General features: G+C 39.2%; 5 protein-coding genes and 1 long non-coding RNA gene across 7 annotated transcripts in view; 2 read left to right on the forward strand and 4 right to left on the reverse strand.

Annotated features, from left to right (window-relative positions):
* Window positions 1–12,497, forward strand: part of LOC116525011 (olfactory receptor 51E1) — a 13,842-nt gene extending 1,345 nt beyond the window's left edge. For both annotated transcript variants that reach the window (XM_032240517.1, XM_032240516.1), the window contains exon 2: window positions 7,630–12,497. In XM_032240517.1, the coding sequence (XP_032096408.1) occupies window positions 7,669–8,625 (957 nt within the window). In that variant the 5' untranslated portion in view covers window positions 7,630–7,668 and the 3' untranslated portion in view covers window positions 8,626–12,497. The remainder of the gene's footprint in view (window positions 1–7,629) is intronic.
* A 2,892-nt stretch (window positions 12,498–15,389) lies between these two features.
* On the reverse strand, window positions 15,390–16,352 carry LOC116525012 (olfactory receptor 51I2-like). The gene has a single exon (XM_032240518.1). The coding sequence runs from the start codon at window positions 16,350–16,352 to the stop codon at window positions 15,390–15,392; it is 963 nt and encodes a 320-aa protein (XP_032096409.1).
* Window positions 16,353–25,705: 9,353 nt separating this feature from the next.
* LOC116525277 (olfactory receptor 51I2-like) lies at window positions 25,706–26,802 on the reverse strand. The gene has a single exon (XM_032241078.1). The coding sequence runs from the start codon at window positions 26,666–26,668 to the stop codon at window positions 25,706–25,708; it is 963 nt and encodes a 320-aa protein (XP_032096969.1). The 5' UTR covers window positions 26,669–26,802.
* A 1,981-nt stretch (window positions 26,803–28,783) lies between these two features.
* Window positions 28,784–33,980, forward strand: LOC116525013. Its single transcript, XR_004257555.1, has 3 exons — window positions 28,784–28,823; window positions 33,257–33,328; window positions 33,760–33,980. It is a non-coding gene; the product is annotated as an uncharacterized LOC116525013 (long non-coding RNA).
* A 7,365-nt stretch (window positions 33,981–41,345) lies between these two features.
* LOC116525014 (olfactory receptor 51E2) lies at window positions 41,346–58,506 on the reverse strand. Its single transcript, XM_032240520.1, has 2 exons — window positions 58,316–58,506; window positions 41,346–42,806 (listed from the first exon to the last, which is right to left on the reverse strand). The coding sequence occupies exon 2, from the start codon at window positions 42,754–42,756 to the stop codon at window positions 41,794–41,796; it is 963 nt and encodes a 320-aa protein (XP_032096411.1). The 5' UTR covers window positions 42,757–42,806; window positions 58,316–58,506; the 3' UTR covers window positions 41,346–41,793.
* On the reverse strand, window positions 51,444–53,235 carry LOC116525015 (olfactory receptor 51F2-like). Its single transcript, XM_032240521.1, has 2 exons — window positions 53,227–53,235; window positions 51,444–52,752 (listed from the first exon to the last, which is right to left on the reverse strand). The coding sequence occupies exons 1-2, from the start codon at window positions 53,233–53,235 to the stop codon at window positions 51,823–51,825; spliced, it is 939 nt and encodes a 312-aa protein (XP_032096412.1). The 3' UTR covers window positions 51,444–51,822.
* Window positions 58,507–68,710: the final 10,204 nt, after the last annotated feature.

The raw sequence follows: 68,710 nt of genomic DNA on the forward strand, positions 1-68,710 counted from the left end.
CCCTTGCCCTGTACTCTTTACCCCAGCTACACTAAGCCACGTTCAGCTTTCCAAACAAAGCCTGTTCCCTTTCTCTCTGAGTCTTTGCATTAGCCAGGATGTACTTTTAAAAACAAACTAGTTCAGGTCCCTTGCTGAAATTCCCCCAAGTCACTCATAATTAAACCAAAGCTCCTTGCCATACCCTGCAAGACCCTGTTACCTGATGAGGTCCTTGCCCTCCTCTCTCCTCATCTTCTCAAACTCTCTTGTACTCTTGATGCTCTGACCACCTTGACCTTCTTTTTGTTCCATGAATCCCCCAATCTCATTCTTGCTGGAAGAGCCTTTTCTCTTGTTGTCTTCCACGGTTAGAATGCACTTTCCCTGGATCTTAGAATGGCTGGTGTTTTCTCATCACATAGCTCACATGTCACGTACTCAGAGAGGCTTTTTCTGACCCCTGTCTCCAGTATGAGTGTCCCGCACCCATCTTCCTCTGTCCTATCACTCTGTCTTGTCTTTTGTGCCCTTATCTTTATCTGAAATGTTATTTGTTTACTTTTTATTATTGGCCTCATGGTATGTGAGCTCCATAATAGCCATCATTTTGTCTGATTTATCTACTGTTTCATTTCCAGTTTTTGACAATATGTTTTTGTTGTCTAACTGAATGTGGCTATGCCCCGACACCATTACCCTCCTGCAACAGGACCCGCAGTCATGGCTCAGATGTCACCTCCTCAGGGAAACTTTTGGAGCCAAAAAAGCTTGCTGAGCTATTGTTGTTTTGCTCTGAGGCCCTTTTGCTTACCCTTGTCCCAGAACTTATTATAATGTGCTGTGATGGCTGCATATTTGTCTCAGTTTCTCCCCACCCTTGGAAGGCTGGAACTATATCTCTGGTGCTCAGCAGAGTCTGGTACAGAAGTCAGTCAGTGATGTTGAAAAAATGAGTGCACTGATCAAAATCCCACTTTGTGTATTTCCCCTGCCTTACATTTGCTTGCAGCCAGACTGGCTCCAAAGGGAACTGGTAACTAGGCACAGCTTTGTAGATCTTTAGAACATTTACCTGGTCCTACTCAGGAAGCGGAGGTGGAGAGACCTGAGCCCTAGGAACTCTGCCTAGGATGGTTTTATGTGGTCAGGCAGTCTTAAGTGAGTAGGGTGGGGCGAGGGCCTCACTTTGCTTTTTGGGAGTTAGAAATTGCAGTCTCTCACTGTTCCATTTTCATCTTGGCCATTTTAAGAAAAGTGGCCAACACCTTGCAAGGGTTCATCTGCTTTATTAAATACAAGCAAGGTGTAGGGCACAGCAGATGCAGATAATGTGAGTGGAAGTGATTCTGGGGCTACTATTCTCATGAAGTGTTAGGGAAAGGACTCTAAGAATCAAATGATGAGCTCCTCCAGTCCTTGCCGGTCACAGTGTTGCCCCTGAGATCTGCCTTCCCTCTCTGTGCCTGGGACTAAGGGCCAGAGGCTCCCAGGTATGTCTGGGCTTCTCTCCAAGGACATTCTTTTCTAAATATTCCCAGAGGCTGACAACAGTGCCAAAGGCCCCCCTCCATTTCTCCGGGCATGAAACATTCTGTGTGTTTAGCCCAGATAATCACAGTGACAATGAATCTCCTACTTGTTCTCCTTCCACATTGAACCTAAGTGGGGAGAGCTGGTCATGTGTCCTGAGTCCAAGAGGGGCCCCTGGACTCATGGGTCCTCAGTGCGGGATTCCTGGGAGATTAATATTGAAATATCACTTACAAACCAAAGTCCCTTCTTAAGGAGACATGGAGAGGGGTAGGGCAGTAGCTTGGCATTTTATAAAGCAATGGATTTAGCGCTAAGGGATCTAACTAAAATCCTCAACATTCTTATCTGTCAAATGGGATTAATGACATCTGCTTGACAGGTTGATGAGGGCCTCTAATTAGATAATTAGGAAATTCTTGGTAGACAACAAGCCTTTTACTCTCCATTGTGGGGCCTACCCATGTCACAGCCAGGGGAGTTAGGGCTGAAAGAAGAGGTGAGTGCCCCAAGTTCCAGTGAAGGGGAGTCTTCTTTGCTTCTCTCTTGGTTTCCCTTCTAAGAATATACCAGGGCAGCTGTCCTACTTACCAAGCCCTTCTTATACCTTGCCCTTTGAGTGGATTTTATTAGTTTCCAGAAGGTGCAGCAAAATTCAAGGCAGCCTAGCATAAGGGAAAGTGTATAGGCTTGGTGTGAGACTATCTAGGTTGTTTCTGCATTGCCAGTCACCTGTTAAACCCTGAGAATGTCATTTAATGTCTTGGAGCCTCAGTTTTCTCACCCATAATAGAGAGAGGATCCATAGTACTCACCCATAATATAAAGAGGATCCATGGCACAGCAAGAAGGGACGTTGATGACTTTGGGTCCTTTGCCTGAAGTTCTAAGTTAAATATGCTTTCTCTGCCTTAAACCTTCTCTTCCCAGCAGGTTGAATTAAACACCCTCACCCCCTGCAGAGCTGTTCCCAGCTTAGAGATAGTATTTATATGGATGGCACCATATAGTTTGTCACTTTGTAGGTGCACAATAATCTATGTTTATATTATAAAAACAACAAAATTAGGGTCACACGTGACCTCATTGTTTTCTTGGGTCAGAAGAGATAGGGCTAATAGGCCCTGGTCTACCTCTCTGACTGCTTTTCCATGGATCTATGAGAAGGAGTTCTAGGGAAGAATGTGAAGATGGGCTGGGAGCGGGGATGGGCTAGCATTAGGAGCAGAGTTCTGAAGACCAGAGGAAGGAAGAGGACTGAAGGCCTCCAGGTGGATTTCCAGTCTTTACAGCTGGGAGCTTCTGTTCCCCTATCCCTGAGAAAGGGCTAAGATATCCTTCATAGTTCCCCAAGAAACATTCCTGAACTTGCTAAGATAGTTCTAGTTGTTCAGAGAAAATCTCAGCACAGGGCTATTCCTTGGGGATTAGAGCAGTGTGTGGGCTTTCTAAAAAAAAAAAAATACTTTGTTTATTTTTTCTTGATTGTGCCTTATTTTAAAAATAATTTAGTTCCAACTTCCTCCAGAGCTCCAAACCATCTCACTGAGTTCTAATTGCTAACAGTTGCTCAAGCTAGAAGGCCATCTGGGAGTCACCTGTCCCTCTGTCTGTCTTGTGGAGGGATTGTAGAACATTGGGACGCATCAGGGCTGGCCAGTCTAAAGGGCGGCACTTGGGCTCTCTGGCTGGCGCCCTCTCCATCCCTTCATTTCTCTCCTGCTGTAGTCTTCTGGGGTCCAGGCTGATATTTTAGCCCCAGTGACAGCTGCCCATTTCATACTCCCAGGCACCTCCCTCCCAGGCCAGCTGAATCTTCCCTTTTTGGTTTCTGGTGTCTTTATATCAGTTCCCATTCTTGCTATTGTAGGAGATTGACTGCTAGTAAATATGTGTGTGTACGACTGTGTACATAGAGGCTGAGTGGTGATTAAGGTGACAAATTTGGGAAATTGAAAAGTATATGAAATTCCATACATTTTCAGAGACCTTGTTGCCCATTTTTGCCAAAAACAATGCACTCTGTGTACTCTGATTTAGTTTTTCCAATTCCTTTTGACGTGCCTTATCTCATATAATTTCACAGCAGCACTATGCAGTTATTGTTATTCTCTGCATTTATTTAGTGCCAAGACTTGTGTTCCAAGCCCCAGGATTCTGCTCACCACATTACTCTACCTTCAGAGGCAATAGTGTTGCATATGCCCAGCCAGATTTCTTTCCCAGTGTTTCTCCTGAGACAGCACATTTTTCTTTTTTTTATCCTGAGTATCAACCTGCTCTATTCAGGTTGGTATCTGGCCCTCTGGAGTGCCAGAACCTTCTTGCCAATGTCTCTAGGTAAGAGATCTTGGGTCTATTCTCTTAGGCACAGATTGTGCTGCATGTCCCCTTTGCATTTATATGGACCAACACTTTGCAGCTGCTTTGTTTTTTTTTTTTTTTTTTTTAATTATTATATGTATTTCTCTTGCCCTCTGATCCGTGGGTAAGAAAGGTCTTTTATATTTTACCCGAAGATTATTTTTCTAAAATTTAAATTACTCTGCAATGACCTTCCAAATATTATTTCATCCTTCTCAAAAGTCTCTTTAGTTCAGTTAACAGGCAGTCCTATATATGCCCTTGACTGTGTTAGCCTCACTAGTTGTATACTGAGTCTCTCCTGTTAATAAAACTCATTTTCATCTTCAACAAACATTAACTAAACATTAATTAATAAATATAATAGGGTTTCTGGTATTCAGGAGCTCATAATTCAGGGGAAAATATAGCGATTATTATAGTTATTATTATCAAGAGAATAAATACTTTAAAAAAGGCCTGAATACTATTCTTTTTGAGCACAGGGCAGTAAACCTTTAATTGTGCCTGTGTAGAAGAAGCTTAGGAAAAGTAGTAGAGGAGAGAGACAGTAAGCCAGGACGTGAAAAATGAGTGTGGGAAGTCAAGGACGAAGATCTGGGAGGAACAATTTTTCTTGGAAAGAGTATAAGAAGTAAAAAAAGACAGAAAGACACAGAGGCATGGGAATCAAGGCTACATTTTTGAAATAGCATGGACTCCAGTCTGGCTAGATCATAGAGGTTGTGGTGAGGAGTGGTGAGGAAGAAACCTAGGTCTGGGTGATGACAGACAGACCTTTAACCATGGCGTAAGAAGTTTAGTCTTTATTCTGGAACTAATTTGGAGTTTCAAGGGTATTTTAAAAAATAATAGGGAGTGAGCTGGTTTCATCTGGTTAGATTGTTGGGATTGTGTGGATGAGGAAGGTTACCCTAGAGGCATGGCAGTCAGGATCAGAGAACCTGGTTTGTATGATGGTTCAGGCCACCATAACAGAAAAAAACAAAACAAAACAAAACACTGGAGTAAAATGGTTAACAGTAGCAGATATGATTTTTTGCATACTTATGATGTGTGAGGTACTGTGTTAAATGCTTTACATTCATCATCTCATTTAATCTACACATTGACCCCCTATTAGTCAGGGACTCTTATAATCATTTTAATGATGAGGATGCTGAAGCTTAGAAAGGTTAAATGGTTTACAGATCACACAGCTCTAGGGGTTGTAGATTGGGTTTAGAATGCAAGATTGATTTCAAAGATCATACTCATAACAGCTATAGAATATGGCCTCTGGAAGAGTTTGTTTTTTGAACATGGAGAGTTTGACGTGCTTGAGAGACAACCAGGTGTCTCTAAATCAACCAGTTCTTTTAGTATGTCTTCAGAACTATGAACTTGGTTTATAAAAGAGAATTTGGGGTTCATTAAGTAGGTTTGGGGATCGATTGTACAACAAAAATGGATTTACTGAAGGGGTGAGATGCCCCAGGAAGAGAGCATAGAACAAGAAGAGCACTGAAGATACAGTTTTGGAGAGGAGAATGAAGATCCAGAAATGAAACCAATAATTAGTGATCAGAGAGAGCTGAGGAACAGCAGGAGGGAGAGGGAGAAGCTCTAAGAAGAAGGAAACGGCTCCCAGTGCCACATGCTGCAGAGAAGCTGTAGCAGCAAGAAGGGACGTTGATGACTTTGGCCCTCTTTGCCTGCAGCTCTAGGTTAAATATGGTTTCTCCATTTTAAACCTTCCCTTCCCAGCAGATTGAATTACAAGCTCTCACCCTCTGTTCTACTATTCATGCTCCTAGTGTTTTCCCACTAATCTCTGTCTGGTCTGAGGAAATCTCCGAATCTCTGGGTGACTGCTTGATGGTGATACAGAGATTTGTGACACACTCTGAGCCCGGGAACCTCGTCTGATGCTGGCCATGAACTCTAACTTATACTCAGATACTTTCTGGTAACCCATGCAGAAACTCCTACCCCAGCTCTCAAACTTTCAAGGGCCAAATCTATTTTAAAACTACAATATACATGATTTAATAAATACAGGTTGAGTATCCCTAATCTGAACATCCAAAATCTGCAAGACTCCAAAATCTGCAATTTTTGAGTGCCAGGATGATGTTCAACGAGAATGCTCATTGGAGCATTTCAAATTTTGGATTTTTACATTAGGAATGCTAATCTGGGTATGTATAATGCAAATATTGCAAAATACAAAAAAATCCCAAATCTGAAACACTTCTGGTTTCAAGCATTTCAGAGGAGGGCTACTCTGTAGTAGGAGCACATGAATATTTGTAGATGGAGGAAAGGAAGGGAGAGAGGGAGTCAGTTCACTCTTTACAGAGACATGCAATCTGAGGTGACCCAAGTCTGACATTTCCCACCTCAGCAATATCTTCTTATGTAAATCATTTTGTGTAGTAAGATTCAGTTCATTTGTAGACTGAACTCTGCTATAGGTTGATTATGCCTCTGGTACTTCTAATGCCATCACCCCTCAGGGTTAGTATTCTAGTTATATAAATCCCACTCTCTCAGGTTGGGTGGGTCTCCTAGAAGCAGAACCTGAGGTGGGGGTTCTTGTCCAAATGACATATTGAGGGAGTACTGTTATGAGAAGAATGAGGGAATCCTGATAGGGCAGGGGAAGAAAGCTAAGCAGGGCTGTGGTCTCAGCTGGAGACTAGCTTCAGCCTTGTTCCTTGGAAAGCTCTGAAGTACAAATTGCTTTGAAGTATTTGTTGCACCTGTAGGCAATGTTACACCTGGAGTCCTTTGGTACCCTTATGTCAGGGAGCCACTGGCCTCTAGGTGTGCATCATGGGGGCATAGTGTACCATCCTGGATGAGGTGCCTCCCATTTGACCAAGGACAATCCTCTGTAAAGAGGAGGAGCTGTGAGCCCTTAGCACTCAATACTCAGTGCAGATGGGAGATGGTTGCATTGCCTTTGTGAATGGCATATGGCTGGGACACCAATGGCATCCACTATAGCCATCATTCCTTTTTTTGAAATAAATTGAGTAGTCTGGACAAGTGTAAAACTTTGGGGGTCATTTGGACAAGAAGGAAATGTAGAATTAGAGTTCAGGATTAATTTGGTGTCAGTTTTTTGTTGGATTAGGGTTTATCATAATAAAATAGAATTTGAATTGTGAGTTGAATATCATAAATTCAATCTATAAATTAAGATTGAAATGGTTATTAAAAGGTCAAATCTTAAGTTAATGTTAAAGTCAGGATTAAGTCTAGCATTGGGGAGATCTTTAGATTAGTTATGGAGTTAGGTTTCAATATTAATCTGTTATTACTAGTATTACACTTGGACTGGAATTATTTTAAAGGATAGTCTAATGATATGCTTAGAATTGCGGTTAGTATTGAGTACAGGAAAGAATAAAGGAAGGCTAGGATAGAGGAAATTATGAGATTTTTTTTTTTTTTTATCAGCTAAGACTCTTTCATATTCAGTCAGTACCCTTTCTTTGGAGAACTAAATGATTTGGAATATACTTAAAAATTTTGTCTTAGTCTTTCACTTGCTGCCAGAATTAACAATACAGGCGGGGTTAGTAAGTAGGACTGGATGAATTTGTGTCTGGTCCTTGAATTACGTTAGATTGCATTTAGAAAATGATTAGAATTTGCATAAGAAATGGAATTAGAGTTTGAGTTAGAGAATAGGATTTCAAGATAGAGTGAGGTGTGGTATTGAGATTCTCAAGGATCTGACAATGGCTTATCTTTGCATTCCAGCCTCTACCCGCCTGGTGCTGGTCACACTTCAGCTTCTCCATGATGGTGGGTCCCAATGGTAATGAATCCAGTGCTACATACTTCATCCTAATAGGCCTCCCTGGTTTGGAAGAGGCTCAGTTCTGGTTGGCCTTCCCATTGTGTTCCCTCTACCTTATTGCGGTGCTAGGTAACTTGATGATCATCTACGTTGTGCGGACCGAGCACAGCCTGCACGAGCCCATGTATATATTTCTCTGCATGCTTTCAGGCATTGACATCCTTATCTCTACCTCATCCATGCCCAAAATGCTGGCCATCTTCTGGTTCAATTCCACCACCATCCAATTTGATGCTTGTCTGCTACAGATGTTTGCCATCCACTCCTTATCTGGCATGGAATCCACAGTGCTGCTGGCCATGGCCTTTGACCGCTATGTGGCCATCTGCCACCCACTGCGCCATGCCACAGTGCTTACATTGCCTCGGGTCACCAAAATTGGTGTGGCTGCTGTGGTACGGGGGGCTGCACTGATGGCACCCCTTCCTGTCTTCATCAAGCAGCTGCCCTTCTGCCACTCCAATATCCTTTCCCATTCCTACTGCCTACACCAAGATGTCATGAAGCTGGCCTGTGCTGATATCCGGGTCAATGTCATTTATGGCCTTATTGTCATCATCTCTGCCATAGGTCTGGACTCACTTCTCATCTCCTTCTCATATCTGCTTATCCTTAAGACTGTGTTGGGCTTGACACGTGAAGCCCAGGCCAAGGCATTTGGTACTTGTGTCTCTCATGTGTGTGCTGTGTTCATATTCTATGTACCTTTCATTGGATTGTCTATGGTGCACCGCTTTAGCAAACGGCGTGACTCTCTCCTGCCCGTCATCATGGCCAATATCTATTTGCTGGTTCCTCCTGTGCTCAACCCAATTGTCTATGGAGTGAAGACGAAGGAGATCCGACAGCGCATCCTTCGACTTTTCCACGTGGCCACACACACTTCAGACTCTTAGGCGTCAGCGATCAAACTTCTTTTCCATTCAGAGTCCTCTGATTCAGATTTTAATATCAACATTTTGGACGACAGTATTCAAAAAAAAAATTTTCCTTGATAAAAATACAACTCAGCTCCTTCAGATATGAAACTAGTTGGGGAATCTCCATTTTTCAATATTATTTTATTCTTTTATCTCTATATACAGTTATTAATACCCTCGCTTGGTTGTGGTTGGAGGATTATTACTTTCCATTTTACCATGCAGTCCAAATCTCAACTGCTTCTACTGATGGTCCAGAGCATTCTGAGACAATAGTAGTACATCTAAAGAACATTTGCCAAAGGCTTAAACATGGCAAAAGGAAAATAAACACAAGAATATAATAAAACGAGATAATCTAACTTAAAACTGTAACTTCCTCTTCACAACTCCCAACCACACTGGATCTCAGAAAAAGACTGTCTTCAAAATGACTTCTGCAGAGAAGAAATAATTTTTCTTCTGGGCATAGCACTTAAGGAGAAGATTGGAAGTAAAGCCTTGAAAAGAATACATTTACCTACATTAATGAAAGTTGACACATTCTGCTTTGATAGTTTTCACAGCATATGGACACTGATTGGACACTAATTTTCCTATTTAATTTTCTAATCAACTTTTTAATTTAAGCAAAGATATTATTAGTACCCTTATTGTGGCAATGGAAAAATTGTTGTTCAGTGAGGATCAGTGAATTAAATGGGGTCATACAGGTATAAAAATTAAAAAAAAAGGCTTTTAATGCCCAATCTCATATTATGTGGAAGAACTGTTAGAGAGACCAATAGGACAGTGGGTTAGAGATTTCCAGAATCTTACATTTTCTAGAGGAGCTATTTAATTTCCTCTCATTCATCCAGTGTTGTATTTAGGAATTTCCTGGCAATAGAACTCATGGCTATTGATTATTGTCCTGGTCCAATTGTCACTCTACCTGTGTCTTGGAAGCAGAAGTGATTTCCAGGTCCACCATTATGGAAGGTTCTTAAACAGAAAGTCTGGCATGGGGCTTATAGCTATTTGTTTTTAAAAGTTCCATAGGTGATTCTGATAGACAGCGAGGTTAGGGAGCCACCAGTTACAATGGGAAGTATGGAATGGCAGGTTTGAGTGTGACTGGTAGCTGGAAAGTGAGGGAATCTTCAGGACTATGCTTTATTTGGGGCTTTGGGTAGTATGGAACAGGAACTTTGAGGCCAGGAAAGCAATCTGACTTAGGCATGGGAATCAGGCATTTCTGCTTCTGAGGGGCTATTACCAAGTGTTAATAGGTTTCATCTTCAACAGGATATGACAACAGTCTTAACCAAGAAACTCAATAACAAATACTAACACATGTGATCATGTATGTGGTGAGAGTCATTTTCTTTTTCAATCCTCAGATTCCCTGATATGGATTCCTATAACATGCTTTCATCCCCTTTTGTAATGTATATAATGTTTGGAAATGTCTATTTAATACTTGTATTTGCTGCTGGACTGTAAGCCCATGAGGGCACTGTTTGTTAGTGAGTGTCATCTCTGTTCATCATTGATTGCTCTTTGCTTATCACTGAATCCCCAGCAAAGGGCTTAGAACGTAATAGTGCTTATGCTCGATACTGGCTATTTTTCACCAAACCTGATTCCTTCCATCATGAACACACATCCAGGCCATTGTCCAGCCTTCTTTGATTTGGGCTTTATTAAATTCTAGCCATTACTTTCAATGTAAGTGGAAGTGACATGTACCACTTCTATACCTGGCTCATAAAGCCCTCCCATGTGCAGTCTTTCATGTTGACATTAAATGTAACTTTGAAAACTATGTTTTACACATAGAAAACCACCAGAATCCTGGATTCCTAAAAAACTGTGCAGGGCCAAACCTCTGTCATTTGCAAGTCCCCCTTGTATTTTCATCAGGCAGTTGGATAAGAGAAAAATAAAGTACTAGTGTATCAAGTCTCTGAAAATGATTTTATTGTTCTTAAAGTATTCTAGCCTTGTAAATAAAACACTAATTTAATAGTTGTTGAATAAATAGATTAAAAACTAAAGGAAATAAAAACTGAAAGCTGAAGGGCTCAGGAAAGGCTGCTCTTCCTCCTTCCAGAGTAAACATAAGAGGTATAAATTTATCAAAGGAGGAAATATTTCCTTACATTATCATAAATATCACAAAGTCCTTATTATTCATTGTGATGTCAAGCTGTGTCTCATGTAGGTTTCTATTAATTTGCTTTGGATTGCTACCATCCCAACTTCTTAGGAAACTTACATTGTTATCTCTTCTCCATCATGGATGTTCAACCTCCCTCTCTCATATGAATCATTCCTAGCATTTATCATGTTCAAACCTTCCATATTAAAAGCAACAATGACAACAACCAGTATAACTCTGTCTAAAACTCTTTTGTCTCTTCCCTTTAATAGCCAAATTTCTTAGAGAAGTTATCTATAACTTATTTTCATTTACACATCTCTCATATAACTCTTCCACTATTCCTGTTTAGTTTTGGCCTTGGACAAACTGCCAAAGAACTTTTACTATACATCATCAGAAACCTCTGTGTGCCTGAGGTTTTTAGTTTTTATCTTCTCTGATTTCTCAACAACATGTAACACAGTTGACCACTCTGTTTCTTGATACATTGTCTCCCTTTGTCCTTTGTGGCATCACAGTCATGGTTTTCTGTTTATATCTCTGTGTACTTCTCAGTTTCCTTTGCACATGCGTTCTACTCTGCCTGGTGAAAGAATATGGTGTAATTGAATCAGGCCTCTAATTCCTACACAATTAATACTTGTATTTGCTGCTGATCTATAAAATTTGAGTTGATGGCCTCTAATTCCTCTGCAATCACACACACACACACACACACACGCACATGCATGATCACACACACACACACACACACAACCATTCAGTTTGCCATTTGTATATCAGCGACTTAATTTGTATCTTTAGACTAGATTATTGGGCTAGTATAGAGCTCTAGGCTTGTAAGTCTAATGTCTGTGTAACCCAGACATTTGGATGCTTCAAGCTCAAAGTGTCCAGAAATCAAATTCGTGATATTCTTTATGCAATTATATTCATCATTCATGTTTCATATATCAGTTAATCTTGCCACTGCTAATTCTCATGTGCAAGCCTCAAACCTAGGACTGAAACGTGGCCTTTTCTTTTTCTTCTCTTAACCTTCATCTTTGATTCCAAATAAAGTTATATAATTTCGACTGCTTTTATAACTTTGATCCCATGTTTCTCTTTATTTGTACCTCTACTCCCCTAATCCATGTTACAATAAATTCATCTTGACTATTTCAATAGCCTTGTAACTGGTATATTCACATGCATTATAGCTTTAAGTCAATCTATTCTCTGCAACACAATGTAAAACCCTCTTTCCAAAGGCAAATGTGATCATGTCAAAGCCACTCTCTCTTCTGCTTAAAATACTGTTAATATTTCCAACCTTTTTGGTTGGACCCATTTCTATTTTCAGGCTTATCTTGAGCCATGGGCTCCTTGCTCATTGACTTCCAGTCCCACTGCCTTTTCTTTCTTTCCTTTATTTCACCATACTTCCTCCTTTACAGGCTCTTTGGAGACATGGTTTAGTATGCCTTCTCCTAAACATTCTTTCTCAGTTTTATATATATATATATTTTTAACATTCAGACTTCCCCTTAATTATCACTTCTTGAGAAAACTCATTCCTTACCCCTTAGGGCAGGTCAGATACCCTTATTGTATATGTTTACGGAACCATCTATTCTTAATTCACGTATGTAGTCATTTTTATAGGCAGAATTCTAAGATGACCCTACAGAAATGTCCTGCTCTGGCTTCCAGAACCTTTAAATATGATGAACTGTCACTCCTGGGATTGTGTTACATGATATATCACACAACTGGATCTTCAGATAGGGAGATTATATCCCCATGGGCCTGGTCTAATCACATGAGACCTTAAAAACAAGACATCTCTCTAGTTGGTGACAGAAGTCAGAGGTATTCAAAGCATGGCAAGGATGTGATGTGCTGCTGCTGGCTTGACGATGGAGGAGCATGTGAGAAGGAATGCGGGTAGCCTAGGGAGTGGAGGGAGGCCAACAGAGAGCAATGGAAAAGTGATTCCAGTGGCATGGCTTCAGGAAACTGGATTCTGTTAATAACCAGAATGAAAGTGGTTTCTTCCCCTAGGCTCCCAAATTAGAACCCAGTCAGCTGAAACTTTTATTTTAGCCTTATGAGAAACCCAGCCATACTTCTCTTAAGGCTAAGAAGGTCACCCCTACTTCTGACCTTCAGAATATGAACTAATAAATGGATATTGGTTTAAGCTGTTTTTTTTTTTTTTTTTTGCTGTGCAGCAATAGGAAACTAATGCAGTCATCAAATACATTCTTAGTGCTATTAAAATGAGTGTGAACCCAGCACTGAGAATGCAATGCAGAACAAAGGTGGTTTAAATTCCTCCCTCATGGAGTACACAATCCCCTGGGGGAAGAGAATCCTAAATGGATAGTGCTTCATGCCATTGCAAATTTATATTTCTTTGCAAACATATTTAATTAGTGTGTCTTCCTTCCACAAGAATCAAGTCTGGTTTTTGTAGCATTCTAATCTTGCCCATCACGTAACAGAGTGTCTGGCTCACAGGAGTCACTAAAGAAAAAAATAAAGAACTATTCATTAATACATGCAGAATAAAATGCTCCAAGTCAGATAGCTGATGTGAATGAGATAGTTGTGACAGAGTTTGAGTAAGTTTTGTTTTCCTGACTCTAAAGCTTGTGTACTTAAACACTATAACGTATCATTGTACTTACCCAATGCAGATGCTACATTTTGAGATCCTGTGAAACCGACCTCACACGTAGTAGGAGTAATAGTGGCACAGGTGAAGAGAAAGATGCACATGTCCTTACAACTTCACCTTGTAAGAAAGTGCATTCTAGCAGAAACACATAAACAAATCTTGGTATTTATCCTCTAAATCTCTTTTTATTTCTTTCTTCTTTTTTTTTTTAATTATACTTTAAGTTCTGGGGTGCATGTGCAGAACGTGCAGGTTTGTTACATAGGTATACACATGCCATGGTGGTTTGCTGTGTCCATCACACTGTCATCTACATTAGGTATTTCTCCTAATGCTATTCCTCCCCAGTCCCCCCACTCCCTGCTATCCTTTCCCTATGCCCCAACCCCCCCACAGGCCACAGTATGTGATGTTCCCCTCTCTGTGTCCATGTGTTCTCATTGTTCAACACCCACTTATGAGTGAGAACATCTGATGTTTGGTTTTCTGTTCTTGTGTCAGTTTCTTGAGAATTATGGTTTCCAACTTCATCCAGTACTTATCTCCCAGAGCTGTGAAGGACATCACTTCCACCAAAAAGGCCCAGGAGATGCACTATGGTGAGAAATTAGGGAACTTTTCTTGACTAAGAGAGAGTACTTAATTCCATCAGTCAGCTGTATTGCATCTCTCACGCCTGCAGTTCATCTACCCAATGTAGCTGAAAACTTTCTCACAAATGTTTACAATTATTTATATGTATTTTTTCCTCTGAAGGACCAGAAGCTCCCTAGAGGAAAACATCTCCAAATTACCTCTTAAAAAACCCATTGCTTTATCTCCTGTTCAAAATAATTTATCATTAAATCTTCAAAATACTTACTGAGCATCTACTGTTCCACCAACAGCACTAGGCACTGAATATATGTTGGCACCCTCAGGGCTTACCATCTAGTTGAATGACAAACTATTGTATATATGCAAGAAGCAAACACAGTCCCTTGAATAATCTGGAAAGGAGAATTAATGAGACAGGCTTTTCTGATAAATTAGGTTTATACTTGACAAATGAGAGGAGCAGTTAGAAATGAGACACGGGCATGGGGGGAACGAGAACATTCCAGGCAGCGTAAAAGTTATCTGGGAAAGCCCTGAGGCCAGATAAGAGGTTAAACTGATTAGTCTTCCTGGCTCCAGATTTGTTCATATGTACAATGCACTTCTAATCTGCAATTTACACTACTAACTCATAGTAAAAAAGTAATGATTTTTATGTACTAGATACAAACCAAACCACTCAGCATAATACGTACAGTCCTATACAATTTAGTCACCTACTCCTTCATCCCTACCACTTCCTTTTCTTGCTGTATGCCACAGGCATGCCTATGAAGACATAAGTGATGGAGACATAAAGAAGTACAGGAATGCACACCTTTTCACAAACACTTTTTCAAAATTGGAGTCTTCTTTTCATGTTGCTCTTTTGTTCTAGATTTTTCTCTTATTTAATTCTTAGTTTGCCTAGAAATACTCTAAATTTTTCAAGATGAAGTAAAAATTATTATCTCCTTTGTGGCGGCTTGCCACACCTTCCCAGACATGTTCTTCCAAAGACCAATTTCTGGTCTCTAGCAATCTTTTGAGAATAACTTTATTATGTAACTTACTGGTTTATAGTCTGGTTGTGTCTTTATTTGCCTTTCTCCTGGCACAAGATTGTGTGCTTTTGGCGACAAGGGCACACATTTCATTTATTTCTCAGCCTTTCATCCTTATCACTACTTTCTTACAAAGTAAATGCTGAATATAAATTTGTTACACGAGTGGGCTTCCCACTGTCTTAGCACAGATTAGGGATTTTCAGTGCTCGCTGGTTCTAACAGGTTTCTGTAAGGCTCTAGCAGTCTGTTTTATGTTACCCAGGCCATAAGATATGTTGTAATTTCATCAGCCTTGGCCTCTCTTCCTCAGCATCCTGAGCATGGCCTCCCTGATGGGCTTGGACTTCACACTGTAAATGATGGGGTTGAGCACAGGAGGTATCACCAGGTACGCATAGGCAACAAGAGCATGTACAATGTGGGGCAGGTGCCTCCCAAAACGGTGCATCATGGACATGGTGATACATGGAACGAAGAAGACAAAGACAGCCAGGATGTGGGAAACACAGGTGCTGAGGGCCCGGATGCGCTCCCTGGGAGAGGCCAGACCCATGACTGTCCGCAGGATGAAGGTATAGGACAGGATGATGAGCAGGGAGTCTATGCCCCCTGTAGATACAACCACATAGAGCCCATAGCATATATTGATTGTGATGTCGGCGCAGGCCCACCTCATCACATCAGGGTGGAAACAGAACGAGTGGGACAAGATGTTATTGCCAGGGCAGAAATTTAGACGCTTAATCAAAAATGGCACAGGGAAGAGGCACAAGGTAGCTCGAGCCACAATGGCCAGCCCAATCCTGATGATGACATTATTTGTAAGGACAGCTGCATAGCGCAGGGGGTTGGAGATGGCCACAAAGCGGTCAAAGGACATGGCCAGGAGCACTGAGGACTCCACCACAGAGAAGGAGTGCAGGAAGAACATCTGGGCCAGGCAGGCATTGAAACCAATCAGCCGATAGTCAAACCAGAGCACAGCCAGGGTGGTGGGCAGTGTGGACAAGGTGAGGCCCGCATCAGTAAGCGCCAGCATGGACAGGAAGCAGTACATGGGCTGGTGCAAGCTGGGGGTCCTCTTCACAGCCAGGAGGATCAGGCAGTTTCCAGTGAGGGCCACAGTGTACATTGAGGAGAAGGGGATGGCGAGCCACCCGTGAATGGCCTCCAGCCCTGGGATGCCAATCATGAGAAAAGCAGGTGGCTGGAAGAAGGAGATGTTGATGTAGGACTGTGGAGGGAGCATCCTAGGGAGGCAGCTGAGGGCTCTGGAGAGGTGTGAGCTCTTCAATCTGGGCAGATAGAAGGACGCTGATAGGACACCTGCCAGTAGGAAGACATTTATTTGTGCTGTGTGGGCTTTTTCATTAATTGTTTTTCATTTTGCTTAGCCCTTGCTCTGTATTATTAACCCTTCCAGGAATGTGCAGACATTAACTAATATGCCCTCGAACGAAATTCAAATTCTCCAGGGATAGTATAACTCTGCTTTAGTTAGCAAAACATGAATGACAATGGTAGATTTAGAATTTAGTTCTTTGTTCTCATGTTTATTTTTTAAAATTGACATAAAAATATATGTATTTATCCTGTACAATATGAAGTTTTCCAGTATATATACACTGTGGAATAGTGAAATCTAGCTAATTAACACAAGCATTACCTCATACATTTATGATTTTTTGTGATAAAGATCAGTAAAAATTCACCCTCTTACCATTTTTCTTCCCTCCCTCCCTCCCTTCCTTCCTTCCTTCTCTCTTCCTTTTCTTTTCTTCTTCTTTTTTGAGATAGGGTCTTGCTTTGTTGCTCAGGGTAGAGTGCAGTGCCAAGATCATAGCTCACTGCAGCCTCAAACTCCTGGGGTCAAGTAATCCTCCTGCCTCAGACTCCTGAGTAGGTGGGACTACAGGTCTGCGACACCATGCCTAGCTAATTATTTATTTTTTAAATTTCTGTAGAGACAGGGTATCACAGTGTTGTCCAGTCTGGTCTTGAAGTCCTGTGATTAAGCAATCCTCCCACCTCAGCCTCTGAAAGTGCTGGCATTACAGGTATGAGCCACCATACCTGGCCTTAGCATTTTCAAGCATAAAAGATAATATATTGCATTATAGAATTTAGTTGCTGCTAACTATACAGTTTATACTGCTTTCACTTTAACATACAGTGTCTTCACAAAATGAAAGTGTTTGCTAATTTTAAATGTAAAGCACACTATCAATGCTCATCATTATCATCATTACATCTTTGTTGTTTCTGTCCTTATCCCCATTCTTATTCCGCTGATACTGTATTTTTTGCAGTATTCTAAGTGCTTTCACAGTAATTATGTCATTGGAGTCTCACAATTACTTTGCCTGGTAGACAAAGAAGGAAAACATTTTTACTAACGTGAGTGTAGAGAAATGCTTAAATCCATCAAAGAAAGATTAAAACTGCAGCACTCCCCATAAAACAGCTGTTAAAACTCCAGTGTGTGTGTGTGTGTGTGTGTGTGTGTGTGTGTGTGTGTGTGTAAGATGTGAGTGCAAAATCCTGACATTCTCTAGTAATCAAGTCCCACAAATGAGAAAATTTTAGGCTAAGGATAAAAATAGGTGCTAGGAAAGTTTTGATAAATGAAGTGACAATTTGATTCTCACCAGGTCACTGAAAGCTGTCAAGGATGTGGGGTCTTTCTGTGTCTTGCCTGGAGAATATCAACCGGGTCATTGGATGCCCTTGCAATTCAGGCTACAAACTAACGAGAATCATTCCTTCACCCCATTGACTCAATATTTCCCAGAATTTAGGAATGCCAGACAAATATTTCCTTCTGCCCCTTAGCACACCCTTCCTGAAGTCCTTTGTCCTTGGATGTGTCTCCCTCTAAATCACTTAGCACTGTTGTCTTTCCTAGCTGGGGGCGCCAAAGCTGCAGGCCCAAGGAGTCCGAGGTACTGCCCTAAAGTTAGAATTTCCAAAGACACCTATTAGAGCATGAATCAAAGACATAAATGTATGCTGGTTTCAGTGTGTGTCCTACAAATGCTACTAATGTTATTATCTGATGCTGGGCAAATACAGTTACTAATGTATCAATCATTCAGTATCTCTTGTGTTCCAGTTATTAGACTCTTCACATTTTTTATTGTAAATAATACCTCTCTGCTTATAAAACAATCATGCAAGGTAGATATTATCATCTTCTTAAAAAAAGATAGCAATAACAATAATAATGATATTATTTTAAAACAAATAAAACCAGAGAGAGAGGTTGAGTTCCTCTAGGGCAGTCTAGAGTGACAGCACAAAGTCAAATTGAGGTCTACTTCCCTCAAACCTTTCAACAGTCGCAAACTGTCTGCATCATACTAGATGCTAGAGACTGGTGAAATGTGAGCTGTTTGGAGAAGATGAGCTGGAAGTTTCTATTTTCTTCTTATGTTCCGTGGTGACATGATTTAGGGTTCTGCAGATGCTGTGTTTTCCTGTTTCTCCAAAACTCTGTTTACTCAGTATAACCCTTTTCTTCACACTATTTGCCTTTTATTGTGCTAATTGCCTCCCCATTTTTGATTTTCTTTTTACTAATTAAAGGTACATTTCTTCAGAAACCTCATTCAATCCTAATGTTCTGATTTTGATGATTTCCAAATCTCTGTTCTTTTCTTTTTCAGGGAAATCAATGAATGAGCAAGTGAATCCATTATTGAATAATGATTTCTTTATTTATATAATACACTTCCTCTTTACCTCAAGCCTTAATAAAGCCTCTTCTAGTGCCCATGTTCACAACTTTTACCATATAGTTTGTGTACAGAAAAGATCAATGACTCCTTCAGATTAATTAAATTAATTGTGATTTTTTAGTCAGTACTTATTTAGATTTACATAAGGTCAATCCAGAAAATAGTCTCTTTGTCGTTGGTAACATAAATCAGAATACAGCGTAAATTCGGGACTCTCCATTTACCTTTCAGGAATCCGAGGATAAATTTTCCTCAAGTTGATGTGACATTTCCCGTTCTTCCAGCCTGCAGTGACTGATCTCTGCTCTACTGACTCACAAATACATTATCCTAGAACTCACTGTTGTCTCCTAGTTGACATGCAGGTCCTACATCACTCTGGGTATTTTTTTGATCTGTTTCTCCCGGATGTGATGGAAAGATCAAAATGCTAAGTTTGGTTCAATATTACAAGAAGCTGAGCACTCAAAAATAAAACTATACAGTAATTCTTAGGACAAGTTGCCAAAAATTTGTACTTTATACAATCAAACTAAATTCTCTCTTTTCACCAGGTCATTGTCTTTTCACCCATTTTCATGTATTGTGAATATTACAGTGATATGAGAGGCCTGACTTGAGGGAGGAATTCTGTGTATTAAAATAAAAATTTTTGCTTTTGTTGCCTTTCTTTTATGTAAATATCCATTCTAGTAACCAGCTGGGATTGCCATGTTTCTTAGTTCCCATGGACTCAGAAAATTTAATCTCTCAATTCTGGAAATTAGACCAGGTTCGTTTTTCTGCTATTATATCCAGGACATAAAAGAGTCAAACCTATTTAAAAATCATAACTCTTCCCAGAAAAAGGAGGAAACGTGTGGATGATTTTTAACTTACGTTTCTTTTAATACTCTAGGAATCATCCATGACTGTATGTGTCTGTGGGAGTTAAAAGGAGTGACTCAACATGTTTTATCTCCTCTACCTTAAAGTCAAGTGCTTTCCTTAAAGGCTCTTGTTATGTAGGAGAATATGAAGGACAATCTCATAGCGAAAGTTGAGATCTCAAGAAAACATTCAGATCATCCCCAGGATGCTACCTGAGATGGGATCTTAAGATACCCTCACAGAATTGCCCTACTTAGAGAAACCAAATGGCATGAATCAGCTTGGTCATGGAGTCTAGGTTTCTGAATAATGATCTGAATTGAGAAATCTCTGTGTTCAGGAGTGTTGCTTCCTTTCTTACTCTCCCACATCTAGGGGCGTGTTCCTACCATCTATGGAAGTCCAGGCCACCTCACTTTTTTTCCTGATTTTGACACCTGCTCATCTCTCATCCTACTGGTTCCTTCTTTTGGGGGTAGCTGACAGAGAGGGGATCTCAGACTCACTGAGCAGCCCTTTCCCTTCTAAATAGTGCAGAAGGGACTGTGTCCAGACCCCGTGTTACTCACTCTGCTTATTGTCAAAGCCTTCTTTACTTCTCCAAGTCCTGAAGGAGCCCAGGAAGTCTCTGAAGCTAACATCTCATCTTTATATCCTTGGCTAGATGTCTTGGTGAGGTGCTGTTCCCCAGAGATCCCTTGGGGCCCAGGCCACCTAGGAGGTTCTCTGCCAACTTGTTCCTGGGCAATAGTAAATCAGTGGGGTGTGTGTATTGGGAAGGAGAGTTACAAAGCAAATGAGTCATTTCAGCAATGGAGCTGTGTAGGAGAGGAGAGAGCTAGAATCAAGAAGTCTCTGTGCTCCAGGTATAGTGTTTCAACTCTGCCATACCTTCAGGAAGCTTCACTACGCACGTCAATCACTTCCTTTACTGTGCTTTGCAGTGACATCAGCTATCCCATTTGGAGTCACAGAGACCACTTTGTAGCCTCTCTCAGTGAGGGCCTTTTAGGCCATCAGGGTCAGTGTTATCTTCCCTCCACTCCATTTTAGCCCCCAGGGATGGATTCAGGTGAAGCAGCCCCACTTCCTGTGTCTGCTCCTCATGGACACTGTGGGAACTCTGTTTTCTTCATCTGCATATCTGAATCAAGCAACCTGAGAAGGTAGATGGGGAGAAAAGGGCCCTGAAACAGGGAGAGATGAATGTAGCCATCAGGCATGTTTATTGGGAGCTCTCCAGCTCTCTGTTTTTTGTCTTTAGAGAGGCAGAGAGTCATTCGACCTAAGAATTTTTCCGTGCTGTCTTGCATATCCCCATAGGCCTCCCTTCATTCTTATGTGTGAACTAAATTGAAAATATGAACAGCTTAGAGAAGAATATAAGTGACTTGATGGAACTGAAAAAAAAAAAAAGAAAACATGAAGAGGTCCTATGGGCTGAACTGCAGAAACAAATTAAGTGAACATTTATATTTTCATACATTGGTTTCTGAATCCTGTTTCAACTTTCTCACTTCCCAGATTCCTGCCAGTGTGCCTGCCAGTGAGGCAAATGCCTGCCTGTGTGGTCTCCTTGGGACGACTGTGTAATAAAGTGGTCCCCATCCCACAGAACCTGGCAGGGGAGAATGATGCGTAGTTAAAAATAAATTCCTTAATATTATATACTCAGGCAGTAGTGAGAGACCAGAGGAAGGCCATTCCTGAGCAAGAAAGTGCTTTGTTGGATTGAGGGTTGCCCATTGGTTCTCCCCCTCTGTAGTGCTACTTTTGGATCATAGCTCCTGGCAGAGAATTGCACTTCGTAAGAAGGTGTTAAATAAATGAATGAATACATTCCTGAAGCCCTCTTGTTGACAATCTCTCTGCCCAATAATGAAGGCATTCATTGTGAGTCAGGCTTCAGTGCTGCCCTTGAGGAATTAGAATATGAGGCCAAAACAAAGTATAACGTGAATAGCATTTGAAAAGCTCTCTAGTGGAGGTGTGTACAAATTGCAAAGGGTGTAGAGCAGAGAAGAGCAGGGAACAGGAAACAGAAGACAGAGCCTTGTATCTTCTCCTGGAAGGACAAGAATATTCTAGATAGATGGAGAAAGTAGTGGAGTCCTAAAGCAGTAAGAAAAACTGACAGACCCACTCCTGAGGGCTGTAGGGTTATTGATGCGTCCATGCCTTTGCTGCCTACATTTGGTTGCAATTGGGGGAGGAGTGCTAGACCCTGCACAGACAGAGACTCATTTCGGACCAGATTCATAGGCCCCATGCTCCATTCTTTCTCTGTTACCATTCATGCATCTGTTGAAGCTTTATTTATGGTGAGCTTTTATGTGCCATGCCCAAGTTAAGCATTAGGCACACAGGTATGACTAAAACGTAGTTCCTGGCCTCAAGGATTTCACAGTTTTATGTGCAATTATTTATAATTACAATATAGTGTGTTAAGTGCATGAGGGAAGCACAGGGTGTTCAGGGGTCATAGTTAACCCCCCCTAACTTGGCAAACCCCCTGTTCCAGTCTCAATGGAAATCACATGCTAGTCAGGAAGAAATATAATTATTTTGCTTCATCTGCATTCTAATTTCCATTCTTAACACCAGCCAGTCAGCTTATCTTGCTTGTCTTGAGTCTTCCTCCAGCATTCGGTAATTATCTAGTAATTATCTGAGAGACTGTCCTATCTTTCTTGAAATATAGGAGATGGAAGATTCTGGCATGAGGGATATATACACACACATATCTAGATATATAATTATATACGTATACACATATAGTATACATGTATATTAAACACATATATACATACACACCCATATATTTCTACATGCACATAGGTATTTCCCCACTCACAACTTTTTGCCTTTATAAATTTCAAGTCTATGAAAAAACTGAAAGAATAACATACTGAAAACTTGTATTTTCAGTACCTAGGTTGATAACATATTTTTCACACAGTTTTCTCCTTTTGTTTTTCTCCCTCCATCTCTGCAGACACAAACACACCCGCTCACACCCATACATGTTTTTATTTTTACTATCTCACTTGAATGTAATTTTAGACATTATAATCTTTCTTAACCAATATTTAATAAACACCTTCTAAAAGCAGATTCTCCTACATAACCACAATAGCATTTCAAGCCTAAGTAATTCATACTGAAGCTAATCATGTGTCAATATGTAATACATATTCAAGCTTTCACAACTGTCCTAATAATAATGGGTTTCTGCTAGTAGTTGGTTGTTGTGTCCCTTTAATCTTTTAAAATTTAGATGGATTCCCTGATGTATATAATGTATAACATATATCATATTATATAATTTAATTTATATATAATAACTATATATAACTATAATTTAATACAGTTATATACGATATATATCAGGGAATCCATCTAAATTTTAATATTAATAATAATTTATATATAATATATGTAATATATAATACATATAATATATAATATATGCAATATATAAAATATAAAAATATAAAATATATATTTTGTATATAGATATATTGCTCCCCCTGAGAGTCTTGCTCTCTTGCCCAGGTTGGAGTGCAGTGGCATGATCTCGGCCCACTGCAGCCTCCACCTCCCAGATTCAAGCAATTCTCCTGCCTCAGCCTCCTAAGTAGCTGGAATGGCAGGCATGTGCCACCACCCCAGGCTTATTTTTCTAATTTTAGTAGAGATGGGGTTTCATTATGTTGGCCAGGCTAGTCTTGAACTCCTGACCTCGTGATCTGCCTGTTTCAGCCTCCCAAAGTGCTGGGATTACAGGCCTGATATATTTATTATAACACTGCATTTTTAAAAGATTCTAAGCCACTTTGTGTGTTTGTGTGTGTATACTGTTCCCATATTCTAGATTTTTCTGATGATTTCCTCATGGCTAAGCTTAGGCAAAATATTTGTGGCAGGAATTCTATATATGTGGTGTTGTTTTCTTATTGTTCGTATTAGAAGATACATAATGCCACAACATTTCGTTATTGATTAAACTAAATTTGCTCATGTGCTTAGGGTATTGATTGCCAATCTTATTTATTATAAAGGTAAATTTATTTTTCTTATTTAGTCAATAACCTGTACAGTGATACATTGAGATTACGTGAATATTCTGCTTTCCAACATCTTTTAAACATTTGTTGATTTGTCTTAAATTATGTTAAAAGCTACAAAAGGTATTTTTCAAAATCTATAAACTTTTGCATTTATACATGACATTCCTCTGTAGGGAAGAGGTTTTTTTCTTTTTCTTTTCTCTCTCTCTGTTTTGAGTATCACTATGGACACATACATTTAAATAAACCAATTTGTTTGCTGTATTGCTGTCAAAATTATTAATAATTTTTAGTATACCAATTTTTATTTAACTTTTATTTCAGTTTTAAGGCTACATGTGCAGGTTTGTTATATAGATAAATTGTGTGTCACAAAGGTTTGGGGTACAGATTATTTCATTACCCAGGTAATAAGCACAGTACTGATAGGTAGTTCTTCAATCCTGACCCTCCTCCCACCCTCCGTCCTCACGTATACCCCAGTGTCTGTTGTTCTCTTCTTTGCGTTCACATATATTTGATATTTAGCTTCCACTTATGAGTGAGAACATTCAATATTTGGTTTAATGTTCTTGGGATAGTTTGCTTAGGATAACGTCCTCCAGCTCCATCCATGTTGCTACAAAGTACATGATCTTCTTTTTTATAGCTGTGAAGTATTCCTTAGTGTATGTGTACTACATTTTTTTTTATTCAATCTACCCTTGTTGGGCATTTAGGTTGATTCCATATCTTCAGTATTGTGAATAGTGCTGTGATGTAGTATTCCAATATTCAATGTACCTTTGGTCACTGGTAACTCTTTCAAATATGTTTCTGGTTCTTTTTTATTTTTCTGTTACATGGGCTTATTGTCCTTGTGTTCTTTAATTTTAGGCACAGTCTATTCCAGTATCATCTAATGTCTTCCCTGCTCTATGATTAGAAATAGGCATTTATCCAAGGATTTCAAATTAATTGTACTGGGAAATATAATTAGAAATCAATGGTGCTAGATCTGCTCACTGCTCCCAGTGTTATTGCCTATGGGCACTTTCAGTGGACAGGATTGGTAATCTAGAGAGACAATTAAAAATGCATCTATTAATATTTTTTTCATTAGGATGACACAGACAAATTTATCATCCATTCTCTTTGTCTTAGAATGTAATAACAATCTCCTAAGTAGTTTTCTTGCCTCCTTTTTCTATTCTACTTTCACCTTCCTAATCCATAATACAGTTAAGTCTGTGCAGTCTTCTGTGGTGCAGTAGTCTTCCATGGCAGACTTTTAATCAGAGAATGTAGGTTAAATTTCTCAATCACGTCTGAAAGGTCTCAAGAGGTCGCTTCACTGTCAGTCATTTATTGCTCATCTCCTGTTGTTCTTCCAACACAGGCACATAGATTGTGCTGAATCACATCTGACTACTCGCTTTTCTACAAGTACAGCAAATTATTCTAAAACATTTTAAAAATATTCTTTTTTCTTTATTAGTTGGTTCCCCACTCACTGTTAGGCAACCCCCTATTTACCTTTCAGCTTCTTTCTCATCTGAATCATTTCTTATTCCCTCTTGCAGGGCCAGTAAACTCTCTTCTGAGTTCCTATAACACTTTATGTGTGCCTATGACATTCTCTTTACACATTACTATGATTGTGCTGTCACCAGTGAATGAAAAAGGCCATATGGTTCACTTTTTAACATTTTTAGTGATAGACACAGATTCTTGCACAAATAAACACTGAAGAAAATATCTGAGGTTAGTGAGTGTATAAAGGAATCAAGACTGTTCTTTACTGCTCCGTCTGAAGGCAAGCAATTGCTTGTCATACACTTTATAATGTGTCTGGGCAAGATATTTGAGTAAGGGCTTTCTGGGCATAAGATATGACTGTTTGGCCATATTTTTCTTCCAGATCCTTAGGTTATTTTCTTATTTCATCAGCCTTGCCTCTTCCTTCTCAGTACCTTGAGCATGGCCTCCCTGATGGGCTTCGATTTCACACTATAGATGATGGGGTTGAGCACAGGAGGCACCACCAGATACACATAGGCAACCAGGGCATGGACAGCTTGGGGCAGGTGCCTCCCAAAACGGTGGATCATAGACACACCTATGACTGGAATGTAGAAAACCAGGACAGCTAAGATATGAGACACACAGGTGTTGAGGGCCCGAATACGCTCCCTGGGAGAGGCCAGCCCCATCACTGTATAAAGAATAAGTGTGTAGGACAGGACAATAAGCAAGGAGTCGACACCCACTGTGGACAGAACCACATACAGCCCATAAAGGATGTTGACTGTGATGTCAGCGCAGGCCCGTTTCATGACATCTGCATGGAAACAGAATGAATGAGACAAGAGGATCTTTCCAGGGCAGTAGTTCAGTCGCTTCAGCAAGAAGGGCACAGGGAAGAGGGACACAGTGGCTCGAGCCACAATGGCCAGCCCAATCGTGATGATGACATTATTTGTAAGGACAGCTGCATAGCGCAGGGGGTTGGAGATGGCCACAAAGCGGTCAAAGGACATGGCCAGGAGCACTGAGGACTCCGCCACAGAGAAGGAGTGCAGGAAGAACATCTGGACCAGGCAGGCATTGAAACCAATCAGCCGATAGTCAAACCAGAGCACAGCCAGGGTGGTGGGCAGTGTGGACAAGGTGAGGCCCGCATCAGTAAGTGCCAGCATGGACAGGAAGTAGTACATGGGCTGGTGCAGGCTGGGGGTCCTCTTCACGGCTAGGAGGATCAGGCAGTTCCCAGTGAGGGCCGCAGTGTACATGGAGGAGAAGGGGATGGCGAGCCAGCCGTGAATGGCCTCCAGCCCTGGGATGCCAATCATGAGAAAAGCAGGTGGCTGGAAGAAGGAGATGTTGACGTAGGACTGTGGAGGGAGCATCCCAGGGAGGCAGCTGAGGGCTCTGGAGAGATGTGAGCTCTTCAATCTGCATAGAAAATAAGGAGAAATCACAAAATTATTGGAAAAACACCAGCTCTGGTATCAGCTGCCATTGGTTCATGCACACTAGCAAATACGACTATGGGAATCAGATTTTAAAATGTACTTCCTTTTAAATGAAAAGGGGGAATGACTGTAAATTAAGCTTATTGATGACAAAAGTTCCACTTGATAGCATGCAACACTGTTTTCTTTTTCAAATTTAACCAAATAATACTTTCTTTTAATACATAAAGTGATCCTGAAGAGCTTAGTACAAAATGCTGTGTTTTAAACAAGAAACAGTGATCCCAAAGAAATAGACTGCAGATCTACTGTAGAAACGTGATGGGTAGAAGGCATGGGCATTATTCTTCTTTATAAAAGTATGATAGCTAATAGGAAATAATAGAATTAGAGTAACTTTTCTTTACCTAGTGAAATAATGGGAAAAATCATCAAGGGTTGAAAGTATCACAAAATACCAGAGGGAGTAGAGTAAGATGACCAAATATAAGGCTTCCCCAGTCATCCTCCATGCAGGAACACCAAATCTGACAGCTATCTACACAAAAGAGCACCTTCGTATGAACCAAAAATCAGGTGAGCAATCACGGTACCTGGTTTTAACATCATATTGCTTAAAGGGGCGTTGATGAGAGTAGAAAGACAGTCTTGAATTGCTGTTGCCACCCATACCCCATCCCTTGGCAGTGGACACATGGTGTGGAGAGAGAATCCGAGCACTTGGGGGAGGGAGAACACAGTGGCTGTGAGACTGTGCTTTGAACTCAGTGCTGCCCTGGCAGTGGAAGGCAACACCAGGCAGAACTCAGCCAATGTACACCCATAGAGGGAAGATTTAGATCAGCCCTGGCCAGAGAGGAATCACACATGCCAGCAGTCAGCACTTGAGTTTCAGCAAGCCTCACCACCCTGAGCTAAAGTGCTCTTGGGTCCTCAATAAACTTGAAAGAAAGACTAGGACACAGAAAGGATGGTAACTCCTAGGCCAGTTCTAGTTGTGCTGGGCTCAGAGCCAGTGGAAGTGGGTGGGAACTTGACCTAGTGAGATACCAGCTGGGGCAGCTAAGGGAGTGCTTGTGCTGCCCTTCCCCCAGTCCCAGGCAGTGCAGCTCATAGCAACAAAAGTGACTCCTTCCTTCTGCTCGAGAAGAATATAAGCGGGAGCAAGAGGATTTTGTCTTTCATCTTGGATACCAGCTCAGTCACAGTAGGCAGAACACCAGATAGAGTTGTGAGGCCCCCAATCCAGGCCTTAGTTCCTGGACAACATTTCTAGGCACACTCTGGGCCAGAAGGAAACCTACTGCCCTGCAGGTAAGGGCCCAGTCCTGGCAGGATTGATCACCTGATGACTAAAGCGACCTTGGGGCCTGAATAACCAGCAGCAATACCCAGGTAGTAAGTATGTCATGGGCCTTGGGTGAGAATCTGAGACATTCTGGATTCAGGTGAGACCCAGAAAATTCCAAGCTCAACCCCATTAAAAAGTGGACAAAGGACATAAACAGACAATTTTCAAAAGAATACATACATGTGACCAACAAGCATATGAATAAAAGTGCAATATCACTAATAATTAGAGGAATGCAAATGAAAACCATGATAAGATACCATTTCACACCAGTCAGAATGACTATTATTAGAACTTCAAAATGTAAAAGATGCTGATGAGGTTGCAGAGAAAAGGGAACACTTATATACTGTTGGTGGAAGTGTAAACTAGTTAAACCATTGTGGAAAGCAGTGTGGCAAATCCTCAAAAGAACAAGACAGAACTACCATTTGACACAGCAATCTCACTACTGGGTATATGACCAAAAGAATATAAATCATTCTGCCATAAACACACATGGTGGATATGTTAATTGCAGCGCTAATCACAAAAGCAAAGACATAGAATCATCCTAAATGTCCATCAACAGTAGGGTGGTTAAAGAAAATGTGGTACAAATATAGCATGGAATATTGTGCAGCCATAAAAATGAATGAAATAATATACTTTGTGGGAACACAGATGGATCTGAGGCCATTATTCTTAGAAAACCATTGCAAGAACAGAAAACCAGACACCTCATTTTCTCATTTATAGGTGGGAGCTAAACAGTGAGGACACATGGACAGAGAGAGGAAAAATATAGACACTGGGCCCTATTTGAGAGTAGAGGATGAGGGGAGAGAGAGGTTCAGAAAAATTTTTTAAAAAATTATTGGGTACTATGTTTAGTACCTGGATGAGGAAATAATCTGTAATCCAAACCTCCCAAGTCATGAGTTTATCTATATAACAAACATTACCTATATAAAAAACTTGTACCCCTGAGCCTAAAGTGTTAAAATATTTTAAAAATCCCATGGACCCCATAAATATATCAACTATAATGTACTTATAGAAATTATAAATTGAAGAAAAATAATAACAAAACAAAATTAGAGAACACTGGATATTTTATCAAAATAACAAATTTGGGTCATATCCCACCACGAGTTTACTGAAAATAGTCAAGGCAGCAGTCAAACAGGCAAGTTAAAATACCAAGAAAGGAAGTCAGAAATATTCATATTAAAACAAACAAACTTGACAAAACATTCCAGTTTATTCCATAAATAAATTCCAAGAAAACAAAAAGGAGGAGGAAAAATGTAAAAACTGATAAATGAATTCAATAAAGTTGCAGGACACAGAATCAACATACAAATATCAGAAGCATGTCTATATGCTATCAGCAATTAATCTGAAAAATAAAATAAGGAAGCAATTCAATTTATAATAGCTACAAAAAACAAAATAGCTTAGGATAAATTTATCAAGTGAAAGATCTCTACAAGAAAAACCATAACACATCCATGAACAAAATCAAAGCAGACACACACACACATGGAAACGTATCGTATGCTTGTGTATTGGAAGAATTAATATTGTTAAAATGTCTTACTACCTAAAGCAATCTACAGATAATGCAACCCTTATCAAAATACCAATGACATTCTTCACAAAAGTAGTAAAATACAATTCTAAAATTTGTATGGACCCACAATAAACCCTGAATAGCTAAAGCAATCCTGAGCAAAACAAAAAACAAAACTAGGTGCATGACACCACCTAACTTCAAATTATATCTCAAAGCTATAGTAGCTAAAACAACATAATGCTATCATAAAAACAGACACATAGACCAATGGAACAGAATAGAGAACTCAGAAATAAATCCACACATTTACAACCAACTCATTTTTGGCAAAGATACCAAGAACATACAATGTGAAAAGGACAATCTCTTTAATAAGTGGTGCTGAAAAAACTAGACATCCATATGCAGAAAAACGGAACTAGATCCCTATCTTTTACCATATACAAAAATCAATTCAAGATGGATTAAAAACATAAGCTTAAGACTTGAAACTATGAAACTACTAGTTTCCATACTATGTAAAGTGATCTATAGACTCAATGAAATTCCTATCAAAATTTCAACGACATTCTTCACAGAAATAGAACAATCCTGAAATTCCTATGGCATTAAAAACAAACAAACACATAAACAAAAACCCTACTAGTGAAAGTAATCTTAAGCAAAAAGAACAAAGTGGGAGTCATGACACAAAGCTATGATAATAAAAACAGGATAGTACTTGCATAAAAACTAGTATATAAACTGATATATAAACCAATGTAATAAAGTAGAAAGCCCAGAAATAAATCTACATGTTTATGGCCAATTGACACTCAATGAAGGGACAAGAACACACGATGGAGAGAGTCTCTTCAACAAATGATGTTGGGAAAACTGGATATCCATACGCAAAAGACAAAATTGGACCCTTATCTTACTCCATATACAGAAATAAAATCAAATGTAGATTAAATACTTAAATTTAAGATCTGAAACTGTAAACTACCAGAAGAAAACATAATGAAAAAGTTTCTAGAGATTGATCTGCATAATCATTTCTTGGATATGAACCCAGAACATAGACAACAAAAGTAAAAATAGACAAATGAGATGGCATAAAATTTTAAATCTTATGCACAGAAACAATGGAGTGAAGAGACAACCCAAGTGATAGGAGAAAATGCAAACGATACATCTGGTGAGGGGCTACTATCCAAAATAGATAGAAAACACAATTCAATAACAAAAAACAAATAAGCCAATTAAAAAGCAGGCAAAGAATCTGAATAGTTTCTTCTCAAGAGAAGAGACACAAATGGCTAAAAGGTATTTGAATAGATGCTTATCATCAATAAACAGTGAAATGCAAATCAAAATTATCAGCTTGCACTTGTTAGAATGATTATTATCAAAAACAAAGAAAAAATGATAAGTTTTGGTGAGGAAAGGGGGACCCTTGTATAATATTGGTAGAAATATAAATCAATACAGTCATTGTGGAAAATAATAATGGAGGTTCCACAAAAAAATACAGTTGGGACTACCATACGATCTAGCAATCCCTTTTCTGGATATATATATATCTCGAATTAGTATCTCAAAGAGATATTTGTATGCCCATGCTCTTTGCAATATTATTCATAAAACCCAAGCTGTAGAATTAATTTAAATCCCCATCAACAGATAAATGGATAATGAAAAGTTGATACACAGACACATGTACACACACACACACATACACACACACCACTCAGTCTTGCTAAATGTATAATATGATAACTTTGCTGAGCTCACTTAGCTTTAGGAAGTTTTTAAAAAATAGATTATTTGAATATTTTTCTATGTAAGTAATAATATGTATGTAATAATATCATGTACAAATAGGGATATTTTATACCTTTGTATGTCTTTTACTTTTTTTCCTGCTTTATTGCATTTCTAGGTTCCTTTTTTAGTTTTTTTTTTTTTTTTTAAAGGATAAAGAGTAAGAATAAAATGGATGGAGGGTCTTTGAAATTCTATATTAGGTTAGGATCTTACTGTTATTGTATTTACAGAATGCTTGGCATTAGTGCCTGTAATGTCATACAGCATGTAATGAATACACATTTTAAAAATTTTAACATTACATATGTTATCTACCAGTGGATTCTTCTATCTATCTCAGTATATCTCAAGCATATGTAGAAATGTTTAAAATAGCCTAGATGATTGATACAAGAATTTTTTCTTTTATAATATATTCATTTAAGCTACAAATGTTCTTCTCAGCCCTGTTTTATCTGTGTAACACAAATTTTGATATGTTTTATTTTCATTTTTTATTCACTTCAAGTTATTTCTGATTTCCATTGAAACTTCTTTTGTTATCTATTAATTATTGAGGAATTTCCAAGTTATCTTTCTGTGATCACACTGTATTTGGAGAACATATTGCATTTAATTTTTATTCTTTTAAATTTGGTCTCCATTGATACTGGTGGTGGGGGTATTTATTACTGTTGAGTGAAGCTGGAAATTTTCTCCACCTTATTTTTATGACAATTTGGTGTGAGGGCCCTCATTACTCTTAAGTGATGGTGAACTTCTTGATTCTCTACTAGGCCTCCTCTGCCATCATCCCATTGGGGGTGGGGATGGACATCTCATTACTGCCCAGTGATGGTTGAAATCCAGGCACCCACATGCTTTCCACTGACACTATGGAGAAAGGGGCCACTCATTACTGACTGGCAGGAATGACAGTCTCAACTGCCTATTCAACATTCTCTGATACCACCACCCTGAAGAGGGTGTTGGGTGCCTCATACAGCCTCATAATGTTGGAAGTCTGGGTTCCATTTGGCCTTTGCTGACATGAGTTAGGGGGTGGTGAGGTCAAAGTTTTTTTGTTTTTTCTGAAGTGTTTGTCTGGAGTAAAGTGGTATTTTGAGGTCTTCTACCTTGCTGGGATTCCCTTTCTTTGGCTAGAGAGAGCAGGCATTTGATGAGGCTTTTACTGTCTGTGCACATTAGCATTGCTGTGTTGTCAGTTTCTTCAGCTCCAAGTCAGATATATGAGATAAGAAGAAAATCAAATCATTAAGAATGACCACTATGCCATTCCTCTGTTTCATGATGTCATTCCTCATATTCCAAGCTCCTTAGATGGTCTGCCTCTTGTCTACCCTTGAAATTTTGCTTTATACACAATGTCCCAGGTTTTTAGTTGTTCTTCGCAAATAAATAGAAACATGTTCTTAGCAAATAAATAGGAAAATATGTCTATTCTGTCTTCCCCAAAGTGGGAGGAGTCTCCTTTAAGATTTTTAACTTACCTGTTCAGCCTTGGATCCTGAGACAAGTGCAAATCATTTAAAATCCCTGCAACTTCATTTCCTATTTCAGCCACTGCTACAGCTACAGCTCTGTGCAGGCGCAACCTGTCAGAGGCTCATCTGGGCCCTGTGCCATGCGCCACTTCCTTCTCACCTGGGGTTTCTCCTTTTATGCTCTTTCCTGGGGGCCCATGGGAACCCACTGAATACTCAAGCATAGGAAGTCTGCCAGTATTGGGAGTTAATGCTCTGTGGAGCAATTCTTAACTAATTGAATACAGGAAGAATAATTATTTTTAATTTACTTCTCCCAGGAAGAAGATTATGGATAAGTCCCGCAAGAACTAGCAACAGTCACCTATTATGTGGACAATTCTACAATGCATGTTTGTTTGGGCTCTCTGTTTTCCCTGCTCCAAACTCCTGTCCCTGACTGTTGCTCCAGCCCCCAGTAGAGTAGCTGCTCTTAGGCTTTGTCTCAGGAGAACTCAGGGGAACACATGGCCTATGTTCTGGCAATAAATGCTTCTTGCAGTGTCAGAAGTCACCTTGCTCTTTAATGCCTCCATATACGCCCTCTGCTTTAATCCCACTTACTTCTCCCAAACCTCAATCTGGCCCCAGTTTAAATGTCACCTGTGCATGACGTTTTCCCTCATCTCCACAACAAAGCTGCTTTCTCCCTCCTCTGTGGCTGCTGTATCCTGTTCATTCCTCCATGGGGGCACTGAGGGCTCTCAATAAATTTGGTTTTATACCTGATGCTCACTGTAGTAACCACTATTATTTATTTATTTTTGTTCCTTTTATATTTTAGGGCCTGGAACATTGTAAATGATTCTTGAATGTTTAACATTAAATGATATTAAGAAATGGACACTGGGCAAGAGCTTCAGCACCGGTTGGGAGAATTGGTGATGATTGTAGTCGGAAAGAATCCCAAATATGTGATGCTGGTAATCTCTGGTCATAAATATATATTGAGTGTAACTCTTTTCTTAAAATAATAAAATGCCTAAGGAAATATCTATTCCCAGAAACAAACACATTTATGTTCTTCTCTTATTTCTTATCAATCTAGTCTGGAATAGATGATGTGCTGCTGAGCGTTGGGAGCTAGATGAAATTACTGGGGGATGGGAGCTGCCCTGTTTATTGGGCAACCTCAGACTGTGGCTCTCTGGGGAAACTGGCTACCTAAACTGGTACCCTTCACTGACCTGGCCAACATAAACATGGTTGGGAAAAGAGCAATATTTTTATGGGCCTCCGTCCCTGGAGACCCTGTTTCACTGGGAAAGATATTCTCACTACAGTGACCACTTGCCTGAGACTCCCAATTCCGGAAGCCTCTCATGGAAGGAGCTGTCTGGTACCACCTCTATGAGTTGATTCAGTTCCCCAAACACCCAGGGGCCTCCTCCAGGAAGCCCTTCCAGATTATTGCAAACAGGAAGGCAGACATACTCCCAGCATGCTGATCTTTGTGAAGAAGAAATAAGCAGTGGTCATAAGCCCTCCCTTTTAATTCACCACCTTTTAAACTTCAAACATATTTTCCTGGGACAGCTTTGGAAACCGGCCTTTCTGTTGGCATTCCTTCTTCAGTGCGTAGATCAGTCATTTCAAGTTCATTTCAATCCTGTTTGAATTCCATGTCTTCCACCCATCATTCTATCTTCCTTTTTTCTGTCCTCCAATCTTAGTCTTGGTACTGGTGTGTGTGTGTTTTTGTGTGTGTGTGTGTGTGTGTGTGAGAGAGAGAGAGAGAGCGAGCGAGCGAGCGCACCCGGTTCTTAAACTCCAAGCTTCTAGGCAGATGTGACCAAGTGAGTGCTTTAAGAAAATCTGTGACTTGCTTGTCACACATACCAATTCTTATCCCCCCCATTTTCCTGTGAGGCGGATATTATTAGCTGTCCCCTTTCCATGGTAATAATGATGAGTATTCGTTGAGTTTATACTAGGTATTAACACTATGCTAAGCATTGTCTGTGGATCATTGCACGTCATTTTCACAAGAGCACTGAGCGTAGACAGCATTATTATCCCTAGTAAACAGATGAGATAAGCCAGCCTCACAAAGAGTAAATTGACTTGATGAGTAAGATAACTATCCGTTCTTTCTATTGGACTGTGTTTCCTTACAGGAAGGCTGTGAATATCTCTTGGGGTGGAAAATCCACAATCTTTGGGAACAGGTTTGATTTTTGAGGAGAGTCATAATTGGCAGGAATGAGGTAGGAGATCAAGTGGAGAAGTGCCATGTTTGGGCAAAGAGGTGACCACAGAGAAGGGGGCTGGCTTTCTCCTGTGGGTGAGAGGGTAGTTCCCAAGGATGCGCAGAGAGTGTCAGCCTTTGCAGGCCCTTTGGAATTGCCTGTGACTTCTTAATGGTGTTCAGGAAACATAATATTTAGAATGTGGGTAGGACTTAGAGATTTTCTAATTCAATCACCATGTTCCATAGTTAATCTCAAGAGATTATATGAATTAAGTAAGGTCACCCTCCTGGTGGCAGAACATGAAATGTAGCTCAGAGCTCCAAATTCCATTCCAGGGCTCTAGCCTTCCCTCAATATAGGACCCAGGGAAGCTTAAGCTTGTGTTTTGCTCCTGCCCCCAGCTTCTCTCTGGGCCTTCTCCTTCGCAACATAGTATGGAGTAGGAGGGAAGGCGTCTCTTTAAAAGCAACTCAACATAGGGCCTGTGATTAGCACTGCTGTATTGTACACTTAAAAATGTGTTAAGAGGTTAGATTTTACGTTAAGTGCTCTTACCTCAAAAGGAAAAACGATAGCAACAAAAACAACAACAATAAAGGAGGTGAGAGGAAACTTCTGGAGGTGATGGAAAAGCTTAATGCATTAGTTATGGTGATTGTTTTAAGAGTGTATCACTTATGTTCAAATATATCAAGTTGTATACATTAAATATCTATAACTTTTGGTATGTCAATCTGATTTTGATAAAGTGGCTTAAAAAAGAAAAAGACAATCTCACATCACTTCCACGGGTAGAACTTGTGGGAACTGGGACAGATTGGCTTACATTTCTAATGTTCTTTTTCCTTGCAGAAGAGATGCAGAAACATTGAAAGCAAATGATCCTGTGCCTTAACTGAAAGCCCTTGATTTCTGAAGGGCAAGTGTTATACTGTTGCCTGTTTCATCTGGAAAAAACAGAAGTACACAGGAGAACTTGATTTGTGCAAAATCACCTCCTTTTCCCAGTATCAGTTATTACTTGCCTGGACCCGTTCATGCCTGCCTGGTTGGGTTACAGTCTTCATTAACAGGAGTGAAAGAGTAGACTGAGAAGTCAGAGAGACCTGGGTTCAAGTCTGAACTCTGTCATTTACTATTGAGTGATCAGAAAATTATATAACTCCTAGTTGTGCCTCAGTTTCCTAGTCCGAACAGTGGCCATCAACCCAGATGCTTGTTTTAAGGATTATGTAAGTAATGTATTATTATATTAGAGGATGAACAGTAAGCCTTCAGTATATGGTAATATTAAATGCAACAGAGACATATGAATCCAAGATTTTTCAAACCTTTACCACCCTCCACTCCCCAAAACTGGGTGGAACAGATGTTCTGTGTCCAGTGTCACACCTCCTTGGCCCACTTCGGACTTTACTGGTGGCTGTCACAGACATTTTAATTCATTCTGAGTATTTCTTCCACTTTAAGTTGGTTCCCTTTCCTCCATACTTTTCTGCTTTTGTACTTTCTTCAAAGCCATGGGAGTACACAAAGCCCAGCGGCAACCTTGAATCAAACAAGGATGACAGTTGACGGCAAATGCCCTGGTCCAGCCTTTGGATAGACAATTCCCTAAGGTATTCTGAACAGAGTCCTGGCAGAGTTGAGTGCTCATTGTCCACAGTAGCAATCTTGGTAATAACTCTGTATTGAATTTTCTTCCGCCTTGTCTCACTGTTTCTGTTCCCTCACTCCTATTTTATAGAAACATGTCTTAATTACACTACCTTCACCCAAGGCCCTGTCTCAGGCACTGCTTTTGGGACCCCCAAATAAAGATTCCAGAAATTTTTTATATAATCCTCTGTCTCATGCTTAAGAATTCTCATGTTTATAAATTTTGCTAAAATCCAGTAGCTAAAGACCACTAGGGCCATAGTTGTAGCCAAACAAAGTTAGATTATTAACTTGCTACAGTTAAGAAGAACAAATCAACGGAACAAAGTATTTCAAAAGGAGAGAGTTAGGGAAACATATTTATGGAGTGTGGGGGATCTGGGGTTATTCATAGGATGGTTTTCACAGGGATTTTATCTTTGGAATATGTGAATTCATGTAGAGTTATGGTTAGATCAGTTTATCTTTCATCTTTATTCACATGGTCTGAAAAAACTGTTACAGAAAAATTTGAGTTTGGGGGCAGGTGCTATGGCTCACGCCTGTAATCCCTGGGAGGCTGAAGTGGGTGGATCACCTGAGGTCAGCAGTTTGAGACCAGCCTAGCCAACATGGTGAAACCCTGTCTCTACTAAAAATACAAAAAATTAGCAGGGCATGGTGGTAGGTGCCTGTAATCCCAGTTACACAGAAGGCTGAGGCAGGAGAATCGCTTGAACCAGGGAGGCAGAGGTTGCAGTGAGCTGAGATCACACTGTTGCACTCTAGCCTGGGCAACAAGAGTGAAGCTCTATATTAAAAAAAAAAAAAAAAAAAAAAAAAAAGGAAATAAAAGAATTTGGGCTTGGATAGTTTGTGATGCTGACCTTAGATTGTGTTGGCCCTGTTAATTTGATTTGTGTTTTGTATGTTGTGTTTTTTATGGGTTTTCTTTCAATTTTCAGTTCTCTCTTTACAGGTCAGCTGCTCACAGGGACAACTTTCCCCCCTTTTACAACTTTTAGGTTTATATTTCTCAGGGTTCTCCAGAGAAGCAGAATCAAAAGGAGATCTATAGATAGACAGACACATACGTAGATAGAAAATAGATAGAGATAGAGAAATAGAGACATTTGTGTTGAGGAATCAGCTCACGCAGTAGAGACCAGTGAATCTGAAGTCCGCAGGGTGTGTCAGTAGACTGGAGAGTCAAAGTGGAGCCAACTTGTCAGGCAGTTAAGTCCTCAGGCCATGTCTGTTGGGGGAATTCTTGTTGCCCAGGGAAGGTCAATCTGGTCTATTAAGGCCTTCAACTAATTGGATGAGGCCCACCCACATTATGGAGGGCAATCTCCTTTACTCAGAGCTCTCTGATTGATACATTAATCTCATCTGAAAAGATCACCCTTATGGAAAAATCCAGGAAGCCTGTCTGACTAAGTATCTGGGCACTGTGATCCAGCCAGTGGACACATAATATTACCCATCACAAGGTCATATAATTTTTTCTTAGCCACGTTATCACAACTTTATTATTCCAATCAGTAAGGTATTCCTAAGTTATTACTTGAAAGTCATAGAAGGATAATTGAATGTATAATTATATAATTATAATTGAATTGTATAATTAAATTACACAAAGTATAATGGAAGGTTTTTTTCTATTTCTCTATTGCTGCCCGAGAAATGAAACCTACAATAAGGTTATAGGTAGAAAAATGAAGAAGAGAAAGTGTGACTTACCCAAGTATGCACAGTGCCAGGAAGCCTGGTCTCCCGCCTTCTGTTTGCTCAGCCTTAGGCTAGGTGACCAGATGTACATACAGCTGGTATCCTTCAGGATGGGATTTGAAGGCTATAAAAATTGCCACTATAAATAATGGCCCTGTTACAACCTTGGTAGTCCTACTATTAAAGTTTTATTACTTTGAACTAAATACCATCCTCTTCAAGCTACTCTTTAAAAAACCTTAATATTTTAAATCCAACATTTCTAAAATATAATCATTTCAACACGTTCTTAAGGTAAAATTGATAATGAGAGTTTTACATTATTTTGGCAATTTTTATTGTGGAAAACATACATAACATAAAATTTAACATTTTAAACATTATGTGTACAATTCAGGGCATTAAGTAAATTCATATTGTTGTACAACCATAACCACAATTTCCAGAACTTTTTTATCATCCCAAACGGAAACTCTGTGCCCATAAAAAATAACTCTCCATCCTGCCTTTCCCCAGCCCCTGGTAAGCTGCATTCTACTCTCTTTCTTTATGAATTTGCCTATTCTAGATACCTTATATAAGTGGAATCATATAGCATTTGTCCTTTTGTCATCTGGCTTATTTTATTTTCACATAATGTTTTCAAGTTTCATCCATGTTGTAGCAGGTACCAGATTTTTAAGGATGAATAATATTCCACCGTGTGTACAAACCACATTCTGTTTATCCATTTATTGGTTGATGGACATTTGATTTGGGTTGTTTCTACCTTTTTGTTATTGTGGATAATGCTGTTATGAACATTGGCACAGAAATCTTTGGCCTACTTTTTTTTTTTTTTGAGAAAGAGTCTCACTCTGCCACCCAGGCTGGAGTGCAGTGGCAGTGATCTTGGCTCACTGCAACCTCCACCTCCCAGGTTCAAGTGATTCTCCTGCCTCAGCCCCCATAGTAGCTGGGATTACATGCACCCACGATCACACCTGGCTAATTTTTGTATTTTTGGTGGAGATGGAGTTTCATCCATATTGGCCAGGCTGCTCTCCATCTACTGACCTCAGGTGATGTGCCTACCTCAGCTTCCCAAAGTGCTGGAATTACAGGCATGAGCCACCATGCTCGGCCTGGGCTACTTTTAAAAGTTAAAAATCTTAGGACAGAGGGAAGGGGAGGGGAGATGGTAAGAGTATATAAAAACAAAGTGGATCATGCTGGGAAACAGTATGGGATTAGCTGTTCACAGAAGAGAGAGAAAGAAATCCACTATTCATTTAATTGTCAACATGGCTATGTTCTTAGGCATATGGAAGTAGGCTGGAGGATATAAATTGAGGTAAAGGAATGGACAGGAAGGTAGGAGAGGACAGATTGTGTGGAGAGACATAACAGAGTCTAACATTGTAAAATGAGGCACCTGACCTCATTATTTGAGAGTGGGGCCCAACACCTGAATCTCCACTTTTACAGAGCATGGGTACACTTTCATTTCTTCAGAGAAATCACCCATTTCTTCCATTGTGTTTCCTCCCATTAGTCCTGGCCTATTCACATTGATTAACTGCATGACTTTGGAAGCCACTTTACTGCCTCTGAACAATGAAGCATTGAATGCTCACATATCTATATGCTAGCAGAGCCCATCATCAGTAGATGTCAAGTACCTGTGTTTCCCTTCTCCTAAGAGAGCCTGCAGTATAGAGTCTCCCTCGTGGTTTGTCTACCCAAGTCCTGCACCCAAAACCTGTTTAGTGAAGCTACGGAGGGAACATATAGGCCCAACGATTGTATTGAGATTTCAGCTGCTTACTGGATCTACTTTACAGTACAGTGGGAATATCCTACCTTGAAATAAGATGCATTCAGCATCCTTACGACTGTGTGAACGATTCTAGTCAGGATTCCTGCACTGGTGAGAAAGAAGACTAGGAAATCTCTCACATCTCCAATTCTGATTTATAGGATTCTATAAATGTAAAATCAGTAGGTATAACACTCAGCAAAATTTAAAATAAAATTTTATTTTATCTCATACTTAAGTTCAGACAATAGTATGTGGTGTACATTCAAAATTTTTGACAGGCACAGTGCACACTAAAAATGAAGACATGATCAAGGATCAGCTATACCACAACATTCTCCCTGAGTCTGGAAAGAAGCAAGCAATAAGACCAAGAAACATGGCTGTAAAACAGGGAGAGTATTCTAGATTTGTTGTCCACAACTAGGGCAGGGTTATTTCTCACCACAAGTACAGATCCATTGCTGTTAGTGTATGGCAGAGAGAAAACAGAGGATTTGTACAGCTGAGGAAATAAATGGCAGATGTTACACAGGAAGCAATATAATATGGTAGTTAAGTAACTGTAGTCAATTATCAAATTTAATTTTAAATCTTGGCACAGTGCCCACAAACTGTATGACTTTAGTCCCCTTGCTAATATAAACTTCATTTCTTTCAATTATAATAAAGGGACTCAAATGGTACCTACTCCATAAAATTAGGAAGAGCACATAAAACCCATAAAACACTTAAAATAGTGCCCAGAACATTGTAGGTGCACATGATATATTCATAGGCATTATTATTCAGGGCTTATATAAATTCCCAGATAATGCATAATAACAGTAGAGACTGTGACAAGCCCTGGCTTCCATAAATTGGTCAGCTTCATTTTCGCTGTTTCATTTGATATGATAGTACATTTTATGCTTTGAGACAGGGTCTTGCTCTGCTGCTCAGGCTGAAGTGTAGTGGTGTGATTGTGGCTCACTGTAACCTCAAACTCCTGGACTCAAGCGATTCTCCCACCTCAGCCTCCTGGGCAGTGGGGGTTACAGTTGCATGCCACCATGCCCAGCTATTATATTTCCTCTTTAAAAAGTTGTACATGACAGTTAACCAATACTTCCATAATAAAGAAAATTGAAAGTAGAGACAACACAAAATCATTAGTAATCTGAGCACATTTCCTCCAAGGCATATGCTATTTTTCAACTTGGCTTCAATCAAGTATCTTTATCGTTTTTCTTAACATTAAAATCATGTTTGGTTTTGTAGTTGTCTTTAAATCACATAATACTCCGTTAATATGTATTATTCCACATAATAGTCTTCTAAGTAGATGGATCATATTTTAGTTTATTATGCCAGCCAGAGAAAAGCACTGATGTGCTTGTGGGCAACTGGAACTAAGCTAGTGTTAGAAATAATTATGTTTGTGAAGCCATTGAAGATAAGGGGAAGTTAACGTTAAGGGTCACTTGCCTCCCACAGCCTGAAGGTCCTTGTCACAGCTGATCTTGAACATAGCCAGCACCCGAGTTCTGATATGTTTGGTTTTGGCACCATAGATGATGGGATTGACGACAGGAGGCAGCAGCAGGTAGATGTCACCCATGACAACACGCACAATGGGATGAAGGCTGTTTCCAAAGCGGTGTACCACTGAGAGGCCAATAAGTGGCACATAGAAGGCAAGTACCACACCAATGTGTGACACACATGTCCCAAAGGCCTTGGCCCGCTCTGACTTGGAAGGCAGTTGCAGCACTGTTCGTATTATCAGAAAGTATGATAAGGAGATGAACATTACATCCACACCCATGACCAGCAGAATGGCAGTAAGACCGTATACCACATTGGGCAATGTGTCTGCATAGGCCAACTTCATCACATCCTGGTGCACACAATAGGAGTGTGAGAGCACATTGGAGTGGCAGAAGGCCAGTCTCTTGATGAGCAGAGGCAATGGGAAAAAAAAGAGGGATCCGCGGACCACAGCCACGATGCCAATCTGGGCTGTTACTGTATTGTTGAACACGGCAGCATGGCGTAGTGGGTGGCAGATGGCCACATAACGGTCAAAAGCCATGGCCAGTAGGATGGTGGATTCAATGGCTGAGAGGGCATGAATAAAGAACATCTGGGTAAGGCAGGCCTCATAGCTAATCTCTCGAGAATCAAACCAGAAAAGGGCAAGTATCTTAGGCATGGTGGATGTGGATAAGGCCAGGTCAATGGCTGCCAGCATGCAGAGGAAGAGGTACATTGGAGTGTGCAGGCTGCGTTCCGTTTTTACGATGAAGACCACAATGCAATTTCCAAATACTGCCACGACATACATGGAAAGGAGGGGGAAGCCAAACCAGAAATGGGCTTTCTCTAGCCCTGGGATACCAATAAGCACAAAGGTGGCATGTGTAAAGTTGCAGGAACTCATAACTGGAACTGAGGAGAGGTGACTGGAGAGGGTGAGGTTGCACTGGCGGTCTGCAGGGACATAGAGCACAATCAGAAAACGCCCTGGAAACTTGAAAGTGACATCCTATCTCTTTTGTCTCCTCCCACCCCCACTTAGGGTCTTTCATAAGCCCTGAGGCCCTCTTCCAAAGCGGGGACTGTGACAGCTCAAATTCATTTATGCATCACTACTCTCAAGGTTTATTTAAAAATTTAAAAGGGAACGCTGAGAGAGCAATTCTTTTTCCAAAATGTAGCCTTCTCAAATTCCCTCAGGTACTTCCTACTGGTCGATATCTTTGGTGACCCTTTTCTTCTGATAGGTGTTAAGAGATACACTTTTGGAAGCTCCTTCCAGGTAAGGCTGCCTTTCTTATGTTACTTTCCGCACCTCCCTCCCTCCCTCCCTCCTTCCTTCCTTCCTTCCTTCCTTCCTTCCTTCCTTCCCTCCTTCCTTCCTTCTTTCCTTCCTTCCTTCTGGGAGAGGCATGATCACAGAGGAATCTTACTGTTTAGACTTGAAACATGAGTTGAAATTAGAGAGTCGAATATGGGTCTTCCAAGGTAGTGAGGATTGGAGATAACTTTGCAACTTTCAGGATCCCCAGTCCTCAATTCTAAGGTCAGCCAGAGGAATAAGATGCACAGCAATGGCATTGTTTTTTAAAGCTTAAAAGAATATAAATAAACAAAAACCAAGAAAAATAATGCCAAAAGTCAATCTCTTTAGGATTAAAGGAAACTCATCTGTGGTCATAAAATCAAAAGTAGTGGCTCCCTCCAATGACTTCTTCATAGATGAAGGTGCTGGCAGGACACTGGTGAGTACCTCCACACCCAAAAGCTTCCTACAAGGCCATTTTAATTGCATCCAAGGATAGTTTCAATTGAGTCCTTACTTTGGGAGAAGTATTATTAATTTTACAATAATATTTTTAGAGCCTTGTCTTTCCTGAAACTTGTGCCAGTAAGTCATTCATCTCCGGGGAGACATTTCTTTTTTAGAAGCCCAGTGTTGCTTTACCCCAACTCCCTACCCTCACCCACACACCTGGGCTCTGACTTCATGAAACTTCTTCTCTCCTAGGTTTCCTAGGTGACCTAATCTTTAGAGATAATTTTCTCTAAAAATCCAAAGCCTTGGCTGCAAGAAGCAGAGGCTCTAACTCTTGGAAATAAACTATGCAGGTGTCTTCATTGATTATCTGTTTCATTGAAACAGGTTAACCTGCTTATATTGCAACCCCCGTACCCTGAAATTCTTCACTCATCATCTGAGTTCTTACTGCAGCTGGGAGATGCCCTTCAACTTGGTCTTAATGGTGAGGGGTTAGCTACCAGTGGTCTTAAAGTACAATATGATAAAATTAGCACAAAGAGATTTGAATTGGATTCTCCCCATCTTGGACAAGCAAGGAAGGACAGATTCAGGGTTCAAAGGTTATAAAATCCATATTTTGGCCTCTATGTTCTCTTCTCCACCTTCAGAACTTGCGCAGACGAAATAGCTAAGCTCCTTGACAAATATTAAATCCCATATTTGGTTCCAAGTTGTTATCACAACATGAAAAGTCCTTTTCAGGAGCAGATGATTGCATCCTTTAGTGAGATACAAGATAGTTTGCATCTTGCATCTATTCATCCATTTCTGTATCCATCATAGCTTGGAGAAGGGGATGTAGAAATTCAAACAAATCATGCTGAAACGTATAGGACAGAACTAAGGAATCTGCCCTGAAGAGAGGCCAGATCACTAGACCACTGTGTCCCAGAGAAATGGGACCCAAGGTGAAGAAAAGAGCAGGCATGGGGGGAGAGCAAGGGGAGCACAGTGACGTATTTTTACTTCCTCAATGCCTTTTGCCCGTGCTACCATATGCAGTGCTGACAGATAACAAGAGCCTTTATTGGCCCCAGAGTTGGGCACTTTCTTAAGCCCTCTCTTTGCAGAGTATATTTTCTGCATTGTGCTGGTACCTGCACATCCTTACTAGAGTCTAGCACTTTGGGACATCACCTCATCTCCCAAAATACCTATTGCGAAAGACTTAACATCGCCCTCCCATGTTGCCTGGCATCCTGTCTAAAGTGGACTCCCTGCTACACCTGATTTCAGCTTCCCTTTGGGTCTGAATGTGGCTGTTGCATTTATTCTCACCTGCCTTTCCTGATTGTTAGCTAAGACTCTGGGACATTTCTTCCTAGCCTATAAAGCTGTGGATGGGACACAAGGGCTCCTCTCTACCCTGCCATGAAGCAGTATTTGAGGTCTTCAAGATCCCTTAGGATGGCAAGAGGTAAGTCTGCCTGACCCCAGATTAGGGTGCACTCACCTGAAAATGATACAGCCCTACTTAGAAAGAGCAGCTGTAGCTAGTTTTGCTTTCTGGTTCAGACCATTTTATAATGCTACTCAGAAAGCCCATGAGAATAGGCTATGAGAATGAACTGATGCCCCAGGGACTTGGCAGACAGAGGAAAAACATCTCCATGTCCCCTTGTGTGCCATTCCCACGGGCTTCCCACTGTTTCTGCCCAGAGAGAGCAACTTCAAAGCACCCACTGCCTCTTCCATCGCTCTCACACTCACATATACGGATCTCTCGACAATTCGCTCTCATTCCTTCAAGCTAACGCAAGCACACACTGTCAGCCACAGGGTTAAGTGTTTCTTCATGAGCCACTTTCTAGACACAACAGACAACATGTGTGACTAGGCATGGTCCTTGGGCTTTATAAGTTTGCATCCTCTCTAAAAATACAAAAGTATTGTCCCATAATTCAAAATAGGGGCATGCACTTCTCCATATCTTTCCCTATCCTTTCTTCTGGTTGACGAAACAGCCCTTAATGTAGAAAAGCCGTTCTTCATTGCTCCTGGATTACAGATAAAGCCCAGATGAGATGACAGCTTTTTGTGCTAGGTCATATAGTTAATTAGTGATAATATTGGTTGGAGGACCAGGTATTTGTTTATTGACTGACTCTGTTTATTCACATTAAACAACTGTTTGTCAAAGGGTTACAATGTTATAAGCAAAACAGATGAAAAAAATCACCCCAACTACCTTCTCCAGGATATTAAGGTATTCTCAGTACCCCAGGATGCTTGCTGGCTCTCTTCCAGTGACATGTCCCCTACGTCATACCCAGCAGGGGTACCCTCATACTTTATTAATATTTAACACTGACCTCTTCTGTCTGCCATGCTAAGTGTGCCTCACACATGAGTCTTACTTTGTCATTGTCACTGTAATCTCTGAACACAGAAACAGAATTACTTTCTTATCAATCAGCCATTAAGTGTTTACTGGTCACCTAGATATGACAATGGAGTTAATTGATTCATTCATTGTGTAATAAGCATATCCTCAATGCTAGTTTTGTGCAGGCACTGTGCTGAGTTTAGGGGTGAGACGAAGAAGACAAAGTCCTTGCCTTCAAGGTGCTCACGGACACCTGTGAAAACAATCCTGAAATGGTTTAGAAGTGCAGTGAATGCCACAGATTATTTTTTCTCACAGTTTTATTTTTTTATTTTGTCTTATTATACTTTAAGTTCTGAGATACATGTGCAGAGTGTGCAGGCTTGTTAACATAGGTATACATGTGCCATGGTGGTTTGCTGCATCCATCAACCTGTCATCTACATTAGGTATTTCTCCTAATGCTATTCTTCCCCTAGCTCCCAACCCCCAACAGGTCCCAGTGTGTGATGTTCTCCTTCCTGTGTCCATATGTTCTCATTGTTCAACTCCCACTTAAGAGTGAGAACATGCGGTGTTTGGTTTTCTGTTTTTGTGTTAGTTTGCTGAGAATGATGGTTTCCAGCTTCATCCATGTCCCTACAAAGGACATGAACTCATCCTTTTTTATGTGAATGCCATACATTTTTATGGGAACTTGAGAGGGGCATTTATTTAGTCATTGGGTGACTCCAAAAAGACGGTATCAGCAGACAGAAAATAATGAAGGAAACATAATTCTCTATAGCAGATATGGCTTGCCTGAAGCACGGAGTCAACCAAAAAGGAAAGAGAAACTGAAGAGGTGCACGGATGTTAACTGATGATAGGCTGTGAACTCAAGGACTTCATCCTGTAGGAATTGGGAGGTGAACAAATGGTTTTAAGCAGAGATATCATAGGTAGACATGTGTTTCAGATTGCTATTCTAGAAGAGGTTGGAAGGATGAATTTGAGGAGGTTGGGAGTGGATGTGCTTATGAATTTAGTCAGGTAATATAGAAACTTAAGATACACAACATTTTCTCATCCTTCATGTCCAATTATTCAACTGATCTTGTCTATTTTTCCCTCTAAAAATCTTTTGCCTGTTTCCTCTTATTTCCATCTTTACTACCACTACCATATTCAAGTAGCTACAACAGTGACCATGTGACGACTAGTGCTTTGGCTTTTAGGAAGGTCTACTCACTGTGAGCTTGTCCATCTTGGTCAGAGCATGACATTTGTTTGGCAACCCACCCAGTCTTGTTGTCCACATACCAATTTCCCATAGATGAATTATAAGCTGCCAGGATTGTTGGACAGGAGGACTGTCCACGGGTTAGCATCTGTGGGGCGAGGTGGGGGAAGAGAATCTGCAGGAGTTGTGTGAACATCTCAGTTTTCCTTGAGATTGACGTTCCTTTTTCTCCCTTCCATTTTTAGGACTCTGAGTACCTGTATCCTTTCCCTCAGCTCTATTTGCCCTTTTTGCTTCTCTGTTCTCTTCCTCCACACCGCATCTTCTCTAGTAGTCGTGTGTGGAAACAAATAAACAAAAATCTAGTCTGTAAACCTATATCATTTGAGCTTTTCCATCTTTCCACTTTGGACCTGCCTGCAGCTTCTCTGGATTTTAGTTTTTGGTTCATTGTGAGTTATAGATATGTAAAGATGATTTGTGGTGGTACAGATTAGGGACTAGAAGGGGAAAGAAATACATAGAAATAAACTGGCAGTTTATTCAAACTATAAATCACCTTTTTAAAGTGGCTTCCTAATTTTTACTCTTACCTACATTCATTCACTAGACAAGGCAAGTTTTATATTGGAAAGTGAAAGTAAGGCTTCAGAAGATTAGGATCAGGTTATACTAGGTCATATGAAAAAGAGTGAACGTTTTATACCAAAGGGCAGTGCTTGGCACAGTATTATCCAAAATGTGAAACTTCATGAAAATCTATTTGTAGATACAAAGAACTTTCTGGTATATGAGAACTTTGTTGTCTTCTTGTGTGCCATTCAAATCCTTATGCATCAAATACACTTAATTCATTAATTCAATCAAGAGTAAAGTTTACAATAGACAAGACACTATAGATAGAAATGTGGAAACAATAGTGAATAGATCTCGTCCCTGACCCTGAGAAGTGAGCTCAGAATTGTGGTGACAAGAGAGTTTGGAAGGAGTTGTCTTGAGAAAGAAGCACAAGGTGCTGCAGGAGCACCTGGAAAGGGCACCAGGCCCACCGGAGAGGTCAGGAAATGTCCCTGAAGGAGAACCCCTGCTATTCTTTTTTTTTTAATTGAATTTTAGGTTTTGGGGTACATGTGAAGAACACGCAGGATTGTTGCATAGGTACACACACAGCAGTGTGATTTTCTGCCTTCCTCCCCTTCACCTATATCTGGCATTTCACCCCATGCTATCTCTCCCCACCTCCCCACCCCCTCGTTCCTCCCCCATTTCCCCCCAACAGACCCCAGTGTGTAGTGCTCCCCTCCCTGTGTCCATGTGTTCTCATTGTTCAACAGCTGCCTATGAGTGAGAACATGCGGTGTTTGATTTTCTGCTCTTGTGTCAGTTTGCTGAGAATGTTGGTTTCCAGGTTCATCTATGTCCCTACCAAGGACATGAACTCATCATTTTTGATGGCTGCATAATATTCCATGGTGTATATATACCACATTTTCCCTGTCCAGTCTATCATCGATGGGCATTTAGGTTGGTTCCAGGTCTTTGCTATTGTAAACAGTGCTGCAATGAACATTTGTGTGCATGTGTCCTTATAGTAGAACGATTTATAATCCTTTGTATATAGCCCCTGCTATTCTAAGTCAGGAGAAGGGAGGGACTGAGATGCTCCAGGTGGAGGTAACAGCTGTATAAAGGCTTAAAAGGGACAGGGCATTCTGTCCTGGGACTCAGAACATGCAAATTGTTTGTTGTCTCTGCGGCATTGTACAAAGGGGAAGCAGTGAAGCTTGAGAGGTAAACAGTGCCAGATGACTAAGACATTTTACTATTTTTACTAAATAGTGGCAGTTTTAGGTCTGGGAGATAGTATGAATAAAACAAATTCTTTATCCTCAAAAACCTTATCTTGTGGTAGTGAAACCAGGAAATAAATGACATATATGTAATATGCTAAGGCATAAAAATGCTAAAAATTAAAAATAAGGTAGATAAAGATGAGAGTGAATCTAAGCAGGAATTGAGCTCCCTGTTGTAGTTGTTATTTTATAACATCAAGGACCCTGTAAAAGGGTGTACTTGAGCAGGGATCTGTATGAAGTGAGAGGGTAAGTCATGTGGGTTTCTGGGGGACAAACATTCCAGGTAGTGAGAACAGCAAGCATGAGCGCTGATATTGAAGCAAGCTTGATGAGTTTAGGAAAATATTTGGAAGTTAGTGTGGGTGACAAAGAGTGAATCACTGACAGAGTAGTAGAAGATGATATTGGGCTGATGGAGGGCAGATAGATCTTATAGATCTTTATATGCTTTTCAAGTGACTGTGATATTTTCCTGGGTAAAACAGGATGCCATTAGAATATATTGAACTTGATCTGCCCTGTGTATTAAACTAATCAGTCTAACTTCACTGTAGGGGAAAACAGACTGTAAAGCAAATGTGGATGAAGGAAGACCCACCAGAAGGCTGTTATAATAGTTCAGGTACAAGATGATGGCTTTCATCAGAGTGGTACAAATAGAGGTGGTATAAAGTGACTTGATTTTAGACATGAATGTCTGAGATATCTAGGAGAAAAGGTCATCAGGATTTACTAATAGGTTAGATGTGGCATCGGAGTGATGGGAAGGCATCAGGAATAACTCTAAGTGCTTTGCCTCAGCAAATTGGAAAGTAGAGTTACGGAGTTAGGGAAGACTGTGGGTGAGCATGCTTTTTTCTTGATGGGAATATTAGGATACATTAGACGTTGAGTCTAAGGTGATTATGAGACAATCAGGTAGTGCTGCTGATACACAGCACTGCTCGAGTGGGATGAGTCTGAACTACACATACTAATTTGGATTTTGTCAGCATAGAGATGGTATTCAAAGACAAGATATTGGATGCGATGACCAAAGGAGGGATTGCGACAAAGCAGTCTGAGAACAAAGTCCCAGGACATTTCAACATATGAAGATGAAGACTAAAAATAATTGAGACTGAAATGCTGTTGTCAAACAGGCTGAGGATTTGACATAATTCTTACAGTGCTGTAAGTACTTACTTATAGTACTGGCTCCTATTGCATAAGTAGTCAGTACTATAGCCAATACATTTCCTGTAGGAAATGATGAGGAAACCAGAAAAGAAATGGCCTATATGTAATATGTTGGGGAATAAAAATGCTAAGAATTAAAAATATGGCAGGTAAGGATGAGAGTGAATACAGGAAGAAATTGAGGGACAGGTGTTATTATTATTACAATTATCATAACATCAAGGGTCTTGTACTAAGGTGCAGTTGAGCAGAAATCTGCATAAAGTGAGGGGGTAAGCCTATAGAGATGAATGATTATTTCTACCTCCTTTCTTGACCTGATACCAACTATAGAGCCCATCTTAAATTAGTGGTATTACTGTGGCCTTAAAATATATGCTTTAAATAATTAATGGACATAACCAGGGTGGACCTAATTGTCTTTCTGGATTAAGCCATTACATGACCATTATGCCACAAATTAAAAAATTCATAAGTAAATGACCATAATTGATTTATAGTCATTTTCCATTTCTGATGGGGCAGAATGTTGAAGGAGGACTGAGAGAAATGCTGAAATATGCTTTAGTCAGGAAAGATCGCCAGGCAGAAATATATTTGTAAGATTTGAAGATTGGATTTGCGCTTTTTCTTCCTAATTTGACTGAAAATTTCTAGAGTTTAGAGTTGTGTTTCTTTAAATTATTATTTTTTGCTTCTTTATGTTTCCTAGTAAAAATTACATGTATTTATATTTATAAATATGATTTACATATATAAGCATATACTTTATAAATATGTTTATATATAAGTTCATATCATTTTTACAAATATAAATTATATACCTGTATATTATAGGTAGCAATATAGCATTAAAGTTAAGAGTGTGTGTGGGGGGGGGCCTTGGAGTCAGTCTGCATGAATGTGCTCTGCCATCAGTAACACCAGTTATTAGATGTTTAAGCAAGCTACTTAACATTTGATGCCTTAGTTTTCTTATTGACAATAAAAGTGACTCTCTTACAACATTTCAGATATAAAATGTGTTAGTACATATTAAAAACATTTAGATGCTCCTCTCTCTGTGTCCATGTGTTCTCATTATTCAACACCCGCCTATGAGTGAGAACATGCAGTGTTTGATTTTCTGTTCTTGTGTCAATTTGCTAAGAATGATGGTTTCCAGGTTCATCCATGTCCCTACAAAGGACACAAACTCCTTGAAGTGGAAAATATTTCTCACAAAGGAGTGACTTTTCATAATGTGTCATTCTAACTGCTGTGAAGTAGATGAGATAAGAATAGAAAGGTTATTGGCAGGGACAGAAGGCAACAACAGTTTGACCAAACAGTGGTGAGAAGAAGAAATTCTAGATCTAAGACTAATTTAGGCTTTCATCTCTTCCATTCCTTGTCTTCACCTTCTTATCTGTAAAATACTCAAGCTAGCTGATGTTCTAGATACATTCCAACTTTAATGTTAAATGAGTCTATGCTTAGCTTCAATGGGCACCAGATCTTTGGTTGTTTTCTATTTTTGACTGATAACATGACCTGAAGTTTACCAACTTGAGAGGTCCATCTAGTGCTAGAATTCTACAATTTTATGTTTCTTTGGAATGAAGAATTTTTATCACAGCCCTACGTATCTGTTTGGTTTTCACACTGTAGATGATGGGGTTTATCACAGGGGGGATCAGCAGGTAGGTGTTAGCAACCATAGTATGTACGTAGGCTGGGGCTTGTTTCCCAAACCTGTGGACAAAGGACAGGGTGATCAATGGAATGTAAAATACAGCAACAGCCACAATGTGGGAGACACATGTGCTGAAGGTTTTCTTCCTCTCTTCTGGGGAAGCAATGCTGAGGACAGTCCTAATGATCAAAATGTAAGAAAGGAGGATGAGAACGGAGTCTACACCAACAGTGGAGAACATGGCAGTCAACCCAACTGCACTGTTGATCCTGGTGTCTGTGCATGAGAGCCTCATCACATCAGGGTGGAAGCAGTAGGAGTGGTGGAGCACGTGGCTGTGGCAGTAGGACAGTCTTGTAAGAAGTGCTACCATTGTTGTCAGCATTAGGATTCCCCTGATGACACTTGCCACTCCAATTTGAACTATTCTGGAGTCAGTTAAAATTATGGCATACCTAAGGGGGTTAGAGATGGCCACAAAACGATCAAAAGCCATGGCCAACAGCACTGAGGATTCCATGACAGTGAAGAATTTAATAAAGAACATCTGGGACAAGCAGGCATTAAAGCTGATTTCCCTCACATTGAACCAGAATATACCCAGCATAGTGACCAGAGTGGATATAGACAGACCGAGGTCAGTGGTGGACAGCATGGAGAGGAAATAGTACATGGGTTCGTGCAGGCTGGGCTGAGTGATGATGGCGAAGAGGATCAGGCTGTTTCCTGAGAGGGCAGTTACATAGAGGAAGCAGAAGGGAATGGAGATCCAGGTGTGGAAGGCTTCCAGCCCAGGAACACCAGTGAGCAGGAAAATGATGGAAGTGGAGGTGATATTCTGTAAAATTGACATGCTGAATTAAAAGTACAGAACAAGATAAGAGCTTGAAACAAAAAAAGCTACGTTTGTTTGTGTATTGATCTAATTAAAATAATTTTATTGTACAGAAAACTAACCAAAGTGAGTATTTATATAATATGAAACTATAAATGGCTCATTGGCACTGATTAAAAAAATGTCAGATTTCAACTGCTGTAGTGGGTACTTTGCTTTGTTTCTGAATTTGCCTCAGTGCACAATCTTTCTTCTCTAGGGCCCTTTGCTGGCAGCTATGTTTATATCATGTGATCAGTCCTCTGACCATTCTAGTCATAGATAACTGAACTCAGAATAAATACTTTACCCCAAGTGTGCCAATCACATTTCATTCTTTCTGGAATGCTTAAGTTGTATTACAGAGGTAGCGGGTTATTTTTTCTGTATGGTTGGCACCGAGAAAAGTACACCAGGGCTATGAAACAGCAATATTACATTGGTCATAAGTGTGGAAAGCCGAGAAAGTTACAGACAATTTGGGAAGCCAGAAAATATGGAGAGAGAGATCATTATAATACAAAGTGACACATATGAAGTGACAAATAAATGGCTTCAGCATCTGACCATTAAAGAGACCCTTACAATGTGACACCTGGAGTCACATTTGGAAGAGATGGTGAGTTAGAACACAAACCACCTACCAGGCTTAGGAAGAGAGGAGGCTGTCCCCCACCCCCGATATAATGTGCTGCCATGTTTCAATACATTTCTTTCTTCAGTCTGCTTGAAGACTAGTTCTCCAGAACAGAATATCTCCATTTTGTTAAGACATGCTTCTTAGGAGATACCTAATTGAATGTTACTGTTTGTTTTGGAGGGAAAAATATAACTTCATTGCAAACATCACATTTCTTTTTTCATTGAGTAGAGAATTGCAGAAAGGTAGATGGGTATGGGTGAGTTTGAGACAGGGGTCTGGGGAATAACAGAGATTTGGGCTTTGGCTGCAGAGGGCTCAATCAATGAGAGATAGCCAGTTGCAGGGTAACTATTCTTCAGGGGAAAAGAAAGGGTGCTGAGTGGCTGACAGTTCATGTTGATAGAAGAGAGGATGGAGAGGAACCTCAATATTTCTAGACTCACACATTCACCCTGATAAAGTGCCACTTCAAGGATCACTGGAAGAAGTCTTAGTGGAAAAAAAAGGAGAGAGTGGGATTTAACTGAAATTATCAGAAAACTAGAGGAAAAACAAGAAACATTAGGTTACATGATTTGGCCAAATAATGAAACCATAGCTTTAGACTCTGAAATTTACAGTAATGAGAGTGTCCTCAGGGGAGTGATGAAAATATCTAAAATGTACAATCAAATCTCTTAAAAGAAATAAGAATCATAGTTAATGTATAGTATATTTCTAAAAAACGAGAAGAGAGAATCTTAAATGTTCTCACCACAAGAAACGATAAATATGTGAGGTAATGTATATGATGATCAGCCTGATTTAATTAATTATTCCACAATGCATACATGTATTACAACATCGCATGTTACCCCACAAATATATATCATATTATTTGTCAACTAGAAATAAGATAAAATAATTTAAAAAACCAAAACACACTAAAGAGGAATTAACAGAAGAGAACATTCAATATAGGTTTGTAGTATTTGGATAAGGCTTTGTAGAAAAAGCAGTACTTGAAAGATTTCTGTGTTTTATATAAGTTGAGGTGAAGAATTTCCAGGCTTTCAGAATGGCATGTGTAAAAGTGTTGAGCAAGACTGTGCTTGTAGCATTTCTTTTCTTGATCTTGCTTTACTCTCTCAGGGTAAACCGAGTATCTGCATCTTACACAGTGTTATGTCAGAAGCTAAAGGACGACACAAATACAACACCTCTTAGAGAGTTTCTAATCCAGTGAGGGAGAAAGAGCAGAACGATTGTTCAGTAACTTCAATATCTTGTATACAGTGATGAATAATAAAAATGGTTATGAAAGTACAGAGGGGTTCCATTTATGTCAATTAATCTGGTTTTCATGATTTTTAATTTCCATATAAAGCCTGAGTTGTAATTTTTGTCATTGTGTTGTAGGAAATTTTATGTAATTGCTTTAAACAATTAAATTGCTATTTGAATAATTTCTCTTTCATCCTAACTTCTTCATGGCTCCCCTTACCTCATTTCAACAATTTATTCACTGCGTATTTTCATTTTTCTTGGCAGTTTTTTTTTCTCCTTCTTGCCAAGAGATCATAAACAAAACAAAAGAAAACCATACTGTATATAGTTTGACCTGATCTGTATTGGGCCTAGCAAAAAAGAAATGATTTCTCTCCTTTCCATCATTCTACAACCATATCTTCCTGCATCCTTCCCACATCCATGCTGGGCTCAGAGACAGAGGGTTCCTTATTCCTTTTCATAACCAATAACTCTACTTAAGCTCCTGACCGTCAACCATAAACACTTAGTTCAGTTCAAATTGAACTGAACTAGATACGTATACAGGGAGCTGAGCTTGCTGTGTCAAAAGTCTAGGGACTCTTATTGAAAATAAAAAAATGACTAATTTAAAACATCTACTACATGCCAGGCATTTAATTAGGCACAGTGCATATCAGCAGTGTCAGAGACAAAGAGATACTGTAAATGCTGCTAGTTGTAGAGTGTATAAGGAAAGGATGTATCTAAAAGATAAGGCAGAAGAGATTATGTGGAGTGGCAGATTTGGAGTGTGTGCATACATGAATGTGTCTGCATGTGTCAAGAAGAACTAGTTTCAAGAATCTTAACAGAGTGTATGATTTATAACTGTGAAGTTTTGATGGGTAGATGTGAGTTTACAAGGACGAAAAACAGGAGAAGTGTGCTTTTGCTGTGTAATTTATGAGGATAGAGATGAATAAAAGAATAACATAAGCCAGTTTGCTGGATAACTAGAAGAGAAGGGGTATATCGAAGTGTTAAACGTGAGGGTAGGTGCTGTGGGAAATGAAGCTAGAGAAAGCATCAAAGGCCAAATCATGAAAATCTTGAATTCCATGGAAAGTGGAATGAACTTACGTTTTTGCAGAGCATCAAGAGCCAGACATTACTAAATATTTGATTCACCTTTTATTCACCACTGGAAGCAATGAGCTTTGCTTTTAATAAATAAATCATTCTTCATCTCTTCTCATTTAACACCAACAAAATTTCTTTCCCTCTTTAGTATCTTGTTTATTACCAATTGGTTACTTTTTCGCAGTCTGCAATGCTCAAGTTTTACTCTAACTCAACATAAAAGCTTCCCACAGTTTTATATAGGTATTTCCAAACCATTCATTTCAACTAGGATACATTGAATAATTTTCATAATTAGCCTTGTGCTTTGATAGTGAGGGATACAAGACATAAACCCTGTTTCTCAGTTTCCTGGTGTATCTTTTCTAAGGATAAAAATTCCTTTGGAAAACAATCCGCTTTTGTTTATTATTCCTTCACCTTCAGTAACAATCTGAATTCTTTCCCTAATGATTCTGAAAATCCTCCAAATGACGTCACCCATGATTTTCTACATGCCAAGTCCAAAAGTTTAACCTCAGATTTGTTTTTCTCTCCCTCATCTCAACTTTCAGCAATGTTTACCCCCTCCTCCTTGAAACTTTCTCCTTTATTAGCTTCGATAATGGTTATTTTGTGAGTTTTTTTCCTGTTTGTCAAACAATGGTTTTGTCCTCTGCCTTATAAATTGTAGGATTCTGGAGGGGTCTACTTTTCTCCCAAGAAATTCCTCTTCTTTTCTTGCTTTTCATATGCTCTCCTTGAGATAGCTTAGTTATTCTCATGGGTTTAAATATCACTTATATCCAGAAGACTAATAAATCTGCAATCTAATTATAGCATCTCCGGAGTTCTGTATTTTAAAAGGTAGCAGAATCTTTAATGCTGTGTCACGGTTTCTGGTTTTAAGCGTAAAGGTAGTAATGAGACATGAATATACAGTGAAGCAATCAAACCTGTAATTTAGAAAAATAATTGACAGCAGTTTGGAGAACAAAGCTCCTTGCTCCAAGTGATGAATAAAAGGTGAACAAAATACTGTGTCTACCACTGGGGGACATCTCCACCCATCATCCCTCAGTTACTTCAACCTCTATATGAGAAAAACAGAACTCATCCTCTCCTCCCTCCAAACCTGGCTCTCCCTCCTGTTTCATTTATCAGCAGATGACATAGAACTCTAGCAAAGCATTGAATTAAAATTACTACCCACCACACACACACACACACACACACACACACACACACACACACACGTGCACACGCACACCCTCCTCTTGCTCTCTCATCCCCTACATATGAAGATTAGTTTTTAATTGATTCTATTTCTGAAATATCAAAAATGAGAACCTCAGGAGGTCTATATAAGAAGGCCAAGCAGTTGTCACTAGTGGACACTTGAAGCTGTTATTTCATTGTGCTTTTCTTACATTGAAAAAACCTTAACTGTTTACATAGAAGACTAGAGAAGCACTAATGGATAGTCTTAGAAGGAGGCAGTAAATTTTCCCCAAGCTTCTCTTTTGTGCTGCCTTCGCTCTCAAATCTTTCCAATCCATCCTCTCTTATCCATATATTCCTTCGTTTTTTCTCTTGTGAAATAAGCTATATTCTCAGCTAATTTTCCTGTCCACTCAGATTACAATGATGCTCTTCTTTCATTGCACTAATATAAGCTACAGCCTGTGGCTGTCTTAATCTGCTGAACTAGACCTTATAGTGTCATCAGTATTCTCCATGCTATTGCCAATGGTATGGCTATTGTGTATGACTGACCCGGATTCAGATTCTTGCTCAAACACTAACTAGTTTTGAGGCCATATACAACATTAATAAAAATATTATTCATAGAAATAGTTACTATTTGTTGGACCCTTGTTCTTTGAACATTATTGTCCTCAGTGCTTTATAGGCATTATTTTAATTCCTACTATAGCATCACGTGACAAGTATTATTAGATTCACCTTAAATTCTTTTTTCTGGTAAACACACTGAGAATCTGAGGTTCTGAAACATTTGAAATCACACACAGAACTAGTGAAAGTCAGAGCTGAGTTTTTAACCCAGGTCTTTTTAATTCCAAATCTCGCGCCTCAAAAACAATTGTTTTACTGAAATCTACAAGTAATACAAACTTTCTGTGACCCAGTTTCCTCATCTATAAAGCAGGATATGCACCGTGTCTAATACCAGTAGCTTGCATGAAACGTGTTCAAAATTGGTAATTTTTCATTTTTAGTAAGAATTGTTGGGCATACAAATGAGATTTCCTGACTGTGATAAATATATTAGCACACCGATTAAACCGTTTGGCTAACAACAAGTTATCCAACCTTTATCTGGCAGAACAAAATACTCATTCTCTACATATTTCCTGGGAATAAATAATTCTGCAAATTCTACCATCATCCTCAGCCCACCATCCCAATATCTAATCGAATTCTGCACACTGGGAGAAAATTATTCCCTGTGGGTGAGAAAGTCCAATTTATCTAGAGTCAAGCATTTTCACAGAACAAAACAGTTTTACTTACAGAGCCCATACAGTAGATCGACCTGTCCCTTTCAGGCTGACTCAGAAGACTAAGGAGGCTTTAGATTCCAGGGGAGGGCCGAGCTTACAAATATGAGACTTATTCCAGCCTGACTGGAAACAGGCACAGAGCTGAGAGGTCATTTCCTAGTGGTGGTGGTAACTCACTGTGTCTCCAGGGTGCGGAGATTCCCAGAAGACTTCTTTTGCCTCATACAGTCCTTTTATATCTGTTCCATTATGCAATGACTTATTGTGGCTATGTGCTTTATGGGCTGATGTAACTTTTTGTTCATGTGTTATTTTACTCAAAAGCTTTTTTATGTAACAGCTTTATTGCTATATAATTCACATACTACAAAATTCACCCATTTATAGTGTATGATTCAATTGTTTTTAGTAAAGTCACAGAACTGTGCAGAAACCATCATCACAATTTAATTTGAGAACATTTCCATTACCCTTAAAAGGAACCCCATCGTCTCTAGCAGTTACTCTGAAAGAGATTTTTAAAAATGAAATATTGTAGCAAATTGCTAAATAGCATCTCCCTTTGTGAGTGAGAGTCAAACTCCTCCTTAACTCCTCAGTATCTATCATTATTCACAGCAGTGTGGTTTCATTAGCCTACCTGTGGCTCTTTGCAGCAGCAATCTTTCTCTTATAGTTAAAAAATTCATTTACTAATCCATACATATATCCGGCAAATATTTCATAAGAATATCCTATGTTCTAAACATTATGCTCAGTGATAGACTTTTTAAAAAAAGAATATGCTGTAATTCTTACTGTTTAGGATTTCAGTGTGGACTAGATTTCATGTTAACTAATGATAAGGTTATCCTAGAGGCATGAACCAAATGCTTGGTGAATACAGTAGGTAAAAATCTTAGTCCACAACTTAGTTGTACATAAAATACAGTTTCATTTACTTTTTCATAATTTGACCTATTTTATATTTTGAAGTCCTAACCCAATAGGTTGAAGAGAATTAGTCACAATATTTTGGGTTTCTCCCTACTTATAGTCAAATTTTAAAAATCTTGTATTATACCAAGGAAAATTGTGGGTAGATAGGTGATTGATTTGGCCAGTGATATCACCTGCTGTCAGGTTACTATTGCTCTCATTAGTCTTTAATGAATACTATGCATAGATTGCTAAAAGTTGTCCATCTTGTCTCCTTATGGCCTCTTTAGATCCTTAGATATTCCCACCAATTTTGGACTGCTCTTGGGCATATGGGTCTTTGATTCATTCTTGGTTTCTGTCTCTTACACCCTGCATTTAATCCATCAATAAATCTTGTCAATCTCTTTGAAAACTATAACTTGAAATTAATCAATCTTTATAATCTCCAGAAATTTCACCTTTATTTAAATCACAATTATCTCTCACTTGGGTAATGTCAGAAGTTTCCTAATCATTCTCCCTGCTTCCGGTATTATCTCCTTTCCACTACCATGTCTGTTTCACTACTGAAAATGTCATGGCCTGAGATATTTTCTTCTTCATAATTTAATAAAAACAATAAATAACAAGAACCATAATATTTTATTATGCATTCTACATCCATGATACTATGCTAAGTGTTTGTGGTAGGCAGGATAATGGCCCCCAAAGATGTCTATGTCTTAATGCCTGGAACCTGTGAATATGTGATCTTACATGGCAAAGGGACTTTGCAGATGTGATTAAAATTAAATAACTTGAGATGGCAAGATTAGATGGATTAGCTGGGTGGGTCTAATGTGTTCACATGAATCTTTAAAAGCGGAGAACCAGAGAGATGGCAGCATGAGAAGGATTTGATCCACTGTTGCTGGCTTTGAAGATGGCAGAAGGAGGCCACAAGCCAAGGAATGTGGGACTCCTCCAGAAGGAGAAAAGAAGAGAATTGATTTTTTCATAGCCCCTCTCCAAAGAAATGCAGCCTGGTGATGCCGTGATTTTAGCTCAGTGAGATCCATGTCAACTTTTGACCTACGCAAATCTACTATAATATATTCAGTAGAAGAATCCATTATTAATTTATATCTTAAACTATGTTTAAACCAAAAATTAGAGTGTAAGTAACTTACTTAGGTTTCTCAGTTATAAGTGGCACAACCAGTATTCAAAGCCTGGGCTACCTGACACTCTTTAAGTTTTCAAAACTCATTTTCTAGAGTCTTCACATCGTCATTCATCTACCACTACTTTCAATTCAAGTTATTTACACCCAAAAGCCTGCAGGCATGCTGATGTGACAAACTGAATGTTAACAGGTTGTCACTTGTGCATGCTTATACCTTGCACATAAAGATTTTTTATTATTGTGTTTCTTCACAGTAAACTTCTTGAGACCTTTGAAAACACTTTCTCTACCAAGTTGGGCAAATTCTGGGGCTGATTCCTTTCCCATTAGTCTCAGAAACTATTTGGGAATGGTCTCATATTTGCTTTCTTATGGTTGAAAGAGTGTTACTCTTATCAGAGCAATAGAGTTACTATAGTGGTACCATGTAAATTCTGTGCCAGAGCTTAGTACATGAAAATGAAACTAGCGTGCATACCAGTCAAAGCACCGATACATACACTGGTACACATACTTCAAAATATGGCCCTTCCTACTGCCCTATTCTCAAGCCAGCCTAGCAGAACAATAGCTTGTAATTTAATTAAAGTTTCTGAAAATCCGAGTTCAATGTTCCTCCATGAAATCACATAGCAACACACTTTATTAGTACATTAATATTAACACTATTTAATCCAGGAAACACATCATAGTCTCTGATGCCATTTGACTTCACATTAATGTTTCTGGAACATGGTAATCTAAACAGGAAGCACTAAATTGGACACGGGAAAACTCTGCACTAGGAACTTGCAATAAGTCTTATTTATTGGCTGTCAACATTCTACTACAGTAAACAGTAAAATATTCTTGCCTATCAGGTCAGTGAATTTTTTTAAAACGTATAATACACAGTGTTGTGTTGCCGTGTTACAGTGGACTAGGCATTGTTTTACAATGTTTGCGTGAACTTTCTGGAAGCAGATTTTCCAGCTTATTATTGTCTTAAAATGTCCATAATATTCCATTTCTAAAAATTTATTGAAAGGAACATATCAGAGATGCAGGGCATATTTTTATGTACAGGAAAATTTATTGCTCCATTATTTACAGTGTTCAAAAATATAGATAAAAATTCTCAATGATACAGAATATATAAAGCATTTATATCCAGTCCTAGGATATTACACAACCTTTAAAATTTGTACATGTAACAGCTCACGGAATGACCACGCTTGATCAGGAAATAGAAAAGCAAGTTTCAGGGCTAAGATTAGTACAAGGAGCTAACAGTTTAGGATATAAAAGAAACAGAATTTGATACAGGAGCAATAGGCCAGAGGCAAAGCAGGCAATCCAGGGTTAATGTATTGAAATTGTAGAAATAAAAGACAGCAAACAATGACAAAGCATCAAAATCAGGTTGCTGCATGTTACTGTTTGAATAAGTCTCCCATGTTGGAAATTTAATTCCCAAACTCATATCTTGATTAGCTATGAGGCCTTTGGGAGATAAGTAAGATTAGATAAAGTCATCATGATGGGACTGGTGGCTTTATAAGAAGAAAAAGAGATCTGAGTGACACACATCCCTTTCCCTTTTGCCACGTGATATCTTCCACTATGTTACGACAGCACAAAAGCTCTCTCCAGATGCTGGCACCATGCTTTTGAATTTCCTAGCCTCCAGAACTGTGAGCTAAATACACTTCTTTTGTTTATAAATTACCTAGTATTTGGTATTCTTTTATAGCAAGAGAAAATAGATTAAGACACTATATCAAAAATTATTTTGTTTATACTACTGTTTACAAAAATTATTAAAACTCCGTATCACCAACTAGTCTTCCATGGTCTGACGAAAGCCTCACTCACCTCTTTTCCTGGATCCAGCCATGTTGGATTTAGCAGTTTTCCCACCCTGTTGATATGGTCAACACTGATCATTCAGTTTTGGTGTATATAGAAATGTCACTCATCCTTACCTCTCCTTGTGAACTTCTGGCTATTCCTAATATTGCTATTTATTCCATTCCTCTCTGCTCCCACTATATCTTGTTGCATATGCTTTCAATAAAGTTCTTAATCCATTTATTAAGAGAAATATTGTATATACATTCTACATATATCTGGTATCCAACAAGATCCTGAGGGTATAAAAGTGAAGACAATAGATATCGCCCCAAATATTACAATTTGAAGTCTAGTGGGGGATACATATAAGTAAATGGGAAATTAAAATACTGCGTTATAATTACTCTAAAAGTGGTACTCACAGAGATCTTTGTTATTGCAGGGACAATAATGTTAGCATCAGCTGAAAACTTGTTGGAAATGAAAAGAAAATCAGATCTTCTGAATTGGAACCTGCACTCTTGCAAGATACCTAGGGCATTAATGTGCCATTCACATTTGTGAAGCACCGGCATAGATCACGTAGGTGTAGAGACAATTTAGCCTGTATGATCAAGGGAGGCTAACCAGATGTAATAATATGATATCTGAGTGAGTGAAAAGGTTTTTGTCCGGGAAGCTAGTAATGAGGGCAGGAGAGTAGAGTAGGGTGAGGAGATGACAGAAGGTTAAGGAAATGTTCCAGGCACAGTGAACAGCTGTGATGTTTCATTGGCTTGGTGGACTGAGGACCAAATTAGGGCACTGCAAAGTAGGGAAACTAAAAAGAAAAATTAAAAAAGAATAAAAATGCCACAAAATTAAGCTTCCATTAATTTATCTTCAATCTGCAAATCAGAAAATCTAGGATACAAAGCTATTTTAATTTTAATATGATTAAAAAATAAAACTGTTTTGAATTATATTTGAAACCGACTTTAGGAACCAGTAAACATCATAATACTGCCTCAGAGAACAGAATGAGAGAAGGCTCAGAACTGAGCCAAACCATGTCGTGTTTAGGAAACTGAAAATGAGTTCTATATGACTGAAGGAGAGAGAGTGGAAGTAAATGTCTCTCCACCTAAAGGGTTTGTAAGGCCAGATTTCTGAGGACCTGGGAAGCTAAAGAAAAAGCAGGGTAATGTCCTGATCAGATTTGTCTTATAATGGTTGCCTATCTATCATTTATCAGATCTATGAGTTCCTTGAGAGTAGATAATATACCTTTTCATCTCAACATTGAAACATAGTATCTGACACACACTAGGCACTAAATGATAATTTAATAAAATTGCTATATTAATGAAAACAATAGTAATCACGATAAGTAACAAGTAAATAATTGGGTCATTCGAGTGAGTGCAAATTATACTGTGCTAAGACCTTTTTATGGATCAATACTGGGTTATCTTATTTTATAAACTAGACTTATAAAGCAGTATAACTATTTTCTCCACATTAAAAACAATAAACAGAAGTGATATACAGTTAGCCTAAAGTCACACAATTGGTGACAGAACTGAGCTTTGGACCAAGGTTGTCTGGTTCCAGATACTTTCATTTTAACCAATGCTATGTTGACTTTTAATGAACAGGAAGATATAGGGAGAGTGTTTAACAGATTTATGTCCTGGGACAGGGGAATTAGAATAGACAACCAGTCAAAATAAGCACTGATCATTATGCTCTTCTCGTATTCACTAATTATTAGGCTTCGGCTGGTGAATGGTTTATATGTCTGGAGTCTGCACTAAAAAAGACCTTTAAGTTCTTCTATGTCCCATTTTCTGCATGTATGTAGAAGATCAGTCTGCAAATGTGTCTGTGAGCATGAACCAGTGCTCCTCAGACTGGAGTTCTTAGCATGGACAGCACAATTTTTACATTTATTTCCCTGTAACAGCCTGGACATCTGTTTTTGCTTCTGTATCTTGAAAGTTTCTATTTAAATTGTGCATTTTTCCCATGGAGTCTCATATATTATATGGCAGATTTATCCAGAACAGCTAAGATTTTTTCCCCAACCCGTTGAAGTATTTCTGGGGTAAGATTATGTTTCTATTTATTTGTCCAGAAGATACCTAAAAACAGAGCATATTTTCTCAGGTTCTTTATGAACTTCTGGGAAAAAAAAATGCAGCTTTCCAGATTTTCCTAGGGATCTATAATCTTGTGACACAAGAAGAAGAAGAGGAAGAAAAATTAAACAGGATAATTAAGATTTCTGCTTTGCAGCACCTCTAATGGGAATAGTTACCCCATCCTCTTCCATATTGCAGACCTTTGCAAGGAAATTTCCTCTTGATACAGCCTCTTATGCCAAGAAATATGTTTAAATAGCTGTCTTTGAAACTTACCAACCTTCCAAGCTCACCATTAATTGTGAAACGTCGTATTAACGAATAGGCTGAGAGCCATTTATGAGTGTCCACAACTTAAACAGAAGCTGTCTGTCAAATATGGTTAATTGTCCACCACAGTGGTAAACATACTGGTAGCAGTTTTTTAGGGCAGTTAGAGCAGCCTAATATCTCTGTATGCTAGCAAAAGACACACAAGAGACTCATAAAGTTTTGTAGTCTTCCTTTAGTCACTTCCTCTTAAGTTGTCATTTTCTGTGACTATGCACAGGTTAGCAACAACTCCAAGGAAATTCAGAATACTCAGGGGAGGGCTTGGGCTCTGAATCAGAAAACCATTGTACTACCTTCAGTGAATGTAGTAACTCAGCAACCCCTTTCCTATTTGGGTTCCATGTCTTATGATTGCTGTGAAACTAGCAAATGACAGCTGAGCAAACTCAGCTGTTAATGATCCTTTAACAACGGCACTTCTTTACTCTGGCTCCAGGCAAAAGTTGTCCCACAGCTGTTTAGGGCTCAAATTGCTCTTGAATGAGAACTGAAAGTGCAGTTCATCTATAGAATTATCTTTTGGGGAAGAAAGAGTGAAGATAGACTAAAAATATGTTGCCCTTTATAATTTGTTATTTGGAGCACAAAGGGTTAGCAGGACACAGCTGTACTGAGTTCTCCCCTAGGAATTTGTTTTTCTGCTGGGTAAATGACTCTCATCAAGTGACTTCTAGGCTCCTTACAAAGGCTCTTTTTCTCAAATCTGGTAGTTCTCCTATTCCTGAATTTTCTCCCTACGGTTTCCCCTGGCAAAAGAGGACCTCTTTGTCATGGGGCAGAGCTGAAGGGGACTGATTCCACAACTATAGTACAGAACCTTTCTGCATGTAAGTTAGTAAGGTTGTGATAACTCTTTCCCTCTGGTTGCTTTGCGTTAATAGATTCTCTGCTGTGTGGGATGATCCTTCAAAAAGCAGGGGGCAGGATCAGATAACCTCACCTTCCAGACCTGAGAATTATTCTGCACACAAGGTCAGTGTTGTCGTGCATTGAAGACTTTTATAAATAAATCAGGTACTGTACAACCTTCAGATATTATATGAAACCAACACAGAAGTGTTCAGAGTAAATTAGTGGGCATGAACTCTGTAGTATATTTTTATACATTATGTCAACTCAAAAATATTGTTGTAGTGTTAAAAATAGTTATTCCAAATACAGGCTACAGCCATTAGCATGTGTTTGTTTCATTCCACAGTAAAAAATAAATAAATAAATAAAGGGTTTGCAAGAGAATGGCATTTGGAGTAAGAAAAGAGCTCAATTCCTGAATCTGCCATTGGCTTGTTGGGTGAATTTGAGAAAGTCATATGGTTCCTCTGAGCCTCGATTATCTAATCTTAACTTGCTTCCTCATCCATAAAGGGAAGTTATTAATACCCAATAATGGGGTTGTGATATTAATGAATGTGAAGCATTGTTGTGAGGGCTATTTAGATGATCCTGGTAGTCTGGTAACAGGGATGTTTAAGTTATAGCCCCTGTCATGGAAGAATTCTCAGTGGGGGAGAAAGAGACACTTAAAGGCATCTGTTTAGGAAGAGTTTAATGTTTGCGCATTAGTTTTAGTGCAGGACAACTCAGTGGTGGTTTAAAAATCATAGAATTTTTTAAAAAAGCTATTCTTGACCCCGTGTTTGCTAGTAGAGTTCCCTGTGTTACAAGAATCCTATTATGTTTCCCTTTTATTATAGGAGTTGAAGAAAAATGCTATGAGCATTGCGCAGTGGAAAGAGAGCCTCAGAGATTCAGTGAAGTAAATTGTTTGGCACATAGAAGGCATTAAATACATTACCACTAATTTTACTAGAGAGAAATATACCTGAAAACTTAATATGTTGGGTTTCTCTCTTATTTTTATTTTTGCTGTTTACAATATAGCTATTTTATTTATTTTTACTGTGATAAAATCACACCTGTAATCCCACTGCTGTGGAGGCCAAGGCAGGTGTATCTTTTGAGTCCAGTAGTACAAGTCCAGCCTGGGCAACATGGTGAAACCCCATCTCTACAAAAAATACAAAAATCATCCAGGTGTGATGGTGTGTGCCTATAGTTACTGCTACTTTACAGGTACTTTACTTGACAGGCTGAGGGAGGAGGATCACTGGATCCTGGAAGTTTAAGGCTTCAGTGAGCTATGATTGTGCCACTCTACGCCAGCCTGGGCAACAGAGCAAGATTCTGTCTCAAAAGAAAGAAAAAAAAAGAAGGAAGGAAGGAAGGAAAGAAAGAAAGAAAGAGAAAGAAAGAAAGAGAAAGAAAGAAAGAGAAAGAAAGAAAGAAAAAGAAAGAAAGAAAGAAAAAGAAAGAAAGAAAGAAAGAAAGAAAGAAAGAAAGAAAGAAAGAAAGGCAGGCATGAGATTTACTCAAAATTTCAATTGCACAATACTGTATTGTTAACTATAAGCACAGTGTTGTACATTAGATCTCTGTAACTTATTCATCTTCATCTGAAATTTCCTGTTTAACAGCATCTCCTCCATTTTCCTCTCTCCCTAGCCTGTTGGAATCACCATTCTACTTTCTGTTTCTATGAGTTTGGCTAAGAGATACCTCACATATAAGTGAAATCATGAAGCATTTCACTTCGGGTTCATCCATGTCATAGCATGTGTCAGAATTTCATTGCTTTTAAGGCTGAGAAGTATTCCATTATATGTATACCTTGTATTTTTTTTTTATCTATTCACTTGCTGATGCACATTTAGATTATTTTCATATGTTGCCTATAGTGAATAATTCTGCAGTGAACATGCAAGTGCAGATATCTCTTTGACTTACTAATTTCATTTCCTTTGGATATATACTCAGAAATGGATGTGCTATTTTTCACAGTGGTTGCACAATTTTACATTCTCACCAACTGTGTACAATGGGTCCAATTTCTTCTCATTCTTGTTGACACTTGCTATATTTTTTATTGTAAGTATTTTCATAGGTATAAGATCATATCTCAATGTGATTTTGATGGTTTTCATTTCCATTTACATGATGATTAGTAATGTTGAGCATCTTTTTATACTTGTTGGCCATTTGTATGTTTTCTTTGGAGAAATGTCTGTTCAAGTCCTTTGTCCATTTTTAAATTGAATTATTTGTGTTTTTGCTACTGAGTTGTAGGAGTTCCTCATATATTTTGAATATTAACCCTTAATCAGCTATTTGGTTTGCAAAATTGGGTTTAGTTACTATAAAAAATAGAACATTAAATTGAGAGGCTGCTTCCTCCTTTTTAAAATAAAGAGTGTATGATTTTAAGGTCATTACTTGCTCTTCACTTCAAGTGGGAAAATAAATGTTTTTATCACTAGGTCCAAATTTGTCTCAAAGATAAATATCAGATTATTGAAAAAACTGTTTGTTTTCTTCCTATGTTAAAATATCTTCTTGTGGTTGCATAAAGTTAACTTATAACTTGAGGGGCCGGCCACATATCAGAAATGCAACATATGTGGAAATATTAAGTGTTGGGGTTTATCACTATTTTTAGAAGCAGTTTATTCATTTATTTAGATACTTTTAGATGCTACTGTGTCAGCGATTTTCTTTTTTTTCTGGCTCTGAGATCATAGGTCTGAGAAAAAATGGTCCTTCTGTGTTCTTGGCAGTCATGTTTACCTTAGTGGCTGTGCCTCTTCAATTTCATTAGAGGATGCTTCTTCTGGTCTTTTCTTTAAATACTGCTGTTCCCAGAACTTTGTCCTCAGACTTTATTTCTCTTAGATTTATTACTCCAAGATATTTTTCACTGATCCTGTGACTTCAACCATAGACATTAGTTTCGCAACTCTCAAGCCCTATGATCGGGGCAGAGATCACTTTTCCTAGGAGGCAGAAGTAGGTACATGTCTGGATTCCTCTATGAAAAGTCACAGATGAAAAAGTGAGGCTTATCTTCCACCTGAGATCCAAGAGTTAAATTCAAAATCCGTAGATTTTGTTTTGTCTTGCATTGCCTCTCAGTTCAAATTTTCTAGCCACTATCATTTTTTTTTTTTTTTTTTTTTTTTTTTTTTTTTTTTTTTTT

Source organism: Sapajus apella, unplaced genomic scaffold (genome assembly GCF_009761245.1).
Source record: "Sapajus apella isolate SASKATOON/1434 unplaced genomic scaffold, GSC_monkey_1.0 scaffold47, whole genome shotgun sequence".
NCBI lineage: Eukaryota > Metazoa > Chordata > Mammalia > Primates > Cebidae > Sapajus > Sapajus apella.

Bases quoted from the DNA above. Each gene is read 5' to 3' on its own strand.
- LOC116525014 (XM_032240520.1), bottom strand. From the start codon at position 42,756: ATGAGTTCCTGCAACTTTACACATGCCACCTTTGTGCTTATTGGTATC.
- LOC116525277 (XM_032241078.1), bottom strand. From the start codon at position 26,668: ATGCTCCCTCCACAGTCCTACGTCAACATCTCCTTCTTCCAGCCACCT.
- LOC116525012 (XM_032240518.1), bottom strand. From the start codon at position 16,352: ATGCTCCCTCCACAGTCCTACATCAACATCTCCTTCTTCCAGCCACCT.